This window comes from Bufo gargarizans, chromosome 7 (genome assembly GCF_014858855.1).
Source record: "Bufo gargarizans isolate SCDJY-AF-19 chromosome 7, ASM1485885v1, whole genome shotgun sequence".
Lineage (NCBI taxonomy): Eukaryota > Metazoa > Chordata > Amphibia > Anura > Bufonidae > Bufo > Bufo gargarizans.
This window is the reverse complement of record NC_058086.1, coordinates 55255839-55312350: the sequence shown is the minus strand read 5'-3', so window position 1 is coordinate 55312350 and position 56512 is coordinate 55255839. Positions and strand designations below refer to the sequence as shown.

Below are 56512 nucleotides of genomic sequence, written 5' to 3'. Positions count from 1 at the left end.
AAAAAAACATAAAAAATGTGCCAGAAAAAAGCAAAAAAAAACGCACCAAAAAATACTCAGTGTGAACCTGCAGCGGAAACTACCGGTGGAATTTTGTCGCGGCCACTGTGCCAAAATTCTGCCGGCGGCAGTGTGGTGTCCCGACTCCATTGTTTTCAATGGGAGGCAGCGCTGGAGGTCACGCCGCGGTGGTATAAAGTGGGGACCGTGTCCCTCCTCGGTGTGGTTTGCAGATGGCCGCCTCTGGAAGCCGAGTCCATGGCCTGTAAATTGAAAAATTGCAGCAGAAACTGCTGTCAAAATCCCACCGTGTGAAGGTATTTTCACACTATTTTTTTCTGTGCTAAAAAAAAACTGACGCAGGATCGTCTTCAGGATTTCTTGTTTTATATTTTTGGGGATTTTCAGGATGCTTTTTTTTTTTTTTTCAATACAGTTTTTGATGCCTTTTTGACCTGGTTTTTCATCTTGCCCATTTGAATTTGATGGTTCCCCCATTTAATTCAATGCAGGTGAATGGAGGTTAATTACCGTTTTCTGAGTGGAATCCGTGTCAAAATCCGTGTTGAAATAACGTAAAGGGCCGGTTCACACGTCCGAAATTGCCGGCGGAATTCTGGCGTGGACACCGCAACAAAATTCCGCCTGCAACCATGTGGTGATTGCAGCTCGGTGGAATAAAGCTAGGACAGCGGTAAGTCTGGGCGTGTCCCTTGTTGGCACAGCGTGTGGACAGGCGCCACAATTTGCCTCTTTTTAATGGCGTTAAGCCGCAAGCGGTTCCGCGGCCCATTCACGCGCTGTGTAAACGGCTCCTCAGAATCTGCACCATAGTTAATCTCAAAGACACTTTTTGGGAACATAAAGGGTATGCGATATAGTCTGTTTTTATTATTGGGCACACATATAGATATTTAGCCTGCACTCCTGTCTTGTCGGGTTCATATTCAATAATTCTGGGGCTCTGCTTTTCACATCAAAGAAAAAATTAAATTGCCAAAATGTGTAAATGACTGGAGACACCTCAACACGCGGTAGGCACGCTAAAATAATATGTGATACAATAAAACGCATCGCTACCGCAGATGTCCCTTACACTGATTCCGTGGTCTCGCCAGTCACCATCACCGTGGCAACCAGGCGGCCCCGCCCCTCTTCCCGCGGATTGGACCGCTCCTTCCAAGCGCCGCTTTCCACTCTGTTCCGATCCCGAACTCAATATCTGATTGGCCGCAGCCTGGAAACGCACCACCTGAGCCCAGCTTGATCGAGCGGCGAAACAGCCAATCACCGTGGCGAATGGGAGGAGGCGACGCTGTAGGGGCGGGGCTTAGCTTGACAGCAAAGTGCGTCGTTTTGAAAGGCGAGTGAGAGGAGGCGAGGGCTGCTTTGTGGACCTGCAGGTATGGCTTCAGCTTAGACCAGGGGACGGCAACCTCCAGCTGTTGTGAAACTACAACTCCCAGCATGCACACTTGCTCAGCTGTACTTGGAACTCCCATAGACGTGACTGGAGCATGCTGGGATTTGTAGTTTCACAGCAGCTTAGAATATTCTGTGACTGATGGGTGGGCTATTGTCACGTTTGGGTCAGTGGCGACATTTAGCTTGAGCGTGGCTGCTTTCCTACAGTCAGTGCATGCTGGGGGTAGTAGTTTCACCTCTTTGTCAGGTTTGCAGCAATAATAGCCTGAGGGTCATGTGGCTGGTTGTCATGGGCTCATGTGGGCAGTTTTTTTACATAGAGCAGTATTCACACCTGTGCTTTTCTAGGATTCTCCGGACGCCATGGACCTGATCTTGTACCTGGCCGGCTCGCTTGTCCTGTTACTGCTGTGGATCAGGGCGAAAGGCTTCGAGTACGTCATCGTGCACCACCGATGGGTGTTCGTCTGCCTCTTCTTGCTGCCCCTCTCCGTGGTTTTCGATGTGTATTATTACGCCAGAGCCTGGCTGGTGTTCAAAATGTGCAGCGCCCCCAAACAGCACGACCGGAGGGTGAAGGACATTCAAGAGCAGGTGAGACGCCGGCCACTTCTTATGGGTGTCTCGAGAAAGTGTTTTTACAGAGGAAGCCATTTTGGGATGTTAGGGCACTTTCACACTAACGTTTTTCTTTTCCGGCATAGAGTTCCGTCCTAGGGGCTCTATACCGGAAAATAACTGATCAGTTATATCCCCATGCATTCTGAATGGAGAGCAATCCTCTCAGGATGTCTTCAGTTCAGTCTTTTTGACCGATCAGGACAGAGATAAAACCGCAGCATGCTACGGTTTTATCTCCGACTAAAAAAACTTAAGACTTGCCTGAATGCAATAGGTTTGTATTAGTGCAGGATCCGTCCTTCCGCAGATCGAAAAAAAAAAAAAGGTGAAAAAAGTAAATGCTGGATCCATTTTGCCGGATTACACCGGAAAGACGGATCCGGCATTCCAATGCATTTTTCTGACTGATCAGGATCCTGATCAGTCTTACAAATGCCACTAGTTGGCATACGTTTTGCCGGATCACTCTGCCGCAAGTGTGAAAGTACCCTTAAAGGGATATTCCAGGACTTAAAGGTGTTTTCTACCTTCTGACCCCATTTTCAATATGCCTGCAAAGTGTACCAGAAAAATAGAAAAATCCCTTCAGCCGACGCCAAACCTCTGTTCCGTCCTCCTTCCAGTCCCTAGAGGTGTCACATGCATCGCTGCAGCCAAGCGGCATGTGATCAACACATGACTGGTGAGGCCAGTGAATGGCTGCAGAGGTGCATGTGACCTCACCTAGAAGTTTACCCTCCAGGGACTGCAAGGGGTGCAGAACCAGGGGCGGACTGAGAACCCTCAGGGCCCCCGGGCAAAATAAATCAAGGGCCCCCTTACAGGCCCCACCCATGTTCTGCTGCAAGCCCCACCCTTGTCCCGCCTCCAGCCACACCCTAAACAATCTTTAATAAGATTTCTAAGTTAAAGTGACACAAAAGGCACCGAGACCACTTCAGCTCATTGCAGTGGTCTGGGTACAGTGTCCCTTTTACAAATCGAGCTGCAATGTTCTAGAGAAACTGCATTGTTTACGTTCCAGCAATAAGTCAGCGTCTAGTGGCTGGCAGGCACCTGAGGGCTTCCAGGATTAAAACAGACCTTTGGTCTGGTATCTGACGCTGGACGTCCTCACACCCTGCATGATGACCTCCAGGGTCAAATTGATTCAATGCTTTCGTATGGGGTGATCTAATCTCAGCGTCCATTAGTGAGCCTCTGTTAGAAGCAGTGTGGGCATAACTACTGTGAAGGGGGCACATATCTGGGCATAACTACTGTGAAGGGGGCACATATCTGGGCATAACTACTGTGAAGGGGGCACATATCTGGGCATAACTACTGTGAAAGGGGGGGAGGCCCTTCACAGTAGTTATTAATCCCTTTCAGCAGTCCCCCCTTCAGTGAATGGGGGACTGCTGAAAGGGGTTAATAACTACTGTGAAGGGCCTAGCCGTCTGGGCAACCCCACAGATCATCCCCCCACCCACCTTGTTCCACTGATCCGCTACTTGCGGGCTACATGGGCATGAGTTCAGTCACTTCGGTGCGCAATCCCATCCTGTGGCTCGTGATCCCGCGTGACCCGTGACCTACAGCGGCAGGTCTTGCGGGATCACGCGCTGCAGGGCGGGATTGCCCACGAAGTGACTGAACTCATTCCCGCGCGCCAACAAGTAGCGGAACAATTACAAGAGGGGTGGGGAATAGCCAAATTAAAAAATATTTTGAACCAAAAGGTGTTATGGTGGCTCTGTGGATGGAACTGTTATGGGGGCTCTGTGGATGACACTGTTGTGGGGGGGGGGGGGATCTGTGGATGACACTGTTGTGTGGGGGGATCTGTGGATGGCACTGTTGTGGGGGGGGGATCTGTGGATGGCACTGTTGTGGGGGGGGGGGATCTGTGGATGGCACTGTTGTGGGGGGGGGGATCTGTGGATGGCACTGTTGTGGGGGGGGGATCTGTGGATGGCACTGTTGTGGGGGGGGGGGATCTGTGGATGGCACTGTTGTGGGGGGGGGGGATCTGTGGATGGCACTGTTGTGGGGGGGATCTGTGGATGGCACTGTTGTGGGGGGGGGATCTGTGGATGGCACTGTTGTTGGGGGGGATCTGTTGGTGACACATATATAGCACCTTATGCTGTCATCCACAGATTCCCCCCATAACAGTGTCCCTGTGAGTGAATGATCCCCAATACAGGGACTGGGGGCCGGCATCTGTGGTTGTAATGGCAGCGTGGCCCGGTGCAGTCACTGTATTCTATTACACCGGGCCCCGCTCACTGTAATACTAATATTCATATGTGAACAACTTGAAATCCTCTGCGATCCTCTTCCTCTGAGCTCTCTGTACTCACAAACTCAGTAGCAGGCCGGGCGGCAGCGCAACTCACTTACGTCACGCGCCTGCTCCTCCTACTTTATGAATGAAGTAGGAGGAGCAGGCGCGTGACGTAAGTGAGTTGCGCTGCCCCCCGGCCTGCTACTGAGTTTGTGAGTACAGAGAGTAGGAGGAGCAGGCGCGTGACGTAAGTGAGTTGCGCTGCCCCCCGGCCTGCTACTGAGTTTGTGAGTACAGAGAGCTCAGAGGGAGAGGATCGCAGAGGATTTCAAGTTGTTCACATATGAATATTAGTATTACAGTGAGCAGGGCCCGACCGGTCAGTCCGCCTCCGCCCCTGTGCGGAACAGTGGGTCTACACTGGAATGGTGATTGGATAATTTTCTATTTTATTTTTGTGGGACCACTTTGCATGTTAGAAGATGGAAAATCCCTTCAAAAGGGTTGGCACATTTGGGACATTGATGGCATATCTCTAGGAATGCAGAATTGGGGACCCCGCCCCGTTTCCTCAATTGTTTGAAGAGGTCGTGGCACTCCTGGATTTTCGATGGGCCAGTGACGTCATGTTCATTGGTTACATGGCCTAGGCCTGTGATGGCTAACCTCCTGCACTCCAGCTGTGGTGAATCAGATATTGATGACCTCTCCTGAGTATAGGCCATCAACATCAAAATCTCGGACAACCCCCTTTAACTAGTGTGATGTATAGTATGTCAGACTATTATTACATCCCTCTCTTTTTCCAGGTGCGTCGCTGGAAGGCTGAAGGAGGTAAAAACTTCATGTGTACTGGAAGGCCTGGCTGGCTCACCGTGTCCCTGCGTGTTGGGAAGTACAAGAACACACATAAGAACATAATGATCAATCTGATGGACATCTTGGAGGTGGACACCAAGAGACAGGTATTGATAACAGCCGATAGGTTCTGGTTGTTCTTACTCTTGTTTGAAGGTGTTGTGCAGGATACAGTCATGTTCACACTTCAGTTATTTGGTCAGTTTTTTCCATCAGTTACTGGGAGCCAAATCTAGATGTGGTTCAGAAACACAGAACAAGTGCAGATCTTTCCATTATACCTGATCTCTGTGTAGGCGTAACTACTGGTTTTGGCTCACAATAAGGCCTCTTGCACACAACCGTATGTATTTTGAGGTCCGCAAAAAAAACGGATGACATCTATGTGCATTCCGTATTTTGCGTAACGGAACATCTGGCCCCTAATAGAACAGTCCTATCCTTGTCCGTAATGCGCACAATAATAGGACATTTTCTATTTCTTTGCGGAACGGAAATACGGAAACAGAATGCACAGTAACTTCCGTCTTTTTTGCGGACCGTAAACGGAACGGACACCGAAAGAAAACACGTTTTTGTGCAAGAGGCCTAAGGGCACATTCACATGACCGTCAGTGTTTTGTGGATCCGCAAAACACGGATACCAGCCGTGTGCATTCCACATTTTGCAGACCGCACATGGCAGGCGCTATATAGAAAATGCGTATTCTTGTCAGCGATTGCAGACAAGAATAAGACATGCTATATATTTTTTGGCGGGGCCGCGGAACAGAACAATGGATGCGGACAGCACATGGTGTGCTGTCCGCATTTTTTGCGGCCCCATTGAAATGAATAGGTCCGCACCCGTTTCGCAAAATTGAGGAACGGATGCGGACCCATTCATACGGTCGTGTGATTGCACCCTAACTGATGGAAATAACAGATCAAATATCTGACGTGTGAACTTAGCCTCACAGGGGACGTCCTAGAAAAAGACACTTATCCCCTATCCACTCTGAAGGTGATAAGTGTCTGATTAATGGTGGTCTGATCACCCGTCTTGAGAACGGTGTTGTCCCATTTGAATGGAGAAGTGGTCACACATGTCCGCTTGGGGCTCCATTCATCTCTGCGGATCTGCAGAAGATAGCCGAGCCCTGTACACAGCTTCTCCTCATCACTCCCATAGAATTAAATGGGGAGGCAGTGGACATGTGTAACCGTTTCTCCGTTCAAACTGTGGATGATGGGACTCCTTTTCTTCTGATTGGTGGGGTCTAACCACTGGAACACTTAGTCCACTATTCTGTGGCTAGGGGATAAGTTTTGTCTATGGCTAAACCCCCTTAAACCCTAAGTGACCTCCCATCCGCCTTTTTACAGCGGTCACTAAGGGGCCTTAGGCTGGGCCGCTGCTTTTTTACGGCGGCCCAGTCTAAGGCCTCTGTCACACGAGCGTCACGGCTGAGGGCCGGATGCGTTCAGTGTGCATTGCTGGAAACCTACACGAGTAGGCACGCAATTGCAGTCAGTTTTGTCGTCTGCGATTGCGTTCCGATGTTCGTTTTTTTTTTTCCGTGCTAGTGCAATGTGTTTTGCACGTGCGTGAGAAAAAACTGACTGTGGTACCCAGACCCGAACCCGGACTTCTTCACTAAAGTTTGGGTTTGGTTTTCTGTAGATTTTATTATTTTGCCTTATAACATGCCTATAATGGAAAATAATAGCATTCTTAAAACAGAATGCTTAGTAAAATGTGCCATGAGGGGTTTAAAAAAAATTATAAAAACATAACTCCTCCACTTGATCGCGCAGCCGGCATCGTCTTCTTTCTTCTTCTTTCAGGATCTGCAAAAGGACCTTTATTGATGTAATCACGCTCACCGCGTGGTGAGCGCGGTTACGTCATCGACGCTTTAGTGAAGCGTTTAGTTACAGGCTGGTAACTAAGGGGTTAAAGGACTTATGCCGTGATTGATGTAAAAAAAACTAAAAACTGAAATCATATAGCACATGACAATCTCTTTCTAATAAAGCTAGAACCAGCCCTGAGCCTCACATGGATCCAGAGATCTCCACATTCATTGTTCTCGATGTTCTGCTAGATTTATTTCAGGCTGACAACTCAGGGGGCGTGTCCTTTCTGCTGCAGCCCTCTCCCTATAACTACCACAGCTTCTACTAGAAGATATGGCAGTTGAAGATTTGAACTGAGCGCTTGTGACCACTTCATTTAGGTGGATGAAGAAATAAGGAAAATAACAAACAGCAGGCGGCGCTATACAGATACATTTTATTGAATAACTCAGTGGCTATACTACATTTTTCATTATATCCAATTACAAAAGTATTCAGATCCAGTTGCTGGTTTGAAAATTCTGAATATATTTCTTGGCATAACCCAACTAAAGGGGTTTCCAAAATCAAAAAAAAGGGGGTTCAGAGAGCTTGAGGCTAATGTCTCATGTCCCGAATCTCTGATTCCCTGCCGAGCCTGCAGCAGTCATTTGCCGTTCATCATTCACTTGCCTGCTGCAGCCAGTCACTGACCTCAGTGGTCACATGATGATGCACTTGTGACCGCTGAGGCCAGTGATTGGCTTCAGTTGTCATGTTTTATTTTATTTCATATAGCCTGCTGCACAGGACATTTAAAAAAAATCTTGCACAACCCCTTTAATTAATATTATATTTCCTATTGAATATTTTTGTGTGTGCTCTCTTTAGATTGTACGTGTAGAACCTTTGGTGAATATGGGTCAGGTGACAGCCCTTCTGAATTCCATTGGCTGGACTCTTCCAGTAGTACCAGAGCTGGATGATCTGACAGTCGGTAAGAGGAAATGTATAAAAGCAGAAAGTAGGACTTTGTTTTGTGCTGAGAGAGTTGACAAGTATATATTTTAAGAATTTAGGAGGTTAGGGATAAAAGTCAAAGAATAGCTTTTTATGAAGTCTGATGGCATTGAATTGCCAGAACAGGAAGTGATGTCATCAGAACATCCACGCATTAGTGGAAACTTCAGGCTTTGGGCTTATTACTGCAGGCAGGTTGATTAAAGGGCATCTGTCAGCAGTATTGTACCTATGAAACTGGTTGACCTGTTACATGTGCACTTGGCAGCTGAAGACATCTGTGTTGGTCCCATGTTCATATGTGCCCGCATTGCTGAGAAAAAGGATGTTATAATATATGCAAATGAGCCTCTAGGAGCAACGGGGGCGGTGCCATTACTCCTGGATGCTCTGCTCTCTCTGCAACTGCTGCACCTTCTGCACTTTGATTGACAGGACCAGGCAGTGAAAACATCATCACACCTGACCTGTCAATCAAAAAGCAGAGCCTCTAGGTGTAACAGCAACGCCCCCATTGCTCCTAGAGGCTCATTTGCATATATTAATACATCAATTTTCTCAGTAATGCGGGCACATATAAACATGGGGCCAACACAGACGCCTTCAGCTGCCAAGCGCGCATGTAACAGGTCAGCCAGTGTCATGGGGACAAAACTGCTGACAGATACTGTGTAAAGGAAAGTCTCATGAAGATAACACCTTTCCATATCCTCTGTTAGGGCATATGGACATCACAGACAAACACCCCCATCAATGATCCAGAACTGACTAATAAGTCCATGTATTACGTGGTCAATTGAAATTCAGTACCCATCATGTAACACTACGTTTGTGTGGCCAAATGCAGCTTTCCCTGGTAACCACCGATCATTTGAGGTTCCTGGAGACATGTCCGCTAACCCTGTAAAATATGAGGTTCATAAACAAGCTGTATTTTCTGCTGTAGGTGGTCTGATTATGGGAACAGGAGTCGAATCGTCATCCCATAACTTTGGACTCTTCCAACATATCTGCTTGGCCTATGAACTTGTCCTTGCTGATGGGAGCCTCGTGCGGTGTACACCGGTAAGACTGAATCTACCTTCAGTATTTAAAGGGGTTTTCCGCAAGTAGAATATTGATGACCTGTTCCCTGGATAGGTCATCTATATTTGGTCCAACTGCTGACACCCCTGACGGTCAACTGTTTGAAGTGGCCGCGACCTCTTCCTAGGCCAGTGATGTCACGTTCATCAGTGACATGGCCTAATTTCAGCTCAGTCCCCTTCACGTGAATGGTCCTAGGCCAGTGGTGGCACTTTTATCATTCACATGTCCTATTTGTAGCTCTGTCCAATTCAAGTGTGTGTTCCTGGTCTGCAATACCAAGTACAGCCACTAAATATAGAATGGCGCTGTACTGGGTATGCTGTAAGGAGCCCACCATGCTCACTGGGGCTCCGCTGCCTCTTCTAACAGCTGATTGGTGGCGGTGCCAGATATCGGACCCACCATAGTCAGATATTGATGACCTACCCTGAGGATAGGTCATCAGTATTCTACTCCCCTTTTATTAGAAGTGTTTTGCACACTGTGTTTGTGGACTTGGCTATATAATAAATTCTCTTTGCAGACCGAAAACTCCGACCTCTTCTATGCCGTCCCCTGGTCCTGTGGTACCCTGGGCTTTTTGGTTGCTGCAGAAATAAAGATTATCCCGGTGAAGAAGTATGTGAAGCTGCACTACAGCCCTGTGAGGGGCCTGGAGAAGATCTGCGAGAGGTTTTCAACAGAGTCCAAGAAAAAAGACAACTATTTTGTGGAAGGTCTGGTCTTCTCTGCCGACGAGGCTGTGATAATGACAGGCGTCCTGACGGATGAGGCACAGCCAGACCAAGTAAGTGACTGTCATTTCCTGATTTGCTTCTTGATTTATTTATTTTTTTCCCCCTGCTTTATCTTTATTAACACAATTTTATTTTTCATGCGTTTGAAGATCAATAAAATTGGAAATTTTTGGAAACCTTGGTTTTTCAGTCACGTGGAATCATATTTAAAAAATAACCAAAGTGGAACTGAGTACATCCCCTTACGCCACTACTATCACAGACATACCAAAAGTATCTTCTGGGAGCTGCAGGTAGGTGTCCCATATAACCGCAATGGTAGAGTGTGCTATGACTGTACTTTGTAGACTCCACAAATAGAATTAAGGTGACCGTATTCATTAGATGAATATTGGTCGAACCTGTCAAACCTACATAATGTGTGTGTGTGTGTGGGGGTGGCAACTCTCCCACAACAGCAGATGTCAGGTGGAGGAAGGATGGAGCATGCTGGTTTCAATATGGCCAATCCTTTTGTTCTTGAGGGAGATAAGCTGCCTGTTGTTCCCTTATTTTTGTGGAGAAGATATGCATGCCTCGTGTTTCTGTAAGGCCTCATGCACATGGCCGATGTTTGGGTCCTCATCCGAGCCGCCGTTTTGGCGGCTCGGATGCGGACCCATTCACTTCAATGGGGCCGCAATAGATGCGGACAGTGCTCCGTGTCCTGTCCGCATCCGTTGCTCCGTTCTGCAGCCCCGCTAAAAAAATATAACCTGTCCTATTCTTGTCCGCACTTTGCGGTCAAGAATAGGCATTTATATTGACGGCCGCCCGTTCCGTTCCGCAAATTGCGGAAGGCACAGGGCGGCTTCCGTTTTTTGCGGATCCGCGATTTGCGGACCGCAAAAAAACGGAACAGTCGTGTGCATGAGGCCTAAGTGAGGAAAAAAGCATCATCCTCCATATTTTTCCAGAAACTAATTTCGATATCCTTCCAGGGCAGAACATACGGCCATTGATAATGTTCTTCTTTTTGTTCTAGGACATCATTCCCTTTGGCAATAACCCAGTGTTTCGTTATCTCTTTGGCTGGATGGTGCCGCCGAAAATCTCCCTATTAAAGCTCACCCAAGGGGAAACCATCCGAAAACTGTATGAGCAGCATCACGTGGTGCAGGACATGCTTGTCCCAATGAAATGTCTGCAGAAAGCCATCAATGCCTTCCACAAGGAGATTAATGTATGTACTGGGAATAACACATAGGCGACTGAAAAAAGTGCTAGTCTCTTAGGTTGGTTTCACACGGGTGTTGCGGAAAAAGATGCGGAACATGCGCGATTTTTCAGAAAAAATCGGCATGTTTGGTACCCAAACCCGAACTTCTTCACAGAAGTTTGGGGTCGGTGTTGTGTAGATTGTAATATTTTCCCTTATAACATGGTTATAAGGGAAAATAATAGCATTCTTAATACAGAATGCATCGTACAATAGGGCTGGAGGGGTTAAATTTTTTTTTAACTCACTTTAATCCATTTGTTTGCGCAGCCCGGCTTCTCTTCTGTCTTCTTCTTTGAGGAATAGGACCTTTTGATTACGTCACTGCGCTCATCACATGGTCCATCACATGATGGATCATGTGACGGAACCATGTGATGAGCGCAGTGACGTCATCAAAGGTCCTTTTCCTGTGCACAGCAAAGATGAAGACAGAAGAGAAGCTGGGCTGCTCGAGCAAGTGGATTAAGGTGAGTTAAAATTTTATAAATTTTTATTTTTTATTTTTTTAACCCCTCCAGCCCTATTATACTATGCATTCTGTATTAAGAACGCTATTATTTTCCCTTATAACCATGTTATAAGGGAAAATAATAATGATCGGGTCTCCATCCCGATCGTCTCCTAGCAACCGTGCGTGAAAATCGCACCGCATCCGCACTTGCTTGCTGATGCTTGCGATTTTCACGCAGCCCCATTTACTTCTATGGGGCCTGCGTTGCATGGAAAACGCACAATATAGGGCATGCTGCGATTTTCACGCAACGCACAAGTGATGCGTGAAAATCACCGCTCATCTACAAAGCCCCATTAAAGTGAATGCCGGATTCAGTGCGGGTGTAATGCGTTCACCTCACGCATTGCACCCGCGCGGAAATCTCGCCCGTGTGAAAGGGGTTCTCCGGGCTTTAAATATTGATCACCTATCCTCAGGATAGGTACAAAGAAGACCGGCACTCGCTACGATGAATATTCATCGTAGCGAGTGCCGGTCTTCTTTGTACCTAGATTGATGGGACGCCGACCCTAAACGCGCGCACCGCTCACTACATAATGGAGTGCTGGCTGTTCTACTTCTTCTATCCTCAGGAGAGGGTCATCAATATCAGATCAGAGGGGTCCGACACCCAACACCCCCTCCAATCAGCTATATGAAGGGAATGCCCACGTAGTGAGCGCATGTCGTCTCCCTTCTCTCTTCCTGCTCGCTGCTGCTATGTCTATGGAAAAACAGAGGTGATCAGGAAGAGAGACGGACCTTCCCTTCATTCAACTGAAAGGCGGGGCTGTCGGACCGCCGCTGATCTGATATTGATGACCTATCCTGACAATAGGTCATCAATATTAAAAGCTTGGACAACCCCTTTAAAGTAAATTGCCCCTGCTTCGGATCTGCTGCATTTCTGCTTCGGATCCGCTACAAAATATCTGAATGTGTTACAAGCTGCAGATTTTCCTGTACTATAATTTCACAGGCTGTACAATTAAAATCCACAACTGCAGGCCAGTTTTGAGATTTTGTAAAATCTCACGCACTTTGCTTCTACTGTAAAAACTTTGAATTTTCCAGCCACAAATTCTGTAGGCTTTAGAGCTGGAATCTCCCCAGTAGTCTTTGGTTGAGGGTACTTTCACACTAGCGTTATTCTTTTCCGGCACTGAGTTCCATCCTAGGGGCTCAATACCGGAAAATAACTGATCAGTTTTATCCTAATGCCTTCTGAATGGAGAGCAATCCGTTCAGGATGTCTTCAGTTCAGTCTTTTTGCCTTTTCAGGACGGAGATAATACCGCAGCATGCTGCGGTTTTATCTCCGTCCAAAATTCCGGAACACTTGCATTTTTTCCCATTGACATGCATTAATACCGGATCTGGCCCCGATTGTTACGGCAAAACTGATCCGGCATTGCGGTCTGCGCATGCTCAGGGCGCAAAAAAATTTGAAAAAAATAAATGCCGGATGCGTTTTTCTGGATGACACCAGAGAGACGGATCTGGCATTTCAATGCGTTTGTCATACGGATCAGGATCCTGATCCGTCTGACAAATGCCTTTAGTTTGCATACGTTTTGACGGATCCAGCAGACAGTTCCGGCGACGGAACTGCCTGCCGGAATCCTCTGCCGCAAGTGTGAAAGTACCCTGAGTCAGTGTCTGCACTGAACCAGATGTGATGATTTCTGCCAGGGCTCATGCACACAGCTGTAGTTTCTGTCCACATCCGATACGCATTTTTTGCCGAACCATTCATTTCCGCACATCCGTTCCATGGCCCTGCAAAAATAAAGGACAATGATGTTCGTTTAAAGGACAATGATAGGACATTGCTACAGACGTTAAAAAAAATAAATGGTGGCCTGCGCTCAGCCGAGATCAGCAGACTGCAAAACACTTATGGCCCTGTGCATAAGGCGTTATGTGAGCTATATGGTTCCTGCAGGAAAAATAGCTGCCCCATTGTAGAAGCTCAGCTAAGCTTTAAAGATACTCCTGACAACAATCTTGTCTACTGTTTCCAATGATGAACAGCAGAATTATGAATACAGCTCTGGACTGTAGCACAGGTGTTAATTCAGGATGAGTGAAAAGTAAATTAATGACTTTTTTTGTGCATCTTATTTAAAGATTATGGGAAAGATTTATCAAACTGGTGTAAAGTAGAACTGGCTTAGTTGCCCATAGCAACCAATCAGATTCCACCTTTCATTTTCCAAAGGAGCTGTGAAAAATGAAAGGTGGAATCTGATTGGAAGCCAGTTCTACTTTACACCCTTCAGCTATTTCCCCCCCTATATCTGTGTATAAGCTGTAAAATGATAACTGAGGTTAGGTCCCAGGTCCTGATTGTCATATGTATGTGCTTTTCACAGGTCTACCCACTTTGGCTTTGTCCATTCATTCTGCAAAGTCATCCTGGCATGGTACATCCCAAGGGTAATGAAGCAGAGCTGTATGTAGATATTGGGGCATATGGGGAACCGAAGACAAAACATTTTAATGCCAAATCTTCTATGCGCCTGTTGGAGAAGTTTGTCAGAGAGGTTAATGGGTAAGTTTATAGTTTGACACCACTATGTAGTCAGCGGTAACAGCTGCTGTATAACCAGTGTCGGACTGGGTTGCCTAGGGCCCCCCAGGAAAATTCATTCTGTGGCAACATTAAGACCCTCAAGATAATTATGGAGGCAGGTTCCTAGGGAAAGAGGATGCTGGCTAGCCTTCCTCTATACCTAGAAATCATCTCAGCCCCCTGATACATCTATAGTGCAGAGGGTGGGGGATTAGGGGCCCCCCTTGCACAGGGGCCCACCGGGGGATTCACCTTGTTCCCCTGTGGGCCAGTCCGAGCCTGTGTATAATACAAGCGTCATTGTGGATAGGGGGGAGTGCACAGGTTGTGATGTCTGCAGCCCTTATGTGACTGTATTTATACTATTTGTTTTCTGTTTGAAGCATTTAGAGAATTAATTTCTAGTACTTGTTGTGTCGGCCATTTCCTAATATTAAGCAAATAGTAGCGGATGCAGAAAACAACTAAAAAGTGCTAGAAAAAATGGAGATCTATGTTCACAAACTCAAGTGACCCCTGAGTTCAAGGAATCACTGTGAGCAAGGTATCACCTATTGTAGATAACGGGGTAAAGGTCACAAGTCAGCAGATTCCTGAGGGTTTATAAACTTTACCTGTTTTATAATTCCCATAGTTTTTTATCATATCCATCCAGCAGGTTTGCTTAAGTGGCATCTGTCAGCAGTTTGTCCCTATGACACTGTCTGACCTGTTACATGTGCACTTGGCAGCTGAAGGCATCTGTGTTGGTCCCATGTCCATATGTGTCCACATTGCTGAGAAAAATGAAGTTTTAATATATGCAAATGAGCCTCTAGGAGCAACAGGGGCGTTATTATTACACCTACAATCTCCACTCTTTCTGCAACTGCCACACCCTCTGCACATTGATTGACAGGGCCAGGCAGTGAAAATGTGATCACACCTGGTCCTATCAATCAAAGTACATAGGGTGCAGCAGTTGCAGAGAGAGCAGAGCCTCTAGGTGTAATGGTAACGCCCCCGCTGCTCTTAGAGGCTAATTTGCATATATTAGAACATCATTTTTCTCAGCAATGCGGGCACATATGAACATGGGACCAACACAGACTCCTTCAGCTGCCAAGTGCACATGTAACAGGTCATCCGGTTTCATAGGAACAAATGTGCTGACAGATGCCCTTTTAAAGGGGGGTTTTGGTACTTAAATTTTGATGACCTACCACCAAATTGGCTGTTTGAGGCAGCTGCCGATGCCAGAAACTGTATAGTGGATGGAGCCGGAAGCATGAGATTCTGTCCCCGCTGTAGTGCCAGGATAGTGTAGCTCAGCTCTGAGCTGCAGTCCACGTTATAGCGATCGGCACCTGCCCTAAACAGATGTTCGGTGGGGGTGCAGGGTGTTGGACCCCCACCGATCTGATATCGATGACCTAGACTGAGGATAGGCCATCAATATCTAATCACCAGAAAACCTCTAACGTTTCCATTGCTTTAAAAGGGTTTTCCAAGATTTTTATACGTCATCAGTATCTGTCCGACAACAGGGACCCCCGCCGATCACCTGTTTTAAGAGGGCACCAGCGCTTCTGTGAGCGCCGCGACCTTCTCTCAGCTCACCAAGCACAGCGTCGTACATTGTATAGCGGCTGTGCTTGGATTGCGTTCAGCCCCATTCACATGAATGGGGCTGAGCTACTCCTAGGCCACGTGACACAGGAACGTGTCATCACTGGCCTAGGGAAAGCAGCAAAAAAGCTGCGGCACTCGCTGGTGCCTTCTCAAACAGCAGATTGGGGGGGGTTCTGGGTGCCAGACCCCCAACGATCAGATATTGATGGTAGGCTGATAGCTGTAGGTAGCCTGGGCATGCTGGGAGTTGTAGTTTTTCAACAGCTGGAGAGCCTCAGGTTGGCCATCCCTGATCTAGAGAATAGGTCATCAGTATAAAAATCTCGGAAACCCCCTTTAATACCAGACACTTTTGGCTTTGCGTCACTAAAGTCCAGGCAAATACAATATGTGGATTTTATTCCACTTATGGTTGTCTCTTTCTCCATTCAGTTTTCAGATGCTTTATGCAGACTGTTACATGAGCCGTGAAGAATTCTGGGAGATGTTTGATGGATCCTTGTATAAGAAGTTGAGACAGAAGCTAAACTGTGAGAACGCTTTTCCGGAGGTGTATGATAAAATTAGCAAAGCTGCGCGCCACTGAGAGCAAGAGACATTTATTTTAATTTTTTTTTACAATAAATCCGACTACGAGCCTTAGTCCTGCAATCAGCTGGAGGATCTTGCATTTTCGGACAACCCTCTAACATCTGCGCCTTGCCGTACAGCTTTAAAATTAAAGCGCTGTCATCCACACATCTGCCTGCGGTCACCAGGGCACAAGTGATACACCTGCCGGCTGTGGATTTTTCTGTCGCCGAGTCTGTGCTCTTAATGAAGGAAACTTAACAAGGAAATTGCTGTAAACCGCCCATGAATCCATGATGACTACTTCTTGTCCGCTGCTTCCATGATCCACTGTTGTCCATCCAAGACAACTATGACCCAAGTTTTGTAGCTGAATGTGAACCTTGGTCATGAAGACGCAATGTCTCTGAAAATCTGAAGAGCTATTTTGCTGATAAAAGCCCAAAAAAAGGGGCAATGTATTTGTATATCTGGAAAAAAGTGCCAACCATGAGGATGCTTTTAATAAATGACTTTTTGTGCGTTTAATTCCTTATGTTGTAACTGAGTGCAACCAGTCTACGAGCTCCTTTTATAAAACACAAATCAGCTATGTATTGTATGAGAAGGGCTCTGTGTCTGCTGTCACAAGTTTCATTATTTTATGCTTTTTGCTACATTGCGGGCAAAACTTTATGGATAGTGTGTGGTGAGAACTGTGGTACTTTCACACTAGCGTTTTTCTTTTCCGGCATATAGTTCCATCCTAGGGCCTCTATACCGGAAAAGAACTGATCAGGCATATCCCCATGCATTCTAAATGGAAAGTAATCCGTTCAGGAAGAATCAGGATGTCTTCAGTTCAGTCATTTTGACTGATCAGGCAAAAGAGAAAACCGTAGCATGCTACGGTTTTATCTTCGGCGAAAACAAAACTGAAGACTTGCCTGAATGCCGGATCCGTCCTGCGCAGACCGGTAAAAAAAGATACAAGACGGATCCGTCTGTCCGCATGACAAGCGGAGAGACGGATCCGTTCTTGCAATGCATTTGTGAGATGGATCCGCATCCGGATCCGGCTCACAAATGCTTTCAGTCACTTTCAGATCGGCGGATCTGGCAGGCAGTTCCGACGACGGAACTGCTTGCCGGATAACACTGCCACAAGTGTGAAAATAGCCTAAGGGCTCTTTCACACTTGCGTTGTTCTTTTCCGGCATAGAGTTCCGTCGTCGGGGCTCTATGCCGGAAGAATCCTGATCAGGATTATCCCCATGCATTCTGAATGGAGAGAAATCCGTTCAGGATGCATCAGGATGTCTTCAGTTCAGGACCGGAACGTTTTTAGGCCGGAGAAAATACCGCAGCATGCTGCGCTTTTTGCTCCAGCCAAAAATCCTGAACACTTGCCGCAAGGCCGGATCCGGAATTAATGCCCATTGAAAGGCATTAATCCGGATCCGGCCTTAAAGGGAACCTGTCACCGGGATTTGGGGTATAGAGCTGAGGACATGGGCTGCTAGATGGCCACTAGCACAACCGCAATATCCAGTCCCCATAGCTGTGCTTTTATTGTGTAAAAAAAAAAACGATTTGATACATATGCAAATTAACATAAGAGTCATATCTTACTTGTGTGACTCCAAGTTCTGACTCCTCTCAGGTTAATTTGCATATGTATCAAATCGTTTTTTATACACAATAAAAGCACACAGAGCTATGGGGACTGGGTATTGCGGATGTGCTAGTGGCCATTTAGCAACCCATGTCCTCAGCTCTATACCCAAAATCCAGGTGACAGGTTCCCTTTAAGCTAAACGTCATTTCGGCGCATTACCGGATCCGACGTTTAGCTTTTTCTGAATGGTTACCATGGCTGCCGGGACGCTAAAGTCCTGTTTGCCATGGTAAAGTGTAGTGGGGAGCGGGGGAGCAGTATACTGGTTACCATCCATGCGGCTCCCGGGGCGCTTCAGAGTGACGTCGGGGCGCCCCACGCGCATGGATGACGTGATCGCATGGACACGTCACCCATGCACATGGGGCGCTCTGACGTCATTCTGGAGTGCCCCGGGAGCCGCACGGGCGGTAAGTATACTGCTCCCCCGCTCCCCACTACTACTATGGCAACCAGGACTTTAATAGCATCCTGGCTGCCATAGTAACACTGAACGCATTTTGAAGACGGATCAGTCTTCAAATGCTTTCAGTTCACTTGCAGTGTTACGGATCCGGCGGGCACTTCCGGCAAATGGAGTACACAACGGATCTGGACAACGCAAGTGTGAAAGAGCCCTAAGGCGTATTCCAGGATTTTAAAGGGCATCTGTCAGCAGATTTGTACCTATGACACTGGCTGACCTGTTACATGTGCGCTTGGCAGCTGAAGGCATCTGTGTTGGTCCCATGTTCATATGTGTCCGCAGTGCTGAGAAAAATGATGTTTTGATATATGCAAAAATCCCCCTTTAGGCCCCTTTCACACGGGCGACTTTTCCGCGCGGATGCAATGAGTGAGTTGAACGCATTGCACCCGCACTGAATCCGGACCCATTCACTTCTATGGGGCTGTGCACATGAGCGGTGATTTTCGCGCATCACTTATGCGTTGCGTGAAAATTGCAGCATGCTCTATATTCTGCATTTTTCACGCAACGCAGGCCCCATAGAAGTGAATGGGGCTGCGTGAAAATCGCAAGCATCCGCAAGCAAGTGCGGATGCGGTGCGATTTTCACACACGGTTGCTAGTAGACGATCGGGATGGAGACCCGATCATTATTATTTTCCCTTATAACATGGTTATAAGGGAGAATAATAGCATTCTTAATACAGAATGCATAGAACAATAGCGCTGGAGGGGTTAAAAAAATAAATAAATAATTTAACTCGCCTTAATCCACTTGATCGCGCAGCCCGGCTTCTCTTCTGTCTTCTTCTTTGCTGTGTACAGGAAAAGGACCTGTGGTGACGTCACTCCGGTCATCACATGATCCATCACCATGGTAAAAGATCATGTGATGGACCATGTGATGACTGGAGTGACGTCACAGGTCCTTTTCCTGTACACAGCAAAGAAGAAGACAGAAGAGAAGCCGGGCTGCGCGATCAAGTGGATTAAGGCGAGTTAAATTATTTTTTTTAACCCCTCCATCCATTGAAGTGAATGGGTCTGGGATCCGGAATGCCCCGGAACAGCACCTGTGTATTGCGGGTCCGCAATACGGCAACTGGTAGCACAGGAGGCCTTATACTTATACTCACGCTGCGAGTCTGCAGTATGCAACTCGCTCGTCTGAAATGGAACCTGCAGAGGGAAAACTGAAATAGGCAGAATACAGGTCACAAAATGGTGAGCAATTGTGTTATTCCTTATGTACACACACGATAAGTCACCTGAAACGACCGGTACACTCCAACTTCTTAGAAATAATTATTCCCAGGACAACTTTAATTAAATACATGCATCATGAGATTTCTAAACAGCAAATAATTTCAATTCCCGAGTCTAAAATTACACACAAAATCTTACATCTATGCAAGTAAATAGATCTTTGCACAGATATTATATTTATATATTATAATTTTATGCCCTTAGCTTGTTCCTTACTGCAAACACATTTCAATAATTTCACATGATAAAACATTGCACGTTCTCCAGTCACTATTTTAATGTCTGTAGCTACGGTGATCCTCATGCTGAATGTGGTGGAGCCACAGACTCCTGTGCAGATGATAAAAGGTTCCGAGCAGACGAGGACGTGTGTGACTTCTGGATGCGTTCCCTAGAAGAACAGAGAGCACAATTTAAAATGTAGTCATTAAGAGACTGATCATGGGTGGGGGGCAGTCTGAAAGTTGGATCACCACCGATTATAAATTACTCCTCTCACTTTGCAGAAATGGATTGCTTGAACAATGCTGCTGTGATACAGGACTTTATCAGCTGCGGTAGTGCGTTCCCTCTACAGAACCAGAGACTGCTTTTAATTCCCTGTTTAGGTAAAGCCTCATTCACATGTTCGTGATGACATCAAAGGTTCAGCCATCTGTTGTGTGTCTATTTTTTTGCCCTCCTTGTGTCATCCGTATTTCCTACCACTGGCTTGTGAAAACCACCAAACATGGATGCCATCTGGGTTATGTCTGTATTTTTTCATAGACTATAATGGGCGCGATTGGTCCGTAAACATGGACAAAAGTAGGGCATGGTGGTGTAACCTTGGACCCCTACGCCGTGGTAAATCACAGATGTGTGAATACACAGATTAAAACCAATGGGTATGGTTTTTTCCGTCGTCGGAACTGCCTGCCAGATCCGCCGATCTGAAAGTGACTGAAAGCATTTGTGAGCCGGATCCGGATGCGGATCCATCTCACAAATGCATTGCAAGAACGGATCCGTCTCTCCGCTTGTCATGCGGACAGACGGATCCGTCTTGTATCTTTTTTTACCGGTCTGCGCAGGACGGATCCGGCATTCAGGCAAGTCTTCAGTTTTGTTTTCGCCGAAGATAAAACCGTAGCATGCTACGGTTTTCTCTTTTGCCTGATCAGTCAAAATGACTGAACTGAAGACATCCTGATTCTTCCTGAACGGATTACTTTCCATTTAGAATGCATGGGGATATGCCTGATCAGTTCTTTTCCGGTATAGAGGCCCTAGGATGGGTATGGTTTTACCCACCATTCACTGATGTCTGAATAAAGCCTCATTCACACATCAGTGTTTTTAAATCTGTGAGCAGGTGGTCAGTGATGCCTCTGTGAAGCTGTCTGTCAAGGATCCGTATTGGGTCTGTGTGTCCGTGTGCCAACCGTGTTTCACCGACACTGCACAGCTGAAAAATAATTTTCAAAGTATCTCTTCCTAATGATCCGTGAAACACAGATGGCATCCGTGGTTTTCATGGACCCATAGGTTATAATGGGCATGATGAATCCATGAACACAGACAAAATAGAGCATGCATCCGTGCTAAAACACTGATGTCTGAATACACACATTAAAATGAATGGCGATGTGTGCTCTCCATGGAGAATACATACAGCACACGTCCGTGGAAGACTGAAGTGTGAATGAGGCTTAAGGCCAAGTTCACTTCATGTTTGTGATGTACCATTTACAATCAGGTCCATAAATATTGGGACATATTTCTAACATTTTTGGCCCTATACACCACCACAATGGATTTGAAATGAAACGAACAAGATGTGCTTTACCTGCAGACTGTCAGCTTTAATATGAGGGTATTTGCATCCAAATCAGGTGAACGGTGCAGGAATTACAACAGTTTGCATATGTGCCTCCTACTTGTTAAGGGACCAAAAGTAATGGGACAATTGGCTTCTCGGCTGTTCCATGGCCAGGAGTGTGTTATTCCCTCATTATCCCAATTACAATGAGCAGATAAAAGGTCCAGAGGTCATTTCTACTATGCGATTTGCATCTGGAATCTGTTGCTGTCAACTCTCAAGATGAGATCCAAAGAGCTGTCACTATCAGTGAAGCAAGCCATCATTAGGGTGAAAAAACACAACAAACCCATCAGAGAGATAGCAAAAACATTAGGTGCGGGCAAAACAACTGTTTGGAAGATTCTTAAAAAGAAGGAACGCACCGGTGAGCTCAGCAACACCAAAAGACCCAGAAGACCATGGAAAACAACTGTGGTGGATGACCGAAGAATTCTTTCCCTGGTGAAGAAAACACCCGTCACAACAGTTGGCCAGATCAAGAACACTCTCCAGGAGGCAGGTGCATGTGTGTCAAGTCAACAATCAAGAGAAGACTTCACCAGAGCGAATACAGAGGGTTCACCACAAGATCTAAACCATTGGTGAGCCTCAAAAACAGGAAGGCCAGATTAGAGTTTGCCAAACGACATTTAAAAAAAGCCTTCACAGTTATGGAACAACATCCTATGGACAGATGAGACCAAGATCAACTTGTACCAGAGTGATGGGAAGAGAAGAGTATGGAGAAGGAAAGGAACTGCTTATGATCCTAAGCATACCACCTCATCAGTGAAGCATGGTGGTGGTAGTGTCATGGCGTGGGCATGTATGGCTGCCAATGGAACTGGTTCTCTTGTATTTATTGATGATGTGACTGCTGACAAAAGCAGCAGGATGAATTCTGAAGTGTTTTGGGCAATATTATCTGCTCATATTCAGCCAACTGCTTCAGAACTCATTGGACGGCGCTTCACAGTGCAGATGGACAATGACCCAGAGCATACTGCAAAAGCAACCAAAGAGTTTAAGGGAAAGAAGTGGAATGTTATGCAATGGCCAAGTCAATCACCTGACCTGAATCTGATTGAGCTGCATTTCACTTGCTGAAGACAAAACTGAAGGGAAAAAATGCCCCAAGAACAAGCAGGAACTGAAGACAGTTGCAGTAGAGGCCTGGCAGAGCATCACCAGGGATGAAACCCAGCGTCTGGTGATGTCTATGCGTTCCAGACTTCAGGCTGTAATTGACGGCAAAGGATTTGCAACCAAGTATTAAAAAGTGAAAGTTTGGTTTATGATTATTATTCTGTTCCATTACTTTTGGTCCCTTAACAAGTGGGAGGCACATATGCAAACTGTTGTAATTCCTGCACAGTTCACCTGATTTGGATGTAAATACCCTCGAATTAAAGCTGACAGTCTGCAGGTAAAGCACATCTTGTTTGTTTCATTTCAAATCCATTGTGGTGGTGTATAGAGCCAAAAATGTTACGCTGGAAAATCTCTCAGCATACACACTTGTCCCTATAATTATATTAGCCTAATTGGAGGGGGAGGGGGGGGGGGGGGGCTCCATCTGGCCAGTATATATTTGTAGAATAAAAAAATAAAAAAAATGATAGAATAGCTAATTCATTCAACAATAAATATAAATAAATATATATACACACACACTCACCTAAATAATTATTAGGAACACCATACTAATATGGACCCCCTTTTGCCTTCAGAACTGCCTTAATTCTACGTGGCATTGATTCCACAAGGTGCTGATAGCATTCTTTAGAAATGTTGGCCCATATTGATAGGATAGCATCTTGCAGTTGATGGAGATTTGAGGGATGCACATCCAGGGCACGAAGCTCCCGTTCCACCACATCCCAAAGATGCTCTATTGGGTTGAGATCTGGTGACTGTGGGGGCCATTTTAGTAGTGAACTCATTGTCATGTTCAAGAAACCAAATGATTCGAGCTTTGTGACATGGTGCATTATCCTGCTGGAAGTAGCCATCAGAGGATGGCTACATGGTGGTCATGAAGGGATGGACATGATCAGAAACAATGCTCAGGTAGCCCGTGGCATTTAAACGATGGCCAATTGGCACTAAGGGGCCTAAAGTGTGCCCAGAAAACATCCCCCACACCATTACACCACCACCACCAGCCTGCACAGTGGTAACAAAGGATGATGGATACATGCTCTCATTCTGTTTACGCCAAATTCGGACTCTACCATCTGAATGTCTCAACAGAAATCGAGACTCATCAGACCAGGCAACATTTTTCCAGTCTTCAATAGTTCAATTTTGGTGAGCTCGTGCAAATTGTAGCCTCTTTTTCCTATTTGTAGTGGAGATGAGTGGTACCCGGTGGGGTCTTCTGCTGTTGTAGCCCATCCGCCTCAAGGTTGTGCGTGTTGTGGCTTCACAAATGCTTTGCTGCATACCTCGGTTGTAACGAGTGGTTATTTCAGTCAACGTTGCTCTTCTATCAGCTTGAATCAGTCGGCCCATTCTCCTCTGACCTCTAGCATCAACAAGGCATTTTCGCCCTCAGGACTGCCGCATACTGGATGTTTTTCCCTTTTCACACCATTCTTTGTAAACCCTAGAAATGGTTGTACGTGAAAATCCCAGTAACTGAGCAGATTGTGAAATACTCAGACCGGCCCGTCTGGCACCAACAACCATGCCGCGCTCACAATTGCTTAAATCACCTTTCTTTCCCATTCTGACATTCAGTTTGGAGTTCAGGAGATTGTCTTGACCAGGACCACAACCCTACATGCATTGAAGCAACCGCCATGTGATTGGTTGACTAGATAATCGCATTAATGAGAAATAGAACAGGTGTTCCTAATAATTCTTTAGGTGAGTGTATATATAAATAGTGTAAAAAAAGCAATTTTAAAAATGTACTAAAAATGTAATTCATGCCAGATCATAATATAGAAAATGTGTCTTACCTGTAATTTTACTTTCCTCGAGTCTAAAGGCAACACAAAGCAGGATGAATGTGCTGCCTGAGGACGATGAGGAAAGTACCGTATAAATTATATAGTGACCAGTAGGTGGATATGACCAGGTTGCACTTACTGTAGAACTTTGTCTCTTTCAAAATTTGATAAATAGCGCCCTGTCTTTGAAATAAATGATGTTCGGAAGCAAGTTGCTGTTTTGCCCCGTGCAGGTTTATCTATATTATATCGACCGACGCCAACTGGGTTCTGCAAGATGAAAAGGACTAAAGCTTATTCACTGTTATTTGGAAACGTTTTGGGATTTTCTTTTAATGTTATCATTCAAAGACTTGACATACATTCATTTTTATGGTATACAAAGGTTTCTGTATAGAAATCCATATGTTTTTGTACAAACTTATGTAAGGCTCAGACTATATTCACACCGCGTTTCGTTTTAATGCATCCGAGGGAGGGGGTACTATTTCTCCTTAGGGCTGTTTCACACAAGCGGATGCCGTGCGTGGCATCCGCTCCGTGAAAGACAGCCAAAACCCGATGCAGACTACAGAGGCACGGAGCATTAACATGACTGATAATGCTCCGTGCCTCTCTGTGATCTCTTTACTACGAAATCACAGTGATCACAGAAATCACAGTAAAGAGATCACAGAGAGGGACGGAGCATTATCAGTCATGTTAATGCTCCGTGCCTCTGTAGTCTGCATCGGGTCTTTCCTGGAGCGGATGCCACGCACGGCATCCGCTCGTGTGAAACAGCCCTTAGGAAGAGTGCCAAGTAGGCGTATGGAGTCTTAAAGGCCAGGCAAGGCATCTCTGGGAAAATACGGTATGCAAATTAGCTCTCTTTCCAAAAAGAAAGCCGAGTCTGATGCCACCAGATGTAAGGTAGCTATTCTATAAGTCAATGCTCGACTAAACAAGCCTCAAGACATAATTTAGGGTGAGGTACTTAGAAGTACCAGTACCTTATCTTCAAGCATCTATTTCAGTGTGATTTCCCCTCATTAGTGCAGAGGGGGTCTAGGGTGGAGAGTACTTCTGCTTCTGGAGAGCACCTAGAAGGTGTAAGTTATGTCTCAAGGCCTGTTTAAAAGGCTAAACATTGACTTATAGTATGGCTACCTTGAATCTGTTGGCATTAGAGGCTCAGTGTTCTTTTCTTTTTGAAAGAGCGCTAATTTGCAAGCATTGGCCTACATTTACTAATCCTAAAGATGGCGTAAGCATTGGCAGGCGGTCTAGACCTGCACCAGATTTATCACAGGGGCTCGGGCTGGATGATAAATGCGGTGCAGGGGCAGACACTTTTCTCTGACCCTATACCAACTATGGCTTAACTTACTCGGAGAGAGATTTTTACGCCAGAATTGCCCTAAAATTGTGTTAGGCCCGCCCCTTTCCCATGAAGCCACACCTACTGTAAGCTAAGTTCTTCCCTTCTTGGTTATATCAGAAAAAAAACGTACAACGCTTAGGTGTGCCAATTATGTTATATAAATGCAAAAAAACAATACGAAAAAAAAGTCCAAGTTTATGTAGGGTGGGGAGAGGATGTGGTTGAAACAAAGGAAAACGAGGGCTGCGGCCCTCCAGCTATTGTAAAACTATAACTCCCACCATGCCTTGCTGTGGGCTGATAGCTGTAGTCAGTCTGGGCATGCTGGGAGTTGTAGTTTTGCAACTGCTGGAGGGCCGCAGGTTGAGCATGCCTGTTTTAAATCATAAGAGCCAAGCCAATTTTTACTGAAAGGGAAACAAATCTGTGTATGTAGTCGGAACCAAAGTCCAGTGCGGGTCCAAGTTTAAAATTTTTATTTATTTTTTTCAGTTTAAAAATCAAATATCGAAGTCTTTAGCGAAGTGACTTTGTATATAGGATCCGAAGCGAGTTTCGCTCATTACTATTAGATAGCCGTGGGCACATTACAGTATGCATTTTTATTTGTTGTATATGACACATCTGATGCGTGGAACAAATATTACCCCTATATCTTGTACACCAAGTATACAGAGGGCAATAACACTTACCGTGCCTCCAAAAAGTAGCCTGCATGACTTTCTATCAAATCTCTTAGCCGATGTTAAGAAGGGCGCTGAGGATGTCCGTACAGAGGCAAAGAGCGGCTTTGTTTCATAGGAGCCAGGGCCTGGAGAATTCTGTAAGAAAATCCCAAAAGTAAAAGATCCAGCAGTACCAGATGCACATGTCAGAAATGGATATAAAACCCAGGGCCCCTGCCCCATTTAAAGTTATCCTCCTCCAATATACAGTCATGTGAAAAAATTAGGACACCCTTTGAAAGCATGTGGTTTTTTGTAACATTTTTAATAAAAGGTTATTTCATCTCCGTTTCAACAATACAGAGAGATTAAAGTAATCCGACTAAACAAAGAAAACTGAAGAAAAGTCTTTTCAAGATCTTCTGTAAATGTCATTCTACAAAAATGCCTATTCTAACTGAGGAAAAAGATAGGACACCCTCACATGTATTCCCTCTTAAATTGGCTCAGATCTCACACAGGTATATCACACCAGGTGCACATAATTAGTAGATCGTTACTCTGCATGTTGAATGAGGCTTGCCCTATTTAAACCTCAGACATTTAGTTTGGTGTGCTCCTGACTGTTGAAGTGAGAGTGAGCACCATGGTGAGAGCAAAAGAGCTGTCAGAGGACTTCAGAAAAAAGATTGTAGCAGCCTATGAGTCTGGGAAGGGATTTAAAAAGATCTCAAAAGATTTTGAAATCAGCCATTCCACTGTCCGGAAGATAGTCTACAAGTGGAGGGCTTTCAAAACAACTGCCAACATGCCCAGGACTGGTCGCCCCAGCAAGTTCACCCCAAGAGCAGACCGCAAGATGCTAAAAGAGGTCTCCAAAAACCCTAAAGTGTCATCTCGAGAACTACAGCAGGCTCTGGCTACTGTTGATGTAGAAGTACATGCCTCTACAATCAGAAAGAGACTGTACAAGTTTAACTTGCATGGGAGGTGTGCAAGGAGGAAACCTTTGCTTTCCAAGAGAAACATCGAGGCCAGACTGACATTTGCCAGAGATAAAGTTGACAAAGACCAGGACTTCTGGAATAATGTTCTTTGGACAGATGAGTCCAAAATTGAATTATTTGGACACAACAGCAGAGGACATGTTTGGCGTAAACCAAACACAGCATTCCAAGAAAAGAACCTCATACCAACTGTGAAGCATGGAGGTGGAAGTGTCATGGTTTGGGGCTGCTTTGCTGCAGCAGGACCTGGTCAGCTCACCATCATAGAATCCACGATGAATTCTACTGTGTATCAGAAGGTGCTTGAAGAACATGTGAGACCATCAGTTAGAAAATTAAAGCTGAAGCGGAACTGGACCATGCAACATGACAATGACCCAAAACATACTAGTAAATCAACCAAAGATTGGCTGAAAAAGAAGAAATGGAGAGTCCTGGAATGGCCAAGTCAAAGTCCAGATTTGAATCCCATTGAGATGCTGTGGGGTGACTTGAAAAGGGCTGTACGTGCAAGAAACCCCTCAAACATCTCACAGCTGAAAAAGTTCTGCATTGAGGAGTGGGGTAAAATTTCCTCAGACCGATGTCGAAGACTGGTAGATGGCTACAAGAACCGTCTCACTGCAGTTATTTCAGCCAAAGGAGGTAACACTCGCTATTAGGGGCAAGGGTGTCCTATCTTTTTCCTCAGTTAGAATAGGCATTTTTGTAGAATGACATTTACAGAAGATCTTGAAAAGACTTTTCTTCAGTTTTCTTTGTTTAGTCGGATTACTTTAATCTCTCTGTATTGTTGAAACGGAGATGAAATAACCTTTTATTAAAAATGTTACAAAAAACCACATGCTTTCAAAGGGTGTCCTAATTTTTTCACATGACTGTATGTGGTGCTGCACTTTCAGTAAGCTATAGTTGGCGCAGAGGGCATCAAAATATACACAGGGCTTGTACCTAAAACGGCTCTTTCAGCAATATGTACCCTTCCATCAATTTGGCGATTCTGCGATCGCGGCTGGGATCGCGTGACCGCCCAACTGGCTGAGGGATCTTCCTCAGATGTCCGAAGTAGATGTGCTCCTCTTTCTTCCTGTTCAGAAGCATATCCGGTCGAGACGTCAGAGGAATAGCCCGCAGGCGGCCCGGAGATCCGTTTTAAGGGTACGACAACATGGCGCAGTCATGGGCATTTGGGACGCAGGCGTGCTGTGGTCGAGTACCGTGCGGCCAATTAGACCACAGCAGCCTCTTATTTAACTAATGAATACTGCACTGAATAGCACTTTCAAGACCATGCAGCATCAACAATGCAGACCCATTGAACAGAGGCAGCTGCAGCCTAATTAGCCGCACAGTACTCGACCGCGTCGTCCCGCACACCCCACGACCACGCCGTTGTGTGGCCGTTCCGTGCATTGGGGACCGCAATTTGGATGGATCAGTGATCCGTTCGCACCGCAAAAAAAAAATAGAACATGTTCTATTTTTTTTGTGGTGCGAAGGCACGTACAGAAACACCACGTTCCGCACTGCAGCTCCGGATTGCAGACCCATTCAAGTGAATGGGTCTGCATCAGTGATGCCGGGAGCACACGGCCGCTGCCCGCATATTGCCTAAGGGAGTGACAGTATCCAACGCAATGTCTTCCATTGATCGGGTATCATAAACCGTAATATTTTCGCTCACTTGATTTTCAACAAAATTTAGACTTTCTAAGGAATATTAATGTTATCTTGGGCATGGCTGTTCAGCATCAAACAATAAGGACAGCCGCAGTTCCAACAGACTGAACTAGTGCTAGGGATGAATGACTCTCCCCTAGCACTTCATGTACACATCATACAACTTATCCCCCTTCCCTTCTATCCTTTCCACTTCTCCATTAGGTTCAGCAGAGAGAGGAGAAAGCTGCTGCCAGACACCTCTGATGGCAGCCTATCTACCTTGAGAACAAAAGGACTGGGTGTGAAAGTTCAACATGCCTCATCTTTCACATGATGTTGGGTAGCACCATACACATAAGACAGTCAGCCGGTACTGCCAAATAGTGGGTTCTTATGTGTTTTAGAGCCTTTCTACTGCTCGGATTTACCCAGGAAAGATGGCTGCCAGCGCTCTGCTAAAGTCAGAAATATAAAGAAAGAATGACTTTTATATAAATAATGGGTTGGTTAGAAGTAGACAAAGCAAGATGCTGGCAGAAGACATTTACACACGAATTCTTACAAAGCAGAACGCACCTGCATGTTCTGCCTGTTTTCCGATACTTACAATGGGTCGGGGCCGGTGGGTGAGGGAGCTGCAGAATACTCTCTCGGTTGGGACTTTTGGATACTGAGGAATTTTCCCAAACTTTCCATTCTTCTTTTTCTGGTCATTTTCCAATTCTTCGATAAATGATTTGACTTTATATTGTCCGGGCTCTGACTGCCTATTTTTCTTTGCATGTAATAAAAAGTTACCCATTTAGCTGTCACATTTTCATCTGGTGTTTATGAAACCAAAAATAAGTGATATTACTTCATCTAATAATTTTAATTCCTACCAAAATCACCAGCATTACTGTTATTACACCTCCCACAGTGTTTGCCATACAGCTTCCTTTACCCTGGGTTCACACCTGAGCGTTTCTGAGACGCGCGTTTTACGCACGTATTTGTCGCACGTTTTTATGCGCGTTTTTTGCAATAGTAAACGCGCGTTTGTGTGATTGACTGCAGTGTTGTCCAATGAGTCTATGGGCCAAAACGAGCGACAAACGCTCAAAAAAAAGCTCAAGAACTTGTTTATGCGTCGGGCATTTTACAGAGCGTTCAAACGCGCTGTAAAACGCTCAAGTGTGAACCAGGGCCATAGGGAAGCATTGGTTTTCACGTGTTGAGCGTTTTACAGCGCGTTTGAACGCGCTGTAAAACGCTCAGGTGTGAACTTAGGGTAAAGGCGTTTTCCAGGCTCCTGATATTGATGAGTGAAGCGAACTTTGGATGCTACATGACATCTGATGACTTTGTTCAAAACTTCAAATTATTACTGTATGGAGATCTGTCTCCGTACAGTATTAAAATGTATGGGCTCCGATGAGCTAAAGTAGCATGAGACTTCGTTGAGTAACTTCTGTCGTTGATTTTTAAAGCGGAAATCCACTTTAAAACTTGGAACCGAATTCGGCTTCGGTTCAGACGGGCACCTCGACTTCGCGAATAACTGACTTCATTGGAGCCCATGCATTTTTTAAAGCTGGCCCAGCATGCATGTGGAACCTACACTCCCTGAATTGGAGGTAGAATTTAGTGTTAGGCTCCCGTCTTACAGAGATCGCCTTGACGTGCGACAGACGGGCTCAAATTATTTTGTACAAAATGTATTTGCCAAGCATCTCTACTTTATAAGTATAGCACCAGCAATTATTATGCATTTTTTGTACTTTATTTTGGTTTGCAGAGAGCTGTTGCATTGCATGTTTTGTTTTACAGGAGATGGATCTCCGTACAGTATTAATCCAAAGTTTTGAACAAAGTGACTTTTCACTCATCACTATTGATGACTTATCCTCAGGAAAGGCGATCAATATTCAATCAGTGGGACCCCTACCGATCAGCTGTTTCCTGCAGCCTCCGGCGCACAGCTCCGTTCAAATTGTAGTGGCCGTGAATGGACCCGGCATGGCCACTACACCATAAACGGAGCTGTGCTTCTTGTTCTATTCACAGTGCTAGTTCCAGCACCGGAGGGTGCAGGGAATAGGTTGGTGCAGGAGTGGAATGTCAGATCCTCACCAATGGGATATTAACGACCTATCCTGGGGAGGTGTCCAAACCCCTTCCTCATATACACTCACCTAAAGAATTATTAGGAACACCATACTAATACGGTGTTGGACCCCCTTTTGCCATCAGAACTGCCTTAATTCTACGTGGCATTGATTCCACAAGGTGCTGATAGCATTCTTTAGAAATGTTGGCCCATATTGATAGGATAGCGTCTTGCAGTTGATGGAGATTTGAGGGATGCACATCCAGGGCACGAAGCTCCCGTTCCACCACATCCCAAAGATGCTCTATTGGGTTGAGATCTGGTGACTGTGGGGCCATTTTAGTACAGTGAACTCATTGTCATGTTCAAGAAACCAATTTGAAATGATTTGAGCTTTGTGACATGGTGCATTATCCTGCTGGAAGTAGCCATCAGAGGATGGGTACATGGTGGTCATGAAGGGATGGACATGGTCAGAAACAATGCTCAGGTAGCCCGTGGCATTTAAACAATGGCCAATTGGCACTAAGGGGCCTAAAGTGTGCCCAGGAAACACCCCCCACACCATTACACCACCACCACCAGCCTGCACAGTGGTAACAAGGTATGATGGATACATGTTCTCATTCTGTTTACACCAAATTCGGACTCTACCATTTGAATGTCTCAACAGAAATCGGCGCTCATCAGACCAGGCAACATTTTTCCAGTCTTCAACAGTCCAATTTTGGTGAGCTCGTGCAAATTGTAGCCTCTTTTTCCTATTTGTAGTGGAGATGAGTGGTACCCGTGGGGTCTTCTGCTGTTGTAGCCCATCCGCCTCAAGGTTGTGCGTGTTGTGGCTTCACAAATGCTTTGCTGCAGACCTCGGTTGTAACAAGTGGTTATTTCAGTCAACGTTGCTCTTCTATCAGCTTGAATCAGTCGGCCCATTCTCCTCTGACCTCTAGCATCAATAAGGCATTTTCGCCCACAGGACTGCCGCATACTGGATGTTTTTCCCTTTTCACACCATTATTTGTAAACCCTAGAAATGGTTGTGCGTGAAAATCCCAGTAACTGAGCAGATTGTGAAGATCTGAGCAGATCTGAGTTCCGTATACGGGCCGTTGTTTGCGCTCCGTATACGGAACCATTCATTTCGATGTTTCCGCAAAAAAAAACGGAATGTACTCCATATGCATTCCGTATCCGTTCCGTTTTTGCAGAACCATCAATTGAAAATGGTATGCCCAGCCCAATTTTGTCAATGTAATTACTGTATACTGTATATGCCATACGGAAAAACGGAACGGAACCGGAAACACTATTGAAAAAAAAAAGAAAAAAAAGGCCCGCAAAACACAGAAAAAGACATACGATCGTGTGAACCAGCCCTAAGGATACCATTCAGTACTATGCGGGGGGGGGGATTTAGCACTTTTATCACTTCTTTAGCACTGAAGAAACCAAGTAAAGTCCCTACATGGAGGATGGAGCTGTGTAGTTCCGATGCATGTTCCTAGCTGAGCGTGGGGGGTGCTATTAGTCAGACCCCCGTCAAAATGATATAAAGGATAGGTCATCAATACTTTAGCTTTCTATCTTTATATATGTGATCATACTTACAGGTGTAGCAAAATATCCATATGTGATGGGCTCTGATCTTGACGGAGTGAATAGGTCGTATGGTCCTCTTTTACCCACATTATGTTTTAAGGTTTCATCTATGGACCACTTGCAGTTGTAGGTTCCTGGAGCCAGGTCACATCCCTGTAACATACACTTCACATTAGGGAAAGTGGAAAATGACAAGCAGTCTCCGTCCTAACAGAGTTACTCACAGCGCTGTCTGCCGTGCGACGTTTGCTTGTCTCGCTATCCATGATGCCTTTAGCGCTTGCTGACTTTGAAGCCCTCTCTTCAATTAATGCATGAGGGTTCCCCCCTTTTCCATAAGATCCAGGTCCTGGGTTACTGTTCTGCACGGAAGACAAAGAACTAGCCATGTTGGTTATTCATATAAATGCTAAATAATCTAACCACAGAGATTCAAATAAAATGGCATTAAAGGGGTTATGTCATGAAAGATGTAAAAAAATATAAATCAAACATCATATAGTACATGACAACCTCTTTCTAAGGCCTCTTTCACACTACAGTATGTTGAATTCAGTGTTTTGCGTTCCGTTTTTCACGGATCCGTTGTTCCGTTTTTTGCTTCCGTTGTGGTTCCGTTTCCGTTTCGTTGTTCCGTTCCGTTTTTCCGTATGGCATATACAGTATACAGTAATTACATAGAAAAAATTGGGCTGGGCATAACATTTTCAATTGATGGTTCCGCAAAAAACGGAACGGATACGGAATACATACGGATGCATTTCCGTATGTGTTCCGTTTTTTTTGCGGACCCATTGACTTGAATGGAGCCACGGACTGTGATTTGCGGCCAAATATAGGACATGTTCTATCTTTTCAACGGAACAGAAAAACGGAAATATGGAAACGGAATGCATACGGAACACATTCCGTTTTTTTGCGGAACCATTGAAATGAATGGTTCCGTATACGGACCGTATACGGAACGCAAAAAACGGACCGCAAAACGTAAAAAAAAAACGGTAGTGTGAAAGAGGCCTAACAAATCTAGAACTGGCCCTGTACCTCACATGGAGCCAGAGATCTTTCCATGAGGTGCTCCAACTATTCTGCTAGATTTATTTCAGGCAGGCAGCTCAGCGGGCGTGTCCTTTCTGCTGCAGCTCTTTCCCTGTAACTGCCACAGCCTCTAACCCTGGGTTCACACCTGAGCGCTTCTCAAACGCGCGTTTTACGCGCGTTTTTGTCGCGCGTTCTTATGCGCGTTTTTTGTAATAGTAAACGCGCGTTTGACGCGCGTTTGTGTCATTGACTGCAGTGTCCTATGGCCACAAACGCGCGTCAAAACGCCCCAAAGAAGCTCAAGTACTTGTTTGAGCGTCGGGCGTTTTACAGCGCGTTCGTACGCGCTGTAAAACGCCCAGGTGTGAACCATTCCCATAGGGAAGCATTGGATTTCATGTCTTGAGCGTTTTACAGCGCGTTTGAACGCGCTGTAAAACGCTCAGATGTGAACCCAGGGTAACAGAAGATATGTCTCGTGACTGAAACCGACCCTGGGTTCAGACCTGAGCGTTCGCGATGGAGCGCTCTGTATGCGCGATTGTACGGGCGTTTGCAATCGCGCATACAGAGACAAGCGAACGCCCATTGTCGCGCGTTCCCGCTGAAGTCTATGGGCGGGAACGCGCGACAAGACGCACCAAAGAAGCTCCTGTACTTCTTGGGGTGTCGGGCGTTTTACAGCGCGATCGTACGCGCTGTAAAGCGCTCAGGTGAGAACAATTCCCATAGGGAATCATTGGTTCTTGCCTGTTGAGCGTTTTAGAGCGCGTAGGAACGCGCATTAAAACGTTTAGGTCTGAACCCAGCCTTAGTGTGTGAGGCGGACAAGAAATAAGAAAAATAACAAACAGCAGGTGGCGCTATACAGACACGTTTTATTGAAAAGCTCAGTAGCCACAGTAAATTTAAAATTACATGCAATTACAAAAGTATTCAGATCCAGGTGCTAATTTAAAAAATGTAGAATATTTTTTGTGGTACAACCGCTTTAAAGGGATTAATCAGTATTAGGCCTCATGCACACGGACGTTTTTTTTCACGGTCCGCAAAACGGGGTTCCGTTGGTCCGTGATCCGTGACCGTTTTTCCGTCCGTGGGTCTTCCTTGATTTTTGGAGGATCCACGGACATGAAAAAAAAGTCATTTTGGTGTCCGCCTGGCCGTGCGGAGCCAAACGGATCCGTCCTGAATTACAATGCAAGTCAATGGGGACGGATCCGTTTGATGTTGACACAATATGGTGCCATTTCAAACGGATCCGTCCCCATTGACTTTCAATGTAAAGTCTGGAGTTCTGTTATACCATCGGATTGGAGTTTTCTCCAATCCGATGGTATATTTTAACTTGTAGCGTCCCCATCACCATGGGAACGCCTCTATGTTAGAATATACTGTCGGATATGAGCTACATCGTGAAACTCATTTCCGACAGTATATTCTAACACAGAGGCGTTCCCATGGTGATGGAGACGCTTCAGGTTAGAATATACAAAAAAACTGTGTACATGACTGTCCCCTGCTGCCTGGCAGGTGCTGCCAGGCAGCAGGGGGCAGACCCCCCCCCCCCCCTGTTTTTAACTCATTGGTGGCCAGTGGGCCCCCCCTCCCCTGTTGTTAACTCGTTGGTGGCCAGTGTGCGCACCCCCCTCCCTCCCTCCCTCTATTGTTTTAATACATTGGGGCCAGTGTGCGCGCGCCCCCCCAACCCCCCCTCCCTCCCTCTATTGTTTTAATACATTGGGGCCAGTGTGCGCGGGCCCCCCCAACCCCCCCTCCCTCCCTCTATTGTTTTAATACATTGGGGCCAGTGTGCGCACCCCCCCAACCCCAACCCCCCCCCTCCCTCCCTCTATTGTAATCATCATCGGTGGCAGCGGAGTAGAAGATTCATACTTACCTGGCTGCTGGCTGCTGCGATCTCTGTGTCCGGCCGGGAGCTCCTCCTACTGGTAAGTGACAGGTCTGTGCGGCGCATTGCTGTCACTTACCAGTAGGAGGAGCTCCCGGCCGGACGCAGACATCGCAGCAGCCAGCAGCCAGGTAAGTATGAAAATCTTCTACTCCGCTGCCACCGATGATGATTACAATAGAGGGAGGGAGGGGGGGGGGGGGGGGTTGGGGGGGGTGCGCACACTGGCCCCAATGTATTAAAACAATAGAGGGAGGGAGGGGGGGTTGGGTGGGCGCGCGCACACTGGCCCCAATGTATTAAAACAATAGAGGGAGGGAGGGAGGGGGGTGCGCACACTGGCCACCAACGAGTTAACAACAGGGGGGGGGGGGGGGGGGGCCGCACAATGATATTCAAACTGGGGAGGGGGGGGGGGGGTCTGCCCCCTGCTGCCTGGCAGCCCTGATCTCTTACAGGGGGATATGATGGGGTTAATTGTACTATCATATCCCCCTGTAAGAGATCGGGTGCTGCCAGGCAGCAGGGGGCAGTCTTGTACAAAGTTTGCAGTGTATTCTAACTAGAAGCGTCCCCATCACCATGGGAACGCTTCTGTGTTAGAATATACTGTCGGAAATGAGTTTTCACGAAGTGAAAACTTAGATCAGAAAAAGCTTTTATGCAGACGGATCTTCGGATCCGTCTGTATGAAAGCAACCTACGGCCACGGATCACGGACACGGATGCCAATCTTGTGTGCATCCGTGTTCTTTCACGGACCCATTGACTTGAATGGGCCCGTGAACCGTTGGCCGTGAAAAAAATAGGACAGGTCATATTTTTTTCACGGCCAGGAAACACGGCTCACGGATGCGGCTGCCAAACGGTGCATTTTCCGATTTTTCCACGGACCCATTGAAAGTCAATGGGTCCGTGAAAAAAAACGGAAAACGGCACAACGGCCACGGATGCACACAACGGTCGTGTGCATGAGGCCTTAGAAAAACATGGCCACTGTCATCCAAAAACAGCGCTACAACTGTCTGCAGATTGTGTGTGACATAGCATCTCAGCCCCATTCAATAGGCCTGAGCTGTAGTACCACACACCACCTGTAGGCAGGTGTGGCACTGTTTTTGGGAGACAGAAACCATATTCTTTGTGCATTAAAAATCAATAAACCCATATCTTACTTTTTTTTTTACAAAGGTGTCCATTGTCCAGAGGGTCACTTAAGGGGGTTGTGCCAAGATATATACTTATCCCCTACTTACAGCACTGTGGCTACGGGGTAAGCAGTGGTAGAAAATGTACTACACATGCCAGCCATCGGCGTCATGGGGAAGATTAAAATACACAATAGTCTGGAAAATATAGCAAATGCTTTACCGTCTTATTTTCCTTGAATCGCACATCTCTGCTGCTGCAGACTCCCCGTACACTAGTTGGCTTCTTCTCCATCAATTCAACAAATGACTTCGTATTGTAACGTCCTGGTCCCATGTTTTGCTTCTGTGGTAACAGAAATGTCAGACCATGGGTTAATGTTGGCCACATACTAAAGGCATGGCCACATGGTCAGGTTTCCTGATGCATTTTTTTTTTTTTTTTACTCAATTTTTTTTATATAGAAAGTACTAAAAAAGTCACAGGCCTATCATGAACCAAACACCCCAGGAAATCCCAGGGTAGGGAGCATAATGTAAATGAGTGACAATAGGAAGAGCTTTTTAAGTAGCTCACGAATGAAACATAAGAAAATAAAATAAAAAATGTATATAAAATAAGATTCAAGAGGATCAAAGGTAGGCTCCATTCAGATGTCCATAATGTGTTTTGCGGATCCACAAAACAAAGACAGCGGCAATGTGCGTTCCGCATTTTGCGGACCGCACATTGCCGGCACTAACAGAATATGCCTATTCTTGTCCGCGGACAAGAATAGGACATGTTCTATTTTTTTTCAGGGAACGGAATTGAGGACCTGGAAGTGCGGGTCCGCAATTCCGTATCCGGGCAGCACATCGTGCTGCCCCATAGAAATGAATGGGTCCGCAAATGCGGAACGATATCGCGGATGTGTGAATGGAGCCGTAAGGTCACAATAAACAGGAGTAAAACCAATATTGCGGTAAGGCTACTTTCACACGAGCGTTCTGCTGTCCGCTCGTGAGCTCCGTTTGAAGGGGCTCACGAGCGGACCCGAACGCTTCCGTCCAGCCCTGATGCAGTCTGAATGGATGCGGATCCGCTCAGACTGCATCAGTCTGGCGGCGTTCAGCCTCCGCTCCGCTCGCCTCCGCACGGACAGGCGGACAGCTGAACGCTGCTTGCAGCGTTCGGGTGTCCGCCTGGCCGCGCGGAGGCGTGCGGATCCGTCCAGACTTACAATGTAAGTCAATGGGGACGGATCCGTTTGAAGATGCCACAATATGGCTCAATCTTCAAGCGGATCCGTCCCCCATTGACTTTACATTGAAAGTCTGGACGGATCCGTCCGAGGCTATTTTCACACTTAGCTTTTATATGCCAATATAATGCAGACGGATCCGTTCTGAACGGAGCCTCCGTCTGCATTATTATGATCGGATCCGTTCAGAACGGATCCGATCGAACGCTAGTGTGAAAGTAGCCTAAGTCATCCGTAGTATAAGCCGTAGTATAAGGCCGAATGCACGCGGCAGTGTTCCGCAGCAGAGAGCGGTCCGTGGTATGCTGTGCTGGATTCCTGTTCAGAGCAGGAGCGCACGGAGTCATTGGTTGCTATGACGCCGTGCGCTTCATGCCGCCGCTGCACTACATTAATACACTATAGTGTATAACTGTACAGCAGCGGCGACATGAAGCGCACGGCGTCATAGAAACCAATGACGCCGTGCGCTCCTGCTCTGAACAGGAATCCAGCACGGCATACTACGGACCGCTCTCGGCCGCGGATTGAGCAAGCTGATTGAGCAAGCTATTGTTGGGAAGAAAGAGTTCCCTCCCGGCAAACACCTGCTCGTTAGTAGGGGGAGACCGCTGCTATTACATGCAAGGATCTCCTCCGCAGCATAGGGAGGAGCAATCGCTATGCCATTGCTCGTTGCCATACTATCTAGTGGTTTGCCGGCAGCAGATAGACAGTAGAATCTGCTTAAGGCCTCTTTCACACGACCGTATGGCTTTTTCAGTGTTTTGCGGTCCGTTTTTCACGTATCCGTTGTTCCGTTTTTTGTTTCCATTTCTATTCCGTTTTTCCGTATGGCATATTCAGTATACAGTAATTAGTATTACATAGAAAAAAATTGGGCTGGGCATAAAATTTTCAATAGATGGTTCCGCAAAAACGGAACGGATACGGATGCATTTCCGTATGTGTTTAGTTTTTTTGGCGGACCCATTGATTTAAATGGAGCCACGGAACTTGATTTGCGGGCAATAATAGGACATGTTCTATCTTTCAACGGAACAGAAATACAGAAACAGAATGCATACGAAGTACATTCAGTTTTTTTTTGCAGACCCATTGAAATGAATAATTCCGTATACGGAACGCAAGAAACGGCCGATAAACGGTAAAAAAAAAAAACGGTCGTGTGAAAGAGGCCTAAAGGGGTTATCTAACCCCTGAAATGCTCCCCCATATGCCCGGACCCCTCACATACAATGTTCTTACCTCACTCCTCGGCACCCGCGTCACTTCTGAAGCCCGCACGGCCGCTGCTGCATCTCCCCGTCGCGCAGATGAAAACATCCGGCGTCGGGGGGCAGCCAATAGCAGTCGGCAATGGGTATGAGCCTCACTAGTGTCACCTGTGACGCTAGGGAGGCTTGTTCCCATCACTGCCTGCTATTTGCTGCCGAAACCCCCCTCCCTGCTGCCGGAAGTTTTGATCCGTGCGACGTGGAGATGCAGCGGCGGCCTTGCGGGCTTCAGAACGATGCGGGTGCCGTGGAGTGAGGTAAGTACATTTCAGGGGTTGGATAACCTCTTTAAAAATCAGAATTGCCCGATGAACAAGTGTTTGCTTATTCATCGAGTAATCTGCGGCAGTATTGCACTGCAAGATGATCGCTAGCAAGAGTTCATGCGAACGCTCATTAGCGACTATCGGCTGAAAAGTCAGCCAGCGTAATACAGCCTTAAGAGCCAACAATAGATAAAGACACCAAGCTAGATAAAGCTACAACCAAGACAAAAAGACAAACGGGAAGAGAAAGAAGTGAGGAGGGCGGGGAGGGACAAGAGGAGTCCTGACACCGTTTTGGAGGCCAAAATCAAGAGTGGATCATAAAAAGAGAGAGAAAGTATATAGGACGGATACGACTTCTCCTCTTATTTATAATTCACTTCTGGTTTTGGCTTCCAAAATTGCATTGGGAAGCCTGACCGTGCGGCCGTACCCTGACAATATACATGTAATCGCCATCTCTCACCAACACGCGGTTCCTCTCCCAGGTCTCCTTGTAGAGAAGATGAGGCATCTCCGTCAACCTTTCTGTTTCTTCTGCTCTTTTCCATCCAGGTGTAGACGCATTTCTCTCAAGGACAGGTGGGCTAAAATCACCAGCTGCTCCTTCGTATGTTCCCGGACCCAAGCGTCTTTCCTGGATTAGATGACCGTATTACACAAACAGCTGATAATACGGCCCAAGCACGCCATTTTTACAGGGGCCCCGTATCAAAACTTGGTACAGCGCTCCCACTCCACCAAAACCACCCTTAGTGGTTAGTTCAGAACATGAAAAGCGTATGGATATTTTGATCTCCATTCTGTAATGCATAGGGATAATGCACACAGTGATGTCATAACACAAAGATGATAACACTAAGGGTCCATTCACACGTCCGTTGTTTCTTTCCTGATCTGTTCCGTTTTTTGCGGAACAGATCTGGACCCATTCATTTTCAATGGGTCCTGAAAAAAAATCGGACAGCACAATGTCTGATTTCTTTTCAGGACCCATTGAAAATGAATGGGTCCAGTTCTGGTCCAGATCTGTTCCGCAAAAAACGGAACAGATCAGGAAAGAAACAACGGACGTGTGAATGGACCCTAAATGTCAGGGATTAAACCAATTACGCCACAGGAACCATACACACAGTGCACAGTGAAGGGATTATATGCCCAGTGATGTCACAGTCGTGAGATAATGTACACAGTGATGTCACAGCAGTGGGAGAAAGCACACAGTGATGTTATAGTACAGCGATAATAAACACAATGATGTCACAGTAAATGTATAATGCACAAAGTGAAGTCATTGTGGTGGGAGGAAGCACACAGTGATGTCACAGTACAAGGATAACACAGTGATGTCATGGTACTAGGAGAATGCACAGAGAGATGTCACCTGTCCCCTCTCCTGACATGTCTGTTTTAGTAAGGCTGGGTTCACACCTGAGCGTTTTACAGCGCGTTCCTACGCGCTGTAAAACGCACAACAGGCAAGAACCAATGCTTCCCTATGGGAATGGTTCTCACCTGGGCGTTTTACAGCGCGTACGATCGCGCTGTAAAACGCCCGACGCTCAAACAAGTGCTTGAGCTTTTTTTTGGGCGTTTGTCGCGCGTTCCCGCACATAGAAATTCGGGAACGCGTGACAATGTGTGAACGCCAGTCTCTGTATGCGCGATTGTAAACGCCCGTACAATCGCGCATACAGAGCGCTTGTTTCAGAACGCTCAGGTCTGAACCCAGCGTAACTCCTTGCATTCCGTGTCATTGGCAGCACTGATTGGGTAGTGTCAGACTGTGCAGGGACACCCCCCCCCCCCCCAACTAGTAACACCCATCTGAACCTTCACTGCAAACTGCTAGTAATTGATTGATATCTTCTAGCAGGAATAATGGAGGAATGGCACAACATAGAGTCACAAAAATATACTCTTATTATATAGGGGATGCAAGTCGTTACTAAAACAGACATGTCAGGAGAGGTGACGGGTTCTCTTTAATGATGGCCCTTTAATGTCCCTTGTGTACTCACTAGCTCCGAGGTTGCCCTCTTGCAGTATGACACTTGTGTATATGTGCCAGGCTTCTTCAATTCAGGATAAACTGCCGACACGTCAAATCTGCAAGATAAAGTATAGGGTGCAAACATGTCTGTAGATGGAAAAGTGCAATCGTGTGAAGGGTTTGGTAACGCACAGGTCAGAGACCTTACACTATGGCTACGTCCGTTACGTAAAAATTATTTTATCTTTGATTCCAATACAATAATAATAATAATTATACAGATTCTGGAAATATATGTCCCACTAGTTACTGTCTGATGCAGACCCCGCTCACTGTCATCCTTGTCACATCACAATAAAGCCGACCGTAAAAACTAAATGTCAGCCGATAGGACAATTATTTCCATGTGTTCTCATTATCTGAATATACGTAAAGGCACAAATATTATTGTTAGAATATTATTTTTTCTTACAAATGAAGTGACGTCTATGATCTTCCTTGACTTCAGAGACTATGACGAAGATAAACCTGCACTATATATAATATGTATACTATATATAACCTGTATATATGTAATATGTATACTATATGTAATCTGTACTGTATGTAATATGTATACTATACGTAATCTGTACTATATGTAATATGTATACTATATGTAACCTGTACTATATGTAATATGTATACTATATGTAACCTGTACTATATGTAATATGTATACTATATGTAACCTGTACTATATGTATCGTTGCAGAAGTAAAAAGAAACGGAACCTTTAGGATGGCGCTGTCAGCAGGAGTCAGAAGCAGGTAAGTATTGATAACACAATACTTTTTATTTACAGTCAACGCGTTTCAGGGGCGAAGAGCCCCCTTCATCAGGACAATATACATCATCTTTGTTGTATATTGTCCTGATGAAGGGGGCTCTCCGCCCCTGAAACGCGTTGACTGTAAATAAAAAGTATTGTGTTATCAATACTTACCTGCTTCTGACTCCTGCTGACAGCGCCATCCTAAAGGTTCAGTTTCTTTTTACTTCTGCAACGATACTTCTCCCCGACGAATGCTTCTAAGGCACGGGCTGGAACCTACGCAGCAGCGCAGGCACTCCGCACGCTGATCGGAAAAATCGGCACAAGCTTCATATAGGTGTTGTGACTCTTCACAACATTGTCTGGTAAGAGTTTCTACTTACCTTTTTTACCAATTATTATACAACACCGCACATGAGGCGCTGCCTCCTATCTCTCTTTTATCTGTACTATATGTATGCTATATGTAACCTGTACTGTACATAATATGTATACTATATGTAACCTATACTGTATGTAACCTGTATATATGCTATATGTAACCTATACTGAATGTAACCTGTATATATGCTGGATGAAGGGCCCATACGCAAGTGGCCCCAAACGCGTCACATTGTGCTACAGTTTCTCCGTTTGTACACATGGATTTTAATTGAATATGTGAAAGAATAAAGCATTGGTTTTTAAGGAAAAGGAGCTGGATGGTTTTTTTTTGCTATTCCTGGATTGCTCACCTGGCTGCGTCCAGACCAGTACAGTCCGTGACGCTTTAAAAAACTGGAGGTGAGTGCTGCAGTAAATATATTATTTATTTATTTTTTGCATATGCTATATGTATACTATATGTAACCTGTATATATGTAATATGTATACTATATGTAACCTGTATATATGTATACTATATGTAACCTGTATATATGCTATATATATATATACACTATATGTAACCTGTACTATATGTTATATGTATACTATATGTAACCTGTATATATGTATACTATATGTAACCTGTATATATGTAATATGTATACTATATGTAACCTGTATATATGTATACTATATGTAACCTGTATATATGTATACTATATGTAACCTGTATATATGCTATATATATATATACACTATATGTAACCTGTACTATATGCTATATGTATACTATATGTAACCTGTATATATGTATACTATATGTAACCTGTATATATGTAATATGTATACTATATGTAACCTGTATATATGTAATATGTATACTATATGTAACCTGTATATATGCTATATATATATATATATATATATATATATACTATATGTAACCTGTACTATATGCTATATGTATACTATATGTAACCTGTACTATATATGTAATATGTATTACTATATGTAACCTGTATATATATATATATATATATATATATACTATATGTAACCTGTATATATGCTATATATATATACACTATATGTAACCTTTACTATATGCTATATGTATACTATATGTAACCTGTATATATGTAATATGTATTACTATATGTAACCTGTATATATATATATATATATATATATATATACACTATATGTAACCTGTATATATGTATACTATATGTAACCTGTATATATGTATACTATATGTAACCTGTATATATGCTATATATATATATACACTATATGTAACCTGTACTATATGCTATATGTATACTATATGTAACCTGTATATATGTATACTATATGTAACCTGTATATATGTAATATGTATACTATATGTAACCTGTATATATGTAATATGTATACTATATGTAACCTGTATATATGCTATATGTATACTATATGTAACCTGTATATATGTATATATATATATATATATACTATATGTAACCTGTATATATATATATATATATATATATATACTATATGTAACCTGTATATATGCTATATATATATATATACACTATATGTAACCTTTACTATATGTATACTATATGTAACCTGTATATATGTAATATGTATTACTATATGTAACCTGTATATATATATATATATATATATATACACTATATGTAACCTGTATATATATACACTATATGTAACCTGTACTATATGCTATATGTATACTATATGTAACCTGTATATATGTATACTATATGTAACCTGTATATATGTAATATGTATACTATATGTAACCTGTATATATGTAATATGTATACTATATGTAACCTGTATATATGCTATATGTATACTATATGTAACCTGTATATATGTATATATACTATATGTAACCTGTATATATATATATATATATATACTATATGTAACCTGTATATATGCTATATATATATATATATATACACTATATGTAACCTTTACTATATGCTATATGTATACTATATGTAACCTGTATATATGTATACTATATGTAACCTGTATATATGTAATATGTATACTATATGTAACCTGTATATATATATATATATATATACACTATATGTAACCTGTATATATATACACTATATGTAACCTGTACTATATGCTATATGTATACTATATGTAACCTGTATATATGTAATATGTATACTATATGTAACCTGTATATATATATATATATACTATATGTAACCTGTACTATATGCTATATGTATACTATATGTAACCTGTATATATGTAATATGTATACTATATGTAACCTGTATATATGTATACTATATGTAACCTGTATATATGCTATATATATACTATATGTAACCTGTATATATGTATACTATATGTAACCTGTATATATGCTATATATATACTATATGTAACCTGTACTATATGCTATATGTATACTATATGTAACCTGTATATATGTAATATGTATTACTATATGTAACCTGTATATATATATATATATACTATATGTAACCTGTATATATGTAATATATATATACTATATGTAACCTGTACTACAGACAATATATATAGAATTGCTAGTTGGCAGGATAGCCTGTTATTCTCAGCCCCCCGGTCCTCACTGACCACACACAGGGCAGCTCTCTGAGTAAAGTGAAGGGGAATATCCCCCCGGTTTCCCGTTTCGTGAGGGCAATCATTGTACCTGGTACTTTGGCAGCCAAAAGGAGCCCCTGAAAACTTCTTCCCGGCCATTCTGTACCCTGGTCGCTATAGCAACGGAAGACGCCTTTCATACTTATGAACGCTCCCTGTCACGTGACCCTGAGGCAGGGGCTGGTGAAAAGTAGTGCAGCGCGTAGGAGACTTGTTCTGTTCTGAGTGTGTGATGTTAGGCTTTTGGAACTGGACCTGGGTTCTGAGGATCATTTGGGGTGGGCTGGATTGTGCTAGGAGTCCACTTATCACCTGTACACAGGACTGTCTGATTGCAGGGATTCTCAGGAGTCCCTCTTTGTATGGCGAGGTGGTAGCGCATGTGCTCCATCTGTAGTATATGGGACTGATGAAGGTATCTAAGTGCTGCAATCTCTGCTTGTCCCTATGACTTTAAATGGCTCCCCACCATGCATGTGCCACCTTCTCTCCATTACATTGGGGGCACAGGACGCTTGTTCGTGCGATGAGGGTCCCAGCAGTGATAAGAACCATCACCGGTTCTGTGGATAGTTGATAAAGTGCTGATTCTGGGACCACCCTTCCATTCAGTTCTGCTGGCCATTGATCTGACATCATCACTCGGCCAACAGCTGCCTCTACCCGACCCCCTACACATATGCGTGCTCAACTTGAGTCATAGTGGCAACAGTCCCAAATTTGCAGGGACTATCCACTGCTGCTCCATTTATCTCCACTTTGACAGGAACAGGCAGTGTAAACATCATCAGCCTCCATACAAGACAATTGAGACGTTTTAGGGTCCATTGACACGTCCGTAGTGTATTGCGGCTCCCCCATAGAACTGCCTATTCTTGTCAGCAATTGCAGATAAGAATAGGACATGTTCTAGTGTTTTGTTTTTTTTAAACTTTATTTCTGTCCCACTAAGGGACTTTACCTTTTGGGGGTCTGATCCCCTCTGCAATACACCTGTATTGTAATGCATTGCCTGTTAGTGTATCACACCGAGTCATACACTAACAGGTTGCCTAGGAGACCGGCCTGAGGCTTGATCTCCTGGGCACCCGTAGAAGGGAGGTCCCGATGCTGTGCAAGGCATTGGGCAGCCTCTGCACCGCATCGGCTGCCTTGTCACAGCGGCGCGGGGACCCGATGCGCTCCTTCACTCGCCGCAAACCACTTCTATGTTGCGGCAGCGCTGACCGCAGCATAGAAGGGGTTAATCTGCCGGTATCGCTGTAAACAGTGATGTTGGTGGATACAGCAGGGGCCCGGCTATCATGGACTGCCGGACCCCTACAGTGATCGGGCTGGCGCAGCTCCTGCACCCGCCCAATCAGCCCGCCGTGCATGTACGGCGGAGTGCATCCTGGCATTGCATCCCCCGCCATACATGCACTGTGTTTTGCGTTAAGGGGTTAATGGCAGTTTATTTGAAAGACAAAATAGAAGCAGTGAAAAAAAGGACAGTTAGGGCTTGTTCACACGGCCGTTCCGTGCATTGGGGACTGCAATTTGCAGCCCCCAATGCATGGGCAACGTCCGTGCGGCGGCCGGGACGGAACCAGAGCCATTCAACTTAGATAGGTCCGTGATCCGTCCACACTGCAAAAAATAGAACATGTTCTATTTTTTTGTGGTGCGGAGGCACGGACAGAAACACCACGGAAGCGCTCCATAGTTCTTCCGTGGGGTCCTAATCCGTGCTTCCGTTCCGCATCTCCATGATTCAATTGAATAGGTCCGCATCCGTGATGCGGAGTGCACAGGGGCCGATGCCTGTGTATTGCGAACCCGCCGTATGTGGGCCGCAATACAGCTACGGGCACACAACGGCCGTGTAAACTTATATAGTTTTGACAGACGTTTTTTTATCCCTCTAAGGCCTCATGCACACGACCGTATGTATTTTGCGGTCCGCAAAAAATACAGATGACGTCCGTGTGCATTCCGTATTTTGCGTAACGGAACAGCTGGCCTTTAAAAGAACAGTCCATCCTTGTCCGTAATGCAGACAATAATAAGACATGTTCAGTTTTTTTTGCGGAACGAAAATACAGACATGCAGAAATGGAATACACACGATGTAACTTTTTTTTTTTTTAACGGACCCATTGAAATGAATGGTTTTGTATACGGTCCTCAAAAGAACGGAATGGACAAGGAAGGAAAATACGTTTGTGTGCACTTCAATGGGGCAGCAAAAGATGCGGACAGCACTCCGTGTGCTGTCCGCATCTGTTGCTCCGTTATGTGGCCCCACAAAAATGACAGATCATGTCCTATTCTTGTCTGTCTTTCTATAATGGGATGTCTGTTCGTTCTGCAAATTGCGGACCGCGAAAAACAGCTCAGTCACAGTGTGAACAGAGGTGAAATGCAAGCTAATCTAAAAAATTCTAATGGAGTGGTTGCCCATGGCAACCAATAGGTTCATGTCTTTCATTTCTTAATTTAAAGTTCAGAAATGAGAGCTGTCCTCTGATTGGTTGCAAGGGGAAACGGCTCCATTTTGTGTCTGGTCTAGAATTTATACAGAAATGACAAAAAATGTGAATGAAAATGTCGCCTATAGAGGCGGTGCACCCCCTGTGGCCTCATACATGAGGTATCTGCCACAATTTACCTCACAGATATAAACCTCCGCTTATTACGCGCCTTTTTTTTTTCTTTCAGAACCGTTTATTACACCAAGGTTTGTGTCAGGTGTCACGTAATGGCGGCGGTTCTCTGACATGAGGGCTCAGGGCACATTGTTACTTTCCTCAGGACTTTTATCGCGCCAGTCTTCATGGGCCAGTCAGTGGTCACCTCTCAGGGAGGGAGCTGGACACAGACATGATGGAAACATTATAGACATGTCTGCCCTCTCTGACAGGATTGGTTGTCACAGACGGGACTGTAACAAGTTGTCAGTCCCTCCCTCAGACCCCGCTCGCCCCCCGCCTATGACCGTTGGTCGCACATTGCGGTCAGTCAGGAGGAGAGCCGTGACATGTCCGCCGCAGCTGGAGAGTCCGCCGCCAGAGTCCGACCCCCTCGGACCCCAAAATGCACCCGCTGCCGAAATCACGGCGTCCTGGTGCCGGTGCGGGGCCACGCCGGCCGCTGCGGGTGGAAGCTCTGCAACTGCCCCAAATGCGCCCTCATCACCGAGAGACACAAGATCCTGGCGGCGCACAAGCTCCTCCGCAAGCCCGGGACCGAGGAGCCTGCCCCCAAGGACGGCCGCGGGAAGGCTAGGACCCCGGAGACAACCGGGAACTTCACGCTGAGCCTGGTCCGGCCGGAGCCTGCCGGTATATGACATTTGTAGGGTTGATGTCGTCACTACACCGTGGTTGCCGTGACGTCATGACGGGCGCACTATGTACTACAGAGGCCCCCTGGTGACGTCACCTCTGGCAGTTATGTAATATGTTCTGGGCTCGGCTGCATTACCAGAGCCTTATTCCCCAATATGGCCGTAGGAAAGTGCATGAAAAGCAATTCCATAGTTACTTGTGGGAGGGATCTCGTGGAGCGGAGCCATTGGCGGCCATTTAGACTCCACATAGAGGGAGATCTATTAAACCTGCTGTAATGGCCTCGTTCACACTCACGTTTTTCCGCTTTTTTTTTTACGGACAGCGTACTGATCCATCTATTTTAATATGTTTGTCTACATTTCCATTATTTTCTGCGCTCCGTGTGCTGCTTTCATTCGTGCCCCGGACTGCATACGTCCATTGAAGTTTATGGACCTGTTAAAATCACATAGACAACACGGATGGTATCTGTGGTGCTTTCGTTTTTTTAACGGACGCGTGCTGTCGTTTTTTTTTTTACGGACAGCATACTCATCCATTTATTGTAATATGTTTGTCTACCTTTCCTGCAGTCCGTGTGTCCGCACAAAATCCACGGACGCATGCACTGCTTTCATTCGTGCCCCAGACTGCACACATCCATTGAAGTCTATGGGTCCGTGAAAATCACGTATGGCAACACGGATGGCATCTGTTTTTCACGGAAACCCGATAGAAAATGTTCATGAAATTCATTTTCATCTGTGCAACGTCCGTGGATTACGGATGAAGAGAACGGACTGGGGGAAAAAACGGACACACGGATCCTTCACGGACATCTTCACAGATGATACACGGACACTTTTTTTTATGGACATGACACTGACATGGAAATGCTCATAGCAACCAATCAGATTCTACCTTTTATTTTCCAAAGGAGCTGTGAAAAATGAAAGAAGGAATCTGATTGGTTGCTAGGGGCGACTGATACACTTTTCCTTTACAGCAGGTTGATAAATGTCCCCCCCCCATAGTGACGCCACCCGCACGGGCGCCCGGCTCCTTTCTGTAGGTGACGTGCTTGCTGGGCTGAAACTCTGGACTGAAGTATAAGGCCAGGTTCACATTGGACGGTTTTTAAAGCTTATGCATTTTATTTTATTTTTTTAAACCCAGGAGTAGATAGAAGCGCAGCCACCTGAATGACGTGTGTGGAAAGTGTGTCGTGTCCAGCAATCTACAAATGCCATGAATGCATAAGGACTGCCCCTTTAAGGCCCCTTTCACATGAGCGAGTTTTCCACGCGGGTGCAATGCGTGACGTGAACGCGTAGCACTGAATCCTGACCCATTCATTTCAATGAGTCTGTGTACATGAGCGTTCTTTTTCATACATCAGTTCTTCGTTGCGTGAAAATCGCAGCATGTTCTATAGGCTACATGCACACGACCGTATATGTGTTTTGCAGTCCGCAATTTGAAGATCCGCAAAAAAATAAATAAAACATGCCATCCGTTTTTTTTTTTTGTGGATCCATTGTAACAATGCCTAAAACGGACAAGAATAGGACATACGGTGTGCTGTCCACATTTTTTGCGGACCCATTGAAATTATTGGGCCTGCATCCTATCTGCAAAAAAAACGGATCGGACACAGAAACAAACAAAGTTTGTGTGCATGTAGCCATATTCTGCGTTTTTTAACGCAGCCTTGGCTCCATAGAAGTGAATGGGGCTTCAGTGAAAAACGCATCGCATCCGGAAGCAAGCGCTGATGCGATGCGTTTTTCACTGATGGTTGCTAGGAGATGTTGTTTGTAAACCTTCAGTTTTTTATCACGCGTGTAAAAAACGCATCAAAACGCATTGCACCCGCTGCGGAAAAAACTGAACGCAATCGCAGACAAAACTGACAGAACTTGCTTGCAAAATGGTGCGAGTTTCACTGAACGCATCGGAGCCAATCCATCACGCTCGTGTGAAAGGGGCCTCCACCACATTTTCAGCACTGAAAAACACCTCATTTGGAATCCGCATAAGGTTTTTTTGCCATGCAGTTTTTTCTTTCCTGACGTGGTTTTTAACACAGTTTTGGGGCGGTTTCAGTAAAAATTTTCAATCTTGACTGTTGTGAATGGAATTTTGGATGTGGATTCCGCTTCAAGGATGGACAGGACGCTTCTTTTTTTTCCTTCCGCGGTGCGCTGCAAACGGGGCGGGGAAGCGCTGTCTGGTTTAACATGCAGATTCCTCATTGAAAGCAGTGGGGAAGTTCTGCACCAGTTTGTGGCAAGGATTTTTGGTTCAGAATGCGCTCACAAATCTTGCCCAAAATGTGAACCTAGCCTTAGGCCCCTTTCACACGAGCGTGATTTCCGCGCGGGTGCCATGCGTGACGTGAACGCATAGCACCTGCACTGAATTCGGCACCATTCATTTCAATGAGTCTGTGTACATGAGCGTTTTTTTTCACGCATCACTTCTGCAATGCTTTGAAATCGCAGCATGTTCTATATTCTGCGTTTGTAACGCAGGACAGGCCCCATAGAAGTGAATGGGGCTGCGTGAAAAACGCATTGCATCCGCAAGCAAGTGCGGGTGCGATGCGTTTTTCACTGATGGTTGCTAAGAGACGTTGTTTGTAAATTTTTATCACGCGCGTGAAAAACGCATCAAAACGCATTGCACCCGCGCGGAAAAACGCAACTAAACGCAATCGCAGACAAAGCTGACTTGTTTTAGTGCCAAAATCGCAACATTTTCACTGAACGCATCCGGATCAAATCCGTCACGCCCGTGTGAAACCAGCCTTAGGGATTTTTTTGGCTATAGAGAAGTCTTTGGGTGAACGTCACAACCAGGGAATGCTGCAATAAAAAAAATAAAAATAAACATTATTGAAAAAAAGGCCAATACAAAAAAAAAATTTGTGTTTTACTTTGATGATCACATTGCCGGATGACACGTGACCTCTGAGCCATGTCAACAGGAAGGGTGTTGTAAAGTTTAAAGGGGTTCTCCGAGACTGAACTAATGTGGATGGGGTTGTATCACTTCAGCAAGTGGTATATTATACATTATACACTGCTCGTTTCCATGGTTACGAGCACCCAACAATTCAGCAGCGGTGGTCGTGCATGCACACTATAGGAAAAGGTGCTGGCCTCTCTGGATGGCTGGAAACGTGGAAGCGCGCATGGGCTGGTGCTTTTTCCCTATAGGGTGCAAGCACGACCCCCACCGCTGCTGGATTGCAGGGTGGTCGTAACCATAGATATGAGCGGTGTATAATATGGTGGAAAAATGAATCCAGCCAGCAAATGAGGCAATATGGACAATCACAATACATTAGTAAGCGCTTTGTATTAACTTTCTCTACATAATAAATGCCATTTTCTGAAGTGACACAACCCCTTAAAAAAATAAAAAATACACCTGTTCCCGGTGCAGCAAAAAGCTTCTGTGACCTGCCGTCTACATTCATCTGACTGCTGCTGGCCAATCAGGAGTGATATGTGGCGGCTGAGGCCCAGCGATCACGTGCAGCTCTGACGCACAACGGCATGTAGAAGTGTGATGCGCCATCTACGTGGACGCCGCTGCTCCTGACCAATCAGTGGCATCGGCAGTGATGCGCCAGAAACGGCACAAGAACAATGGTCACCGCTGAGGTCGTTGATTGGCTGGCAGCGGTGACCTGCATGTAGACAGAAGTAAGGTCACACTTCCACAAGCTCAGTGCTGCATCAGGAACATTTTCAACCGATGTGTGTTTTATTTTTTACCTTTTACACCAGGCCCGGTTAGGACGTGGCTGGCGCTGCGGTTAGGTCCCATGCGGCCATACAGGCCGCAGTGGGTTCTGATTAAACAAATGAGGACCACACTGTTTAGTTGGTCTGCATTGTTAATACTGCACATAAATTAACAAAGCAGAACGACTGAAAAGTGCAGTCCTCATTAGGGCCCTCCGCGGCCTGCACAGCTGCGCGGTACCCAATTGCAGCGCAGCCACCTCGTGACCGTAACACGACTGTTCTGTGTGGTTGTACCCTAATACAGCAGGCACTCAGCTGCAAAGTCTGCGATCAGAGATAACTGATCGCAGACATTGAACAACTCAGATGCCACAGTCACCATCAACCCCTGTCCCAAATATTTCAAAAATTCCCCCATGATAAACGTCTCCATAACCAAAAAAATCCATGTCGCCATAATTGCAGCTTTTTCTACAGTTTTATTTGCTGATTTTTTTAGTTTTTTTTAGATAGTGTGTGTATCCCACTGTAGACTGTGTCACTGAGTAATCATGTCACCATGCTTATGTTTTAGATTTAAAAAGGAAGAAAATGTCGCCATCCAAGATTTCATCTTTTGAAACTGTAAAAAGGAACGCGCACACCATGCTGACAGGTGAACTTTGAGTGCAGATACGTTCTGTAAGGAGACATGCAGATGGGGCGTACAGAGATCACATAGGTCCCCATAACAAAACGTATCATGGGCCCCCTGCACCTACACCTGTAGTCTCCCAGTGTACGTGCGTCAGTCACTCCCAGGCAATGCAGAACATGCACAACGCCCCAGATGTCTGACAAAGTTCCGTTGTTTTTTTAATCAAGTGAAAGAAATTTGAATTCAATACAAACTGTAAAAAAGTTGTTTTTGGCCTCACCCACTTTATCCGACTTTTATGTCGTAAAAAGTGGAACAAGTGCTTCAAATATACAGCGCTCACCCTACTTCTCAATGTATTTACTCCAGAAAACTGGTAAAAATACATTGATAAATCTTATGCTTCTCTTCTATTACAAAGCTAGCTGGCTGCAGCCACCACTAGGGGGAGCTCAGTGGATAGGAATTAATACAACTACCATGGAAGTTGTAATAATCTCTTTGCATTGAGCCCCCCTCCCCCTAGTGGTGGCTGTGTAAAAATGCTGTGTTCTCACGCATGGAAGAGAAGAGCAAGTTCCATGCAGGCTCCATAAAAATGTGCAGCGCGAGTCACTTGCAGAATTTGCTGCGGATTTCCGTAATTTTCACCCTGTGCATCGCAAAGGGTAAAACCTGCAGCATAAATTGACATGCTGAGGATTTAAAATCCACCCGGCAGGTCAATTAACACTGCAGATGTTTTTTTTAACAGCGCGTGGATTCAATTTTTTCTTAAAAATATATCTACATAGCTGGTGCTTTAAAAAGCTGCAAATTGCGGGATGCAGATCCGCAACGACAAATCCACATTGCATCTATCCCACGTGGAGGTACCAAAAATGTGTCAAAAAACACTTGAAAACACTAGGAAGATACTGTGCAGATCAGGGGGGCACAACTGGTTTGTTCTGAAGGCACTATTGTAATTATAGTGCTTCATAGGGTCACAATGTGGCTGGCTTTTTATTGGGTGCGCTAATAGAAGTTCTCTGGATGGCACTATTAATAAATGAGAGCACTCTAAAAGCTCAGTTACCAATAGGGGGCACTCTGCTGGAGCTATTAATAATAGGGGGCACTCTGCTGGGGCTATTAATAATAGGGGGCACTCTGCTGGGGCTATTAATGATAGGGGGCACTCTGCTAGAGCTATTAATGATAGGGGGCACTCTGCTGGAGCTATTAATAGGGGGTCAATTCAGATGTATGCTACTTTTTGATGTATATGTGTTGCAGATTGAAGTGCGAAGGTTATTTGTGCCACAATCTACATTTTGTCCCCGCTCACGCCAGGTTTAAAAAAGGGTGTGTGGGCGGGGAAGGGGACAGGCCAATCTCAGTTATCATTTTCTTCTCCTGTTTTAGGCCTCTTTCACACAGCCGTTTTTTTTTTCCGTATGCGGGACTTTATTTGCGTTCTGTATACAGTCCGTATACGGAACCATTCATTTCAATGGTTCCGCAAAGAAAACGGAATGTATTCTGTATGCATTCCGTTTCCGTATTTCCATTTTTCTATTTCGTTGAAAGATACAACATGTCCTAATAATATTGCCCGCAAATCACGTTCCGTGGCTCCATTCAAGTCAATGGGTCTGCAAAAAAACCGGAACACATACGGAATGTACTCCGTATGTCTTCCGTATCCATTCAGTTTTTGCGGAACCATCCATTGAAAATGTTATGCCCAGCCCAATTTTTTCTATGTAATTACTGTATACTGTATATGCCATGGAATGGCAATGGAAACAAAAAACGGAACAACGGATCCATGAAAAACAGACTGCAAAATACTGAAAAAGCCATCAGGTCGTGTGAAAGAGGCCTTAGGCCTAGTTCACACTAATGTTTTTTTTGCAAGTGTACGGGCCGTTTTTTTGTGTTCCGTATACGGTCCGTATACGGAACCATTCATTTCAATGGTTCCGCAAAAAAAACAGAATGTACTCCGTATGCATTCCGTTTTTTGTATTTCCGTTTTTCCGTTCTGTTGAAAGATAGAACATGTCCTATACGTTCCGTGGCTCCATTCAAGTCAATGGGTCCTCCAAAAAAACGGAACACATACGGAAATGCATCCGTATGTCTTCCGTATCCGTTCAGTTTTTTCTGAACCATCTATTGAAAATGTTATGCCCAGCCCAATTTTTTCTATGTAATTGCTGTATACTGTACATGCCATGTGGAAAAACGGAACGGAAAAACAAAACAGAAACTGAAACACAACGGAACTCAAAAACGGAACAACGGATCCGTGAAAAACGGACCGCAAAAAACTATAAAAGCCATACGTTTGTGTGAACTAGGCCTTAGGCATAGAAAATGGCCTAAATCTATGCCAGCAAAGGAAGCTGGCATATATTCAGACCGGTGGTCCACTGCCAGCTATAGGGGTATTAAGACCAGTGATGGCCAGTTTGCAGTTTTCGCCAGCGAACACATGCGGGCTGCCATCTTGACTCACAAGTCCGGCGATGCCCAGGTAAGCCCTTACCTGTGCTGGGAGCCGGTCTGAAACAAGTGCGGTCACTGGGAGCAGGCAGTTCCGAGAACTGCCTGCTCCCTGTGACCGCATTTGATTTCAGACTGGCTCGCGGCACAGGCACAGGTAAGGGCTTACCTGGGCATCGCCGGACTTGTGAGTCAAGATGGCAGCTCACATGTGTTCGCTGGCCATCACTGATTAAATCCAGCGTCCAAAACGCTGGTCGTAATAAATGACCCCCATAGCGCTGCTTAGAGTGCATCATGAGATCGCCTGTGAACGAGCATATCACATGTTGCCCCTATAGTTGGTATTTTAGCTCGTTTTATAGGCTGCACGTGGTTGCTAGATATAGGAGGGACGCGGGAATAGTGGTAAATGGCTGCACTAACAGTATACATAAAAGGCGCAGTATTTATATTTCTGTCTTTCCTGTCTCTCTATGACAAATTTGTACAGCATAACTTTCTTTAAAGTGGGCTACCCCCTTAACTTAATTGCTTCTGATCAGTTAAAATTTGTTGGATGTGCCCCAAAATGGCTGCTCTATTGCATGTAAGCAGCTGGTTTATAATGAATGAATTGATCCATATCGATAAATGACACAATAATCTTGCTGTTTTTTGTTTTTTTTAGGACCTCCCATGT

General features: G+C 45.1%; 2 protein-coding genes across 2 annotated transcripts; one reads left to right on the top strand and one right to left on the bottom strand.

Annotated features, from left to right (window-relative positions):
- The first annotated feature begins 1392 nt into the window (after positions 1-1392).
- Positions 1393-16948, top strand: DHCR24 (24-dehydrocholesterol reductase). Its single transcript, XM_044300988.1, has 10 exons — positions 1393-1403; positions 1774-2019; positions 5125-5280; positions 7883-7988; positions 8958-9076; positions 9624-9887; positions 9987-10130; positions 10862-11059; positions 13967-14145; positions 16210-16948. The coding sequence occupies exons 2-10, from the start codon at positions 1789-1791 to the stop codon at positions 16361-16363; spliced, it is 1551 nt and encodes a 516-aa protein (XP_044156923.1). The 5' UTR covers positions 1393-1403; positions 1774-1788; the 3' UTR covers positions 16364-16948.
- Positions 16949-19467: 2519 nt separating this feature from the next.
- LEXM (lymphocyte expansion molecule) lies at positions 19468-45765 on the bottom strand. The gene is made up of 10 exons (XM_044302088.1): positions 45681-45765; positions 41813-41900; positions 40258-40428; positions 37228-37350; positions 33128-33265; positions 32913-33056; positions 29823-29990; positions 26574-26702; positions 24658-24788; positions 19468-20109 (listed from the first exon to the last, which is right to left on the bottom strand). The coding sequence occupies exons 1-10, from the start codon at positions 45728-45730 to the stop codon at positions 20019-20021; spliced, it is 1233 nt and encodes a 410-aa protein (XP_044158023.1). The 5' UTR covers positions 45731-45765; the 3' UTR covers positions 19468-20018.
- Between the last annotated feature and the right edge of the window lie 10747 nt (positions 45766-56512).

Coding starts and splice junctions, on each gene's coding strand:
- DHCR24 (XM_044300988.1), top strand. CDS start 1,789: ATGGACCTGATCTTGTACCTGGCCGGCTCGCTTGTCCTGTTACTGCTG. Junction 5,281..7,882: donor AGGTGGACACCAAGAGACAG/GTATTGATAACA, acceptor TGCTCTCTTTAG/ATTGTACGTGTAGAACCTTT. Junction 9,888..9,986: donor ATGAGGCACAGCCAGACCAA/GTAAGTGACTGT, acceptor ATGCGTTTGAAG/ATCAATAAAATTGGAAATTT.
- LEXM (XM_044302088.1), bottom strand. CDS start 45,730: ATGGCCGGGAAGAAGTTTTCAGGGGCTCCTTTTGGCTGCCAAAGTACC. Junction 33,266..37,227: donor GATTCAAGGAAAATAAGACG/GTAAAGCATTTG, acceptor TCTTCCGTGCAG/AACAGTAACCCAGGACCTGG. Junction 29,991..32,912: donor ATGGATATTTTGCTACACCT/GTAAGTATGATC, acceptor TTACATGCAAAG/AAAAATAGGCAGTCAGAGCC.